Below are 72,089 nucleotides of genomic sequence, written 5' to 3'. Positions count from 1 at the left end.
ATAAGCAAAGGATCTGCCTCCCGTTCTTGCGAGTTTGAACCTAGGCACACAAAAGTTGGCAGCTGATTGCGACCGTAGGTTGCGTTTGGGAGTGTAGGGATGGGCAAGTGCTAGTAGATATTTGGGTGCAGTACCTGCTTTTATTCTGAACATATAGTTCAGGGCTTTAAATCTAATTCGGTTTTCTACCCTGAGCCAATGCAGCTCACGTCGGTAGTTCCAGACCCTGGAAGTTTTGGGAATTCAGCACAGCAGCCTAACAGCTGAGTTCTGGACAAGCTGCAGCCGCCGAACTACGGCTTTATTAGAGCCAATGTATAGTATGTTACCGTAGTCAAGCTGAGATATAATGAGGGCATTGACTACGGTTTTTTGGGTGGAGATGGGCAGCATTCAAAGGATTTTCTTCAGCCACTTAATGATGGTAAAGCAAAGGCTGACGACTTTGCTGGCCTGTTGTTTCATGGAGAGGGAGCTATCTACGATGACCCCCAGATTACGTACTTGGGTGGCTGGGGTTGGGAAATTTCCCATCTGGAGTGGCCAGTGGGAGGGGTTCCAAAGTTCACGTTGTTTCCCCAGAAGGAGGATCTCAGTTTTTTCTCCATTAAGCTTTAGCTGGTTTCTAGTCATCCAACTGAAGATGTTTTGTAGACCTAGTTTGAGGAGAGACGGGGATAAGGGACTAGATTCAGACAGGGAGAAGATGATCTGTGAGTCGTCGGCGTAGGTCATGAGGGTGAGTCCTGATTTGTCAGCTAGGTCAGCCAGAGGTCTAAGATACAGGTTAAAAAACAGAGGACTTGGGATGGATCCCTGGGGCACTCAGTGTGGGGCATTGAACATTTCGGAGCATGCAGAGGAAGATGTAATTTGGGACGACGGTTGTGTCAGGAAAGACCTGATCCATTCAAGTGCCCTACCACAGATTCCATTTTTTCTTAACGTCATAATGAGTCTTTCATGAGATATGGTGTCAAAGGCCGTGCTCAAGTCTAAAAGAACGAGAGCGACCGTTTGACCATCATCAAGGAGTTTCCGGATGTTTTCGGTGACTCCCAGTAGAGTTGTTTCTGTGGAGAAAACAGCTCAAAATCCTGATTGAGATGGATGGGGGAGGGAATTATCTTCAGAAAAGTGGGTTAAGACCGAGTGGACGTGTCTCTCTAGTAATTTCGAAAAGACAGGAAGCAGGGATATAGGTCTGTAATTTGCCAATATTTCAGGATTTGCTGTGGGCTTCTTTCGCAGTGGGCTTATGGCGTGTTTCCAAAGAGCCGGAACTGTAGAGAGTTCCAAAGAGGAGTTTAACATATTAACGATATTTTCAAGGGAGGGGGCATCCAGTTGTTTAAGAACTTTAATGGGGATGGGGTCACGAGGTGAGCCGGATTTGATGGTCTTAAAGATGGACTTCAGCGTGTCTATCGTGATGCGAGGCCAGTATTCCAGGGTATTCTCAACAATGGGGACATAGTCCGTGTCAGCCTGCGGGGTGGGATCATTATTGTTGCTATTGATATCCCCGATTAGTTTTTCAATTTTGTCCATAAAGGAAATGGCCAGATCTTGACATTGTTGTTCGTTTAGCGGGGAAGCAGTGGCTGTAGTTTGCGCACCCGCTAATTCCTTGACCTTATGAAATAGAGTTTTGGGTCTATTTGTTGCTTCTATAATGGTGTTTGAAACATACAAGGCTCACGCTTTTGTGCAAGCAGTGTGGTATATGTTTCTGGCGTTGTGGTATTTCTCTTTTTTGTCAGGAGCGTAGTCTTTCCGCCACTGCCGCTCTAGTGCCTTCCATTTCGATTTCTCCATTTTCAGTGAGTCGTTGTACCATGGGGCTGGGGGTCGATAGCTATTTCCCTTAGTGTGACGGGTTGGTAGGCAGGAGTCAGCGGTGTCACTAACTCACTGTTGTGTTGCTTTTGCTATACTTTCCATATTTTGACCTTTTATGGGGGGGTTTTCGCAGAGTACCTTGTTGAGTTGTGCCATGTCGAGTGTTTTCCAGTTTTTCCTGGAAGTTGCTAGAAAAAGAGGCTGCACAGAGGTGATGGTTGGTAGTTTAAGGCTGAATTGTATTAAGTAGTGGTCTGACCAACATATAGGGGTGGTATTGTGCCATGTTAGATCAGTGAGATTGGTAATGATAGGGTCGAGCAGGTGACCCGTCTTATGTGTGGGTCCGGAATTAAGTAGTGTCATATTTAAAGCAGTCAGGTCTTCAAGCAAGTTGGAGCATGTGGGGTTAGATGGGTCATCAAGATGCAAGTTGAGGTCTCCAATTAATGAAAGGTTTTTGGTGGCTATATAAAAAGGTGTGATGTAGTTGGCTAAATTGGACGCCCACTGCGTGGAATTTCCGGGGGGTCGGTATATCAACAGGCCTGACAGCGTAAAATTGGGGTTCAGGGATATTTTAAAAAAGGCAGCTTCACAGTCTGGGATGTCAACTGGGTCTAAGCTGCATTTCAGCTCTCTGTTAAAAACTATTGCAATCCCACATCCAGTTTGGTCCGCTCTATCTTTCCTAATGATTGAATAGTTGGAGAGGAGGGCAGTAGCTACGTCGGGGCCAGCACTCTCGTGTAGCCACGTTTTAGTCAGAAAGAGGACGCTAGGTTTGTCTTCTAATAACAAGTTAAAGATATCTAATTTGTGTTTAGGTAACGAGCGGCAGTTGGTACTATAGAACAGGAAGTCTTGCGCCCTAACATTTGGGTGCTGTTTCCGCTTCCTATATCTTTTCCTGGGATCTGGGTACGGTTGGAAATTAATGAATGTGAGATTGCAGTTGGGACAGGAAATGGCTCCTGTCTGGTGGAGCTCAAGTGTATTACACATAACGTTTGTGGTCGGACATAACACTTTTAGCTGACTCGAGGACCTTACCAGCTTGTTTTGAGCCACCGAGGCATGGCCCTCTGCTCCGTGCCCCGTGCCCCGTCCTGGCCCGGACGGGCACAGACGGGCTGGTCTTTGGCGTGTCTTCGGCGCGTGGATGGTGCGGATGCTGCGGCCTTCCGCTGCGCGTATTTGGGGGCATATGGTTTATGTAGAGGACGGGCTAGCATTCAGCTCCGCCTCCACAACACTCGCCCAATCAGTGCCAGCACCGGGAGGGAACCCGGAAGAAGGTAACGCCCTGCACCCTCCACGACAAACAAGACTAGCGCTTGCGGTGGACCGGGGTTGCAGGGGCGACAGAGTGCAGCGATGGAATTCGCGTAAGCAGAGCAGAATAGTGAGCGAATACAAATAAATTGTTAAAAAGGGAGCAATTGCTTCTGTGAAATTATAAAATCAATCACACGAGAAGCGTTTTAAAAATGCTAGGTCATGCTACAGAAGTAAATTTCATCCGTGCAATTATTCAGTCAATCACAGCAGATTAGTTTTAAAAATGTTCAGATTTTGTTACAAGCAAACGCGCTGCAGTCAATCGTGCGCGTGTTAACTATTCTCTGACCCTGCTTCAAGGGTCAGAGCAGGGTCAGAGAATAGTTGCAAGTAGGCAACGTGGCGCCAGGAAGCACTTACAGGCATACAGCAGCAGGTGCCCAAGGTGAAGTAAATTTCTTTGTAACAATTTTGTAAAAGGTTACAAAAAATTAGCTTCAACTTTTGCACCTGCTGCTGTAACCCTGTAAGTGCTTGGCTGAAAATTCGTCCTGCTGATTTGCGGATTTTACCGCGATTTTGCGAGATTCGCGAAATCGCGGAAAATCCGCAAATTCTGCGAGCGGAACGAATTTTCAGCCCATGCTTAATTGTGACATGTGAATTTATTGCAGTGCACAAAGAAAAATACACAGACAAATAGTGACAACACAGGAGTGCAATTGTCAGTGCTGGTGGATGTAACCATTTTTGTAGGAGCCACATTTTAGTGTAGTTCCTATAGTGCCCTCATGCAGGACCTGGGCTTTTGGATAACATACACTGCGGATTGTGTGGTAGATTGATTCTGAGCACCCTCACCGCGTATGTTAGCCATGTTTGCATTAGCTAGCTCACAGTGCCCCTAGAATATACTTTTTATCAGAGAGATTTGTTTTTGGCAACCTTGGAAAACACAACAACCCTGATTCCTCAGACTCGTGGAAACGATGTACTTCTTTTCGCCCAGTCACTCGTGCTTGCTTATTTGGTCTCAGAGAGTTACACAGAAGAAACAGTTGAGCGTGCTTACACATTTTTTGCACAGTAGTTCTAGTGTAAAATATATGTGCTGCGATAACTGTTAAACAGTAGCAGAGATAGATGTCAGCAGTACAGTGAATAAAAGGAATAGTATAATTCTACCATTTTGCAATAGTCATGAACAAATACATGACTATAAAATGTATTTATAAAATAAAGCGCATTCTCCTACGATGCCTGTCTAGATGTACCTAAGTGTACCTAGCATGTAAGTAAGGTGCGAGAGAGCCAAGAATCCCACTAGCATTTAGTCAAACCTCATTACCTGAATAATGAGAGTTTGGGACCTCATCCTGGTCTCGAGTTGGACACCCTGCAAAGGATGGTTAGACCACTGTCAGCTGGAGTGACTGCATGCAGGAGCCTCAGCGTCTCTGGTCAGTGTGTCGGCCTGAAAGTCTTGGTTCCCTCCTCTTTACTGATAGCAAGAGGTGCTGTATTTATACAGTCCATGTGAATGTGTTAGCTATTGTTTAATTGGGGATTAAACCTTTTGCGTGGACAAGAGAGGAGAAGTATACACCATGGTATCATTCTCATGAATTCCCATGTGCTAAGGATGACGTCTTAGCAAAATCGATTGGGAAGAACCCTCCTTCAGCATGGAAGTAGGTGAAAGGTTTAGTCCATAAAAGGTGTCAGTCCTTATAAGATGTTCAGTCCCTATAAGGCAGTATGTCCTTATTAGGGGCTATGACCTTATAAGGCTCTTTCATATGAAATGAGGGGGAGATGATGTAGGGAAGGTGTGCGATGTTCCCTGGACCTATAATAGGGTACCATTATGAAATATAACAACATTATCTGAAGACAAAAGTCCAACAAACTTCTCCCATCAGAAATGGAAAAGTGTACAGAAATAGCCGCCAAAGTGATCGTGTTGCACAGAGACGAGGACATCAGGTGCAGTGTTTCTTCCTAGAGGTGGTGGGTGCCTTGCCAACAAACCTCTTGGATGTTTTTTGGATGACCCTGACCACGATGAGGATTCAGACACCCCTGACCCTGACCCTCTGTCAGGCCCTCCCTTCCTATAGCTGCTGTAGATGTAGAATGACCAGATGTAGATAAACCACATGTAGGGAAAGGTGGAGGGGAAAAGCCCTAAAGAGTGTGGCGCTAATGTATCTCAGCAGTCCTATGAGCTGGCCCATGTTATCATTGTAGGAGTATAGCCTCTGGTCTATGGACCTCTGCAGCTGCTTCATCTCGGGGACCTGGCCCATCACTCTTCGGGAGTCCTAATAGGCTCCCAGGACTTTGGCAATGTTGGCCTGGGTGTCAGTGGAACCAGTGGCCTCCTTTTGCAGGTCCACTTTTACCCTTCTACCACCCCTGCCCCCATGGGTTGTGACCTTGGGCCAGTCTGCCCCCTTCGACTGGTTCCTCCATCCTCCTTGAGAGTATTGTCAATCCTCATGATGAATACAGGCCTCAGCAAGGCCCGTGAGTGCGAAAGGGGTTCGCCCTTCTGTACGCAAAGTCCTCAGACTACATAAGAAATTGGCATGGAAACTGGAAATACAACAACATAGTTTAATAAACCTTTAAAGGTGGTACTAAAGCCCACACAAAACTCTACAGTATTGTGCAAGGTAGCACAAAGAACTCGAACATGCGGTCCCCTTTTATACACAAAGAAGGGGCTCATAAGGTGAAGTAGTGTGGCTCACTGGTTAGAGGCGGCAGACCCGAGAGCAGAGGACGGCCCGGGACCAGGGTTCGATTCCCGACGCGGCAGGTTTCTGGACCAGGGTCAGCGGACTCGATAATTCTCTCGCCTCGGTGCCCACTCTGATCAGCGATCGCACTCGGCAACTCTGGGCACTAGCTTGCCTCATCTTCACTAACGGCCCCACCAGACCGCCGGGGATGCCTGGTCTCACCCTGGAGATACCCATTAAGGGACCATCTCTCAGGGAAGCCAGGAAGGGTTTCGCAGCGGTCGAAGCGCGGAGATACTCCTCCGGGAGTCGATCCTAGCGCTATATAAACTTGCAATTAAAAATTAATTAATAAGTGGGCGGTTACAGCTCAAAAGCATGATTTATGACCTTATGGGGAACATACCTACCGGGGGCTGAGTGATACGCTACCCGCAACCAAGGGCTACCGAGGCTCTCTGCATCGCTCTCCCCCACCGCCGCAGCACTACCCGTGGCCGCAGAGAAGGGAGAGCACCAACGCCAGCACCACTACCGCCAACCAGACAGCACTGTGACTGCATATCCCAGTGCGCATCGCTCCAGGGAGACGCCGGCTGCAGCGTCAGTCCCACGCGCCCGGAGGCGCATAAGATCGAGGCTCTCCTGCTGGGGAGCGGGGAACATACCTACCAGGGGCTGAGTGATACGCTACCCGCAACCAAGGGCTACCGAGGCTCTCTGCATCGCTCTCCCCCGCCGCCGCAGCACTACCCGCGGCCGCAGAGAGGGGAGAGCGCCAACGCCAGCACCACTACCGCCAACCAGACAGCACTGGGACTGCATTTCCCAGTGCGCATCGCTCCAGGGGGACGCCGGCTGCAGCGTCAGTCCCACGCGCCCGGAGGTGCATAAGATCGAGGCCCTCCTCCCGCATCGCGGGGCGCGCTTGGGCAACGCCGGGCTGAGCCCGGGCAGAGGGCGGGCCGTCTGCAGCCGTCAGTGGACGACAAAGGACAGGACAGGCCACCCCCTTAAGATCTACTAACATGGGTAAGCGCAAACTATTATGTAATGGGAGCCAAAATAGTAAAAAATCTAAGATGCCACGGAAGGCCGATTCAATACTCTCGTACTTGACCACTGCCGTGGGGGCTATCACGAAAGAAATCGCTGATGCGGAAAAAGAACTGGCCATTTCCAACACACTAGGCTCCAAATCTGACCCAGCCCCCGAGGGGGACAAATCCTCGACCACCCCAGCTGACACTGATACACAGCCTGACGCACTTGTGGATTTATGTCCTAATTTAGAACTTGGTGTTCCTACCATCAAAGCCACAAATGAGAGAGGACAGGCCATAACTCTATTGCAAGACATGAAACACGCATCACCAGAGAACCCAGGCAAGGGGGCAAGACAACATAAAAAATGCACTAAGAAGACCATGCATACTGATACGTTGAGCGAACTTTGGGAAGATGACCTGATCAACAGACTCAGCAACAAAATTGAAGGGCTTGTAAACTTACATCTAGAGCCCATTCTAACTGGCATAGCAAAGGACATAATCGACGTCTTAAACACATGTGTGGCAGGACTGTTAAAAAAATGTAATGTGATAGAGACCTTTTTACAAGAACAGCGTGAGCACCTAAAAAGAGCCTCCATACCAATGATCTCGCCTACAGGGGCACATATGGTAGATGGTAAAAGTGGTTCTTCGGCAGACAGTAATACACCTATTGTTAGACCAGGGATTAGTAGACCAATGCAGGGAAAAATGTACCCGATACCAAAACGAGCCCTGATACACTAAGCATGCTAAATATAGCTAAAGATACAAATGAATTACCATGTAAATCTAAGTTACATCTTCCCCCATAAGCAGCTCCTCTAGTAGCTGTGCTAACAGGGGTCCCCCCCCCGAAAACAAAAGTATATGAGCGCTCCAAATACTTAATGGAGAAGACTAAAAATTGGTGTCAGGATTATTGCAGCGGCAATATGGACATAGCTGCTCATATTAACATGGTGAGAAGCGTGGGCTGGGTAGGCTCTAAAACAAAGACAATTGAAGGGGACTGTGTGGTGATAAACTTCAAGACCCAGAATGTGGCAGAGTGTTTATTCTGGGATGGTTCAAACATGACAAACCTCGGTATTAGACCTCTACCCCTAGGGTATTTTTACCCACCCACTCAGGCCAAAGTAGGGTTACTTCCCGTCCCCATAGTCCCAGCTGGGAACAGAGCATTAGCCCCTGCCCAATATGCTCATATGACTACTCAACATGTAACAGATGGAAGCACCCCACCTTGTATCACAAGCAATAACGCCCGACCAACACACCCACTGCCCTGTACACTTGCAAATCGCTTTTCTCCACTCTCTAACCTGGGAGAAAACGATTGACTAAAAAACAAAGCGGCATTTGTTAGTGCAGCAGGAACAACAATCCAACCATGCAGAACAGTGAGTTGGAACATTGCAGGCGTAAAAGCGAAAATGGGGAACAGCATCTGGATTAGCTACTTAAAAACATTTCGTATAATAGCCTTACAAGAAACTTGGGACCATCAAAATAGTTTCTCCTAGGACGGGTACGCTCATTTTCATGTCCCAGCCAGGAAAAGTGGGGCAGGAAGAGCCAGAGGGGGACTGATCACTCTGTTCTCTTTAGAAATAAAGGGATCACTCAGACAGCTAGACACAGGAGGCCAAAATTGTCTGGCAGTAGAACTCTCAGTCCCAGACTCAGACAACATATTATTTTTAAATTTCTATAACTATCAAGACACGGATAAAAATGTCGATATGTTAGAGGAGTTTTTATCACTATATAGCAGTAGGTCAATTTCCTTTGAAGTAATCCTAATGGGGGACTTAAATATTCACCCGTGCGAAAACAAGTGTGGGAATAAGACGTACAAGGGCCCACAGTTTTCAGCACACTCTCACTTCGAGCACACCAAACAAGGGGAGGATCTGGAAAACTTTTTAGCTAACCGGAACCTCTATGAGTCGGGGTGTGGTGAGGTGGAACGTAGGATCCCCACATTTAAAGGGAGGGATAGAGATACGGGCACAGTCATTGATTATATGTTTTTAACTTCTTTTTTGTTAGGATTAGTCTTCAGGTACTTCACAGAGGTCTCAATCTTCAGCGACCATAACCTTGTGATAATTGAACTATCAGCCATGGGAGCACTGTCCATAAGATCTGCCCCCCAAAGGATGGCAAGAGAGGTTATACCAGCGGACCAAGGAAGAAAACTAAAATGGGGAAAAGTGGTCCCAGAGACCTTTATATCAGAAATCTTATTGAACACAGGGGCTGAGATAAATACCTGCCTAGATGAAACGGGACAAGGTCCAAACGTAATAAATGCATTCAATAACATCTGTGCACATATAAATCAAAAGTTGACAGTCAAGGATAAATGCAAACCCAAAATGGAGAACAGATGGTTTGACAAAAAGTGCTCATTAGCACATGCAGCACTTCTCAAATCCCTAAAGACCATCCCAATGGCCAGGGGGTCGGTAGCCCAAATAGAGCAGCCTATAAACAAGCTATACTTGTTAGAAAAAGGGAATTACGAGATGAGGCATGGACTGACTTGCTATCACCGGAAGTTTTGAAAGACAACTCCAGATTTTGGGAAATAGTAAATCTGCCACTGTTTCCAAATAATGTATACACTGTATTAGATTGTAACATCACTGATGAGGCCTGGATCGCCCACTTTGAGCAGATATATAGTCTCCCTCAAAGTGAAGATAATACCATGAACCAAGCATTAGATCATGTTGCACAGCCTTTGAGGTTCGAGATTGTGGAAGTTGAAAGGTCAAAAGGGAAATGACTAAAAACAAGGCCCCAGGCCGGGATGGGGTCCCTGCGGACTTGCTTAGAGCCGCACCTAAGCTATGGGCAAAGGTCCTAACAAACGTTTTGAACTCAATAGGGCCGGGTAGCATCCCCTCCACATGGGTCACATCAATTATTGTACCAATTTTTAAGAAGGGTTCCAGACAGGACCCCACTTGCTACAGACCCATTTCGCTGATTGATTCCTCTGTAAAAATCTTGGGCTGGGTTTTGCTGCACAGACTGAACAATAGCTTAATTGATAGAGGGGTCCTGTCTAAGGCTCAGTATGGTTTTAAATCAAAACACAGTACCATAGATCAATGTTTGAATCTACATCTTTTAATTAACAAGTACACTGTGGCCAAAGAGGGGTCGATGTACATGGGGTTCGTGGACCTCTCCTCGGCATTTGACCTTTTAAATAGATCCAAACTCTGGAACATCCTGCTCGAAATGGGGGTAGATGCACTCTTAGTGCATTTTATAGCAGACCTGCACTCAAACCTTACGGCTAAAATCAGAGTGAACACTGATGGAAGATGTTCTAAGCAGTTTGGGTCAGACAGGGGCGTTAGGCAGGGGTGTATTTTAGCACCCTTGCTGTTTACACTTTACATAAATGCCCTAGAACAAACCCTGGGGGAGGTTCCCGCAGACATTCCGCCTGTGTGGGGGAAATGGGTATACCAGTTCTCATATACGCGGACGACGCGGTTCTCTTGTCGCAAACCGGGGTAGGCCTACAAAGACTGCTGAATGCTTTTGCCACTTTTATGCAGAACCTGGACTTGAGAGTAAATGCCAAGAAATCCCAGGTTCTTATTACAGGAAGAAGCAATTTAAAGAACAAAGCGAAAACCTTCTTCTGTAATGGAGAAATGGTCTGTAGGGTCCCCACATTTCCCTATTTGGGGGTGGTTTTCGACCAGAAGGGCACTTGGCGGGCACAAAATCATAGTCGCTCGGTGGCATTCATGAGGACAGTCTCAGGGCTCATGGGGTTCAGTAAAAAGCTGGGAGCTAAACCAATTAAGGCAATTTTAAAGGTATATGAATCCAAGTGCTTGTCGGTTGCAACTTACGGGTGTGAAATATGGGGTTACACCATCGAAGAGAAACTACAACAAGTAGAGAACAAGTTCTTAAGAAGTGTACTCTCAGTTCCTCAATCAAGCCCTACTTTCTCAACTCACACAGAACTGGGAATCGGGTATATATCCGATCGGATTAAAATTGCACTCTTGATTTATTGGTTGAGAATATGGCTGAATGGTGAATCCCCCTAAACCATTCAATAATCAGGGATTGCCAGAGATTGGACAAAGTACATAACATTTCTTGGCTGGCGTACATAAGAGCTGGGTTCCAGAAAATAGGGTGTATTGGTTTATTTACCTCCCCGGAAACAATAACCAATAAAGACATTGCTTTAACAAAAAAAGCCCTCCTGGACCTCTTGTCCCTAGAGCGGGAGGAAATAAAGATGGAAAAACCCAGGGTAAGAGAAAACTATGCATTGGTTACCTGTATAGGTCCCGAACCATACATGGTCACAGTTAACAATCCCTATCATCTGTTCCTCTTGACCAGATTTCAGTTAAATCTAATTCACTTTACTCTGGGCGTTTATCATAAATGGTGTAGCCCAGAACGGGCAGATCCTTGCTCATGTGACGACTTTTCCACTCAAAATACCCTACATTTTCTGATGTTTTGTGATCATTTTAACGATTGTGGGAGGAAATATTTATTACCAATTCTTAGAGAAGCAGGATTTGTACAGGTCAGGCCGGCACTTGTGTACTTAAAGCAACTTAGCACACCTAAAATAATGTTTCATGTTGCTAGTTTTTTAATTGCGGCCAACTGAATCAGGAAAAAAAATGTTACATCTTTACTGCTCTTAAATATCTGTGAACAGTAGACCCCATGTTCATAAACATATCACTAAGGGCAGGTCGACCCTATGGTACTTATACATAAATGTGGTTTTCAGGAAAAAATTAAAAAAATGTGAAATATAATTAAAATGCATATTTTTTATATACTTTATGGAATGAATTTTAAGAAAAACGTTTTTTTTCTTTTAGCAATTTGTAATCAACTGTGTATTTATTGTAATTGACTGTATACTTTTTATGACTGTGTTTTCTTGTCTTTATATGATATTAATTTATCGAAATAAAGGAATTGACTGACTGACCTTATATGGACATTTCTCAAACATGATCGATACATGGGTGGAGTTAACGGTTCATGAAACCCCTCAAATGCACATTCCAATCCCCTCTAAGCAGAAACAGATGTTAAACGCACTGGGCATGCGCTAAGCAAGCTGGAACTATTTATAGCCTGTTGCTGGGCAAACTCCAGGGGTCATGGTCAGTGAAGTAGGACTTGCCTCGTGGCGAGCACAGTAGCCTACAAGATGGATGCCGGAAAACAAGATGGAGTCCGGACGTACTTTCAATTAGGAGCGGGAAAACTACAAGAAAGACACAATAGCATGTCTTTCTCGAATGCTTAACATTATCGCTGTTTCATTTACAACACTCACCTCCAGAATTGAGACTGGGGTGGAGGTAATGTTGCTGCCCATGATAGGTCCACCAGTTGTTGGACCAGAGGTCAGCTGAGATGTTGCAGATGGGTTGGGAGGTGTTTTTGTGGGCACAGTGAGACTCACTATTCCTATCTGCCCAGGCTATCCAGATAGGCTAGGTTGGTCCACCACATCCATTGGTCCAGGAGATTCTGCATCACTGAAGGCTTGTTTCAGAGGGGAAGTGGAGGCTGAGCGGTGTTCTGAGTCTGGCCAGATGTTGTGCCGGATCGACTTGTTTAGACATAGATTAGATTGTTATTGTTGTAAAAGTTGTATGTAAATTCACATCATTTGTTACATTTTGAGTTCAGGCCTAGGAGAGATAAAGGTATTGGAGGTAGACATTGTGAACTATCCCCATTTAGTTTGATGCATTTGCAAGACATCAGGAGAAATCTGTTATATGAAGTGGTACTGGCCTGATCATTTGCTGTTTTGATTTGCGTCATGTTGACATGAGGGATGGACATCATATCTCCCAATATCTTTAAGCCAGCACGGTATAGAAGGTACATGTATATTGGTAAATTCCAAGTCCTAGGTGTGTACAGTAGAGGCATATCCACACTATGTGTTAGTAGTTTTAGCCTTGGTAATCATATTTGCTGTGCAGTGTCAATGGGTCACCAGCCATTTCAAATAAGCTGGATTACCTTAGTTCATTACTGATATTTCAGGTACACACTTGACATGGCATTACTCATGGCCTCATTCTTTTGATTTATGGAGACTAGGGTAAGTTCAGGCTGAGTAGGCAGACATGTGCCTGAGCAAAGCATTGTGTGTAAGGTATACAGTCCAGGATACCTAGGGATTAGTGTTGACATGGCTGACAAATAAGTAAAGACACAAAACACTGCTGCCTCATGTTACGTTTTCCAGCAACAGGGCCTCATGATAGTTGTAATCATTTCAATCACTCCTACCCCACACTTGGCCAATGGTTAACTGCCTGTGAGATGAACCTGAGTAGTCACATGGCTGAAAAGTGAGTTAGGAGTAGGACAAACAACACTGGTGCTTCCTGTTAGGTGGTTAAGCAACAGGGCCTCATGGTAGTTGGTGTCATTTCAATTTTAACTTGACAACATTAGCAACACCGGTTTGTGTTACAAACCTGATTGCATAATACAGTTGTACTGGGCAATGCTATTAAACATTTGCACATATAATGGGTCCTGGGTTGAGGATTTGATGGTAATGCACTTACAGACCACATTACCACACTTGGAATGTAATGTAGGTTGATCAATGTGAACTTATGTGCAGGGCTACTGTTTGTAACTGCCAATCACTCACCTATGACACTTTGCTACTGCATATAGGAGAAGTAGATGAGAAACATGATAGCAAGAGCTGAGATGTATGCAAATGAAACATTGATATGTTGTGACAGTTGCTGTGGTGTTACTTGCCAGTCTCTATTTCCCAAGGTATTCCTGTCAAGCACTCAGAATGCAGGATGGTGCACTCCATCTCCTGCCAGCATGTGAGTTTTAATGATGATTTGGGAGGACCACTTCCAGACTTCGGGACTCAAGGTGGTACCTGGAGGCCAGATTTCTCAGCCTTGTTCTCTGGTCGTGCCACCTCTTTCTGATGTCCTCCTTTGTGCGCAGGGTGATACCGACAGCATTCACTTTGTTGACTATCCTGTCCCACATTTCATTCATACTAGCAAGAGAAGTTTTTGGGATTGGGCTCCAAAAATTAAGGACTCTACTCAAATGAATTCATCCACCATCACTGACAAGTCGGTGTCTTAAAAACATGGATTATTGGCAGGTAACATATCAAATAAATAAAGTGAACGAGAGTGAACAAAATGAAAAATTCCTTTGCACCAAGAAATTATGTAGGCAAAAGTGGGAAACAGTTTGGGGAGTGTGTGTGTTGGTTTGTGTGTCAAAAAGGAATTTTTATGTGAACAATATTACTGTTCTGACTTGCTGTGCGGCAGTGGAGAGGCAAAGGTTCATGGTCTGGGATGTGGTGTGTTTTATTGTGTGATATTTAGGTTTGTCCACTTAGAGAACTTTTCAGCTTTGTTGATTTTTTCTGACTCCAATGTGCACTGTTGTGGTGCTTCACAGTAGCAGAAGTGTGGTGGTCTAGCACCTGCTTGAAACAGCTGATAATGGACCGCCAGATAGCATCTGAGTTTCTATTTGGAACATTACTGACCTCTGCAGCCCATGCAAAGGCTACTCCAACAATCATGTTCCACACGGAAAACACTCCGACATGCATTCTAATACGGCTAGGGTAACTTCGCAACCTCAGCGGTTGGGTAGGACCACAGCCATGGCGGTCAGATGGTTGGTCCGACCTGCATCATAAGCAGCTCCTAAATGTTAAAATGAAAAGAAATATTAAAAATGAGGCTGAAAAAATGCACATTTGTGATGTGTCTGTTTATAACCTATTATCACAATTGCTGATATTCTAAAGAAATATAACATTACAAATGCTAGACCCTTCTGGTTACGGGATCTACAGAGTTTGTGGGTTTTCCAAAAACTGGAGGTACCCTGAGCCAAAAACTGAGCTCCACCTTGCAATGTCTTTCATTGTGTACCAGCTATAGAGCAATTATTATAGTACAATGTGAAGAATGAAAAATAGGTGTCAAGGAAACCTAATTATTTACGAAATGAGCACTAGATGTAAAGTTTAGAAGGAATGACAATTTGCACATATCTGAATTTGTGGGTGCCGATACTAGAATGTGAATTAGATGTCATTTCTCAAAATGTCTTCTTTCTTGCACACTGGCTTATATTTGTAAAGCACAAATGCAGAGGATTACAATTGGTAATAACATTTGTTCTGCTATTCTGTTTCCCTAAATCTCCGAATAAAAATTGGTACCACACTTGTGTGGGTAGAGCGAAATGAAAGCCCTGAATGCAACAAGGACACATAGGGCCCGATTCACAGAATGAACTTAAGACTCAATCCTAAACTTACTACTGTTTTGGCATTCACAGATTGCACTTACTACTTTTGGCATTCACAGAATGCACTTACTACTTTTGGTATTCACAGAATGAACTTACTCATTTCTGTATTCACAGAAGTTAGGACTCCTAACTTTAGGACTCCTAAATGCCTTCTGTGAATACCGAAAGTCCTAAAATTAGGATTTTTCTCAATTTAGTAGTAGTAAAGTTAGGACTCCTAACTTTACTACTACTAAATTGAGAAAAATCCTAATTTTTAGACTTTCGGTATTCACAGAAGGCATTTAGGTGTCCTAAAGTTAGTAGTCCTAACTTTACTACTACTAAATTGAGAAAAATCGTAATTTTAGGAATTTCGGTATTTACAGAAGGCATTAAGTAGTCCTAAAATTAGGAGTCCTAACTTCTGTGAATACCGAAATGAGTAAGTTCATTCTGTGAATATCAAAAGTAGTAAGTGCATTCTGTGAATGCCAAAAGTAGTAAGTTCATTCTGTGAATACCAAAAGTAGTAAGTGCAATCAGGGAATACCAAAACAGTAGTAAGTTTAGGATTGAGTCTTAAGTTCATTCTGTGAATCGGGCCCATAGCCTTTTTCCACAGAAAACTGACCCTTATTTTGCAATATGCCTAGCTGTGTGTTTTTGACCATAGCTCGCTAGCGCATAGAAAACCCTAGCAAATCAGTACATTTTTTAAAACTAGACACCTAGGGAAATCCAGGATTAGGCGACTTGCGTGGATATCACCAGATTGTTTATTCCAGAATTGCTTACAAACCTCAAACGGTGACTACAAAAACACATTTTCCTCCCATTTCTACGATGGAAACTTCTGAAATCTTTGGAGATCATCAAACTTCTTCTGCCCATCATTCCCTTAGGTCTTCTGATAAAAAACATACCTCACTTGTGTAGGTAGGCCTAGTGTTCACAACAGGAAACAGCCCAAAACAAAACATGGACACATAACATTTTTCCACTCAAAACTGATCAACTTTTTTGCAAAGTGGTAGCTGTGGATGTTGTGCCCTCGCTCAGCCAGTAATTAGAAACACCTAGCAAACCAAGCCAATAAAGTCACTACTCCACTTGTGTGGCTGGGCCTTGGGCCCGCAACAGGAATGGACCACAACAATGACAATGAGAGCTCCTACATGGGAACTGCTATTGACCTCAGTTGGATTTGTTCCTGTCACTGCACTAGACCCAAACAATTAAGTGCTACAGCATTTTTATAGGCACAAGTGGGGCAATGCTGGATGGTAAGAATTGTGTGGATTCCGGAAATTTCCATCACAGAAATGTTGGGAAAATACATGATTTCAGGCACACTTTGATGTTTGCAAGGCATTGTGGGAAACAAAATTGGGTTCACACAAGTCACACCACCCTAGAATTCCCTGGTTGCCAAGGGTGGTGGCCTAGCATGTCCACAAATCCCACAGCTACCCCTATTGCTGATTTCTCCACTTAGTACTTTAAGACCTTTTTTGTCAAGGTCTCTTGGCCCACCCACACAAGTGAGGTACTATTTTTAGAAGGAATCTTTGGGGAATGCTGTGTTATAGAAATGTGTGTGCCCCCACAGATTCAAACGTTTTCCTCACAGAAATGTGGGGAAAAGTTTTTTTTTCTTTAGGCAACATTTAGGTTTGCAGGGAATTGTGGTTAAGAAAACGGCCAGGGATTCATACAAAGCACATCACCCTGGAATCTTGCAGATAACTACTTTTCATACTTTTCAGAACTCTATGAGTCTGGTAGGTGTTTCCATGTAGTAGGGTACACAAGCCCAGCAGTTCCAGCCATTCACCACTGCAAGTGGGATAATACTTGAAGTTAGCCAAACTCTCTGGTCACATCTGTAAAAACATAACCCAAAAGAATCAGATGTCCTCTTGCTTGCCATTTTGATAGGATGCTTAAGCTCACACCGGAGCAGGACGCCTGATTTTTTTTACAGGTGAGGGTGGGGCCTGATATTGGCTGGGATAGACACCCCCATTATTTTATGTAATGTTTTTATATTGCTGCCATACAGTGTGCTTTTTTTCCACTTCTGGGCAGATCAGGGGTGATAACCCCCAGAGGGGCAGGAAGACTGTTACCCAATTTGCTTGGAGTGGTGGCATAGCCATGCTCATGCTGGGCAGCCCCCACTACTTTATTTTGCTCACAAGGGGGCAGATAGGGGCTGTTAAACCTGGCACATTGGTGTGGGTCTCCCTACCATTTTTTGCTGTTGCCTCATGTGTCTTTGCTGGTTAAAGATGCTTTTGGAACTGTACCACTGCTTTCCAGTGCTACAGTGCAAGTGCTCCCTATGGTAAATTGATGTATAGTTTAATGACTCCATGATTGACTAGCTTGGTTTACTTATCCTACCCTAGTACAGTGCACTGAGTGTGCCCAGCGCTTGTAAACCGAATGCTGTTGGTGGGCTTGGAGCACTGGTTGTTCCACCCACAGAAGTAGCCTGTAAAAGTGTGTCTCAGGTCTGCCATTGCAGAGCCTGTGTGCAGTCTGGTACCGACATGCTGACTGGGCAAGTGCACCCACTTACCCACTTACCAGTCCCTAAACCTTCCCTTTCCTGCATATCAGTCACCCCTATGGTAATCCCATGGACAGGGTGCATTGCAGGTAAATGTTAGGACAAGCCCTGATGTGTGTGGCATATCCTAATAGTGATTTACAGCAATATTCGTTGTTCACTGTTTTAAGGCTACCTGTTCCCCATAGACCAGAATGGGCAGTTTGATTATTATAGCTCATGATTTAAGCTGACTCAGGGAACTAGGTAGAAATTCGAGTTTAGTATGCCAGAGCTCAGAATGATAAAATACATCATTTTGTGAAGTTGGTTTTAAAATTCTGTGTTCGAAAATACCACTTTTGCCTAACTATCCAAGCCTGCCTCTCCTAGGTTGTGTATTCCTTGTCTGGAGTGTGAGTGACAGGGGCTGGGGGATTCCAGGAGACAGGGTGAGTCCGCACAAGGCTGAATAGAGAAACCTGCATGTAGATGGGAGGGTGGAGTTGCACCAGGGACCAGAATAGGGTTCTGTCTTCCCTCCACAATGCTAGCCCCACCTCCTGTGTTATGTCTGAGGTCCCTGTCCTACACTGTGAAAGGAAACTCCAGAACTTTAGATCACTTTGGGAAACAAGAAGAACCTTTGCTGAGGAGAGGAAGCAGAGAAATAGAGGAGGAGAGGATCCCTAAGTTGAGTGCTGTTTGGGGAATTGGCCTGCAGTGGGTGCCTGACTGCCAAAGAAAGGAGAAAGGACTTTGTGCTACTTTCATCAACTTGTAAAGGATCTCCAAGGGCTTGAGATAGAGCTTGCCTCCTGCTGAAGTCTCAGGGACAGCAGACTTCACCAACTAGCTCCCCAAGAGTACTTTGGAAGTGCCTGCTGTTGTGTTAGGCCTTCTGAGGGACTGGGTGTCGCAAGGAGCTGAAAGCTCGTTTCACAAAGAAGAAGCTTGTCGCTGCTGCAGCCGCTGTTATTGCATCACAGTAGAAGGGTGTCGCTGCTGTTGCTTTGCCTCGCTGAAGCGCCTCGCATTGCCGGAGAACAGTTTCACCATCACATCAGATGCCGTTGCATCATCAAAGAAACGTGCCGGGCCTCAGCCGCTATTGTCGCATCGCTGAAGAATGGTGTTGCTGCTGTCGCATTGCATCGCCGAAGCGTCTCATATCACCAGAGAAGAGTGTCGCCATCGCATCAGATGCCGTTGCATCACCAGAGAAGTGTGTTGCAGGGCCTGTCGTGGCTCAGACGAATCGTTGAGTCGTCGCACGACCGTCGGTTGTGCACGCATCTTGTCGCATCAAGGAGAAGATGCCATTTTTGTTTCATTGCACCGGACCTTCATTGCATCACCGCACTGCTGGTCACATTGCCACAGAAGCGCAGTAAGAAATCGACGCATCACCTCCCCACGCTCATAAGAACCAACGCATCCCCACTGCAGCAGTACGGACCCGACGCATCACCGTTCTTGCATGCAAGGACCCGACTCATCACCTTCCCTGCAACACTTTTGTTGTAATAGCGTTATGCATCCAAAGGTACATTGAACTTAAAATGTTGCATTTACATCTAACGAGAAATAAGCTATTTCTACCATTTTTAAAGTACAATATTGTGGATTTTTGTGGTCTTGTGTTAAATCTATCTAAAAATACTTATTTTTATACTACAACTTCTGTGATCTCCATCTGTAGTGTTGTCACTGGGTTACTGTACATGTTCACAAATGCTTTACACACTGCCTCTGAGATAAGCCTGTTTGTTTGTGCCAAGCTACCAAGGGAGTGAGCAGGGGTTATTATAGGAGTGTACCCCCTTACCCTGACTAGACGCAAGGGTCCCTATTTGGTCAAAGGTACCTATCTCTGCCAACTAGAGACCCTCAAATATAACAGGGGCAATTGCCTCCATCTGCCAGAAACACTTTTTACCTATTTTATGAAGGTGGGTGCATGGCCATGACCACCCTGGCAGGCCCCACCCAAACAATTACAGAAAAAATCCATGTTGTCTACTGGGCTTTCTGCCCCAGGGGAGAAAAAGACTGCTTATCAATTTTTATGCGGAGGGTGCATGGCCAGACACCTCCTCTATGAATATATAGTGAAAAGTAATCTGTGGTGTCAAGTGGGCTTTTTGTCCCCTCAAGTTCATGAGGGGGCAGATGGGAGAAACTAAGTTATAGTTAGTTCAGCTAACTATAACTTGTTCACCCGCAATGCACTGCTGATGACGTCACATATTACATCACTCATGACATGGTCAGTGACATCACTCATGACATCACTGATGACATCTCAAATTACATCACTGATGTAGTTTGATGCATCCCAAATGCAAAAATACCGGTCACAAATAGAAAGATTCTGAGAATCTGCCCGTTTGCCACGGATTTTTTGCTTGATGCAACTTCTTTAAAATACTTGTAAATACCAAAGAGGGTTTCAAGGATAACATTTATTTTGCAAACTACCTTTTCAATGGTTAGCATTGCTATTATGATTACCTAATATACATATTTGTTACATTTACAGTCTATTGAAAAGTATTGTGGTGTCTGCAACCAAAAAGCTTTAGCAACTTATACAGAAAACTTTATGGTAAGAATCTTTTCTCAGTTGCGTACACTTTATTTGAAAGCTGACTATGCACCAGCAAGGATGTGTAATTCCTATAGCCAGACGCACAGCACATATTGTTTGAGGTCAAGGGCAACAAGTTTTCATGTGTATTGTGTCCTTGGCACAAGTAGGCCCAACTCCCAGCAGCACAAACCCTATGGCTGACAGTTAGCAGTACCACATAATGGGTCAGAGAAGGGCACTCTCTGTAGTTAACGTAATATGTTTGCCCATATGTTAATACTGTTCAAACCTGTATTTATGGTTCATTAATTTAATGGATTAATTACTCGAGCGCGGACCCTAAGTAAATGTTGTAACCTCTGAGTGCACAAATGTCAGTGGCTACACTATACAAAAGCGTGCAGCTCTGAAACACGCCTGACCCACGTATACTTATCAGAAATGTCTACTGCCGAGTTAATATTTCTGTCCATATTTTAAAGACCTTCAAACTTGTACAACATTGATGCAGTCATTATTATTAGTTAGAGTGACTCTTCCAAATAAATGTTGTAAACTAAGACTGCACTACTAACAATTTCTGAAGTAAAAAAAGTGTACACACACTTCCAAAGTTTAGCACTATGAGGCTATGTATACTGCTCCCAAAATTCTCTGCGATTTGACTCAAATAATTGCAGAAGCTTAATAGCAAGTTTGATAATACTTTGCTTTCAAAATAAAATGTTCATAAAAAAGAAAAAGCCGGAATAAAAAACATTTTACAAAACTACTATAACATTTCTGTTACCATTTTTTGCACCGCTTTTGGCCGCCATAAGTGATGGATTAATCCCAGATCTTTTGACTGAGTGTGAGTGTTTCATTGATTCAGATGCTCCATCCATCACCACCCCCTTTTGTACCGCTTTTGGCCGCCATAAGTGTGGCAGGGTATGCTCAGACGTGAGTCCCTTTCTCACTTTGCCACTGGATTCAAGCAAGCCGGGCTGAAGACGGCTGGAATGCCAGAAACCGGTCCTCGGAAGCTTGTTTCCGGTCCAGGGAAGACATGGCTTGGCAGTTCGGGCTGGACTGTTCCCATGAGGCACAGGGTCAGACTGATTTGCATACAGCCATGTCTGAACTGAGGTGGCAGAGTGGGCTAAAGAACGGTGGTGGATTAAACCCAGATCTTTTGACTGGGTGTGAGTGTTCGATTGATTCAGATGCTCCGTCCACTACCACCCCCTTTTGTACCGCTTTTGGCCGCCATAAGTGTGGCAGGGTATGCTCAGACGTGAATCCCTTTCTCACTTTGCCTCTGGATTCAAGCAAGCCGGGCTGAAGAGGGCTGGAATGCCAGAAACCGGTCCTCGGAAGCTTGTTTCCGGTCCAGGGAAGACATGGCTAGGCAGTTCGGGCTGGACTGTTCCCATGAGGCACAGGGTCAGACTGATTTGCATATAGCCATGTCTGAACTGGGGGTGGCAGAGTGGGCTAAAGAACGGTGATGGATTAAACCCAGATCTATTGACTGTGAGCAAGACCACTGACTCATTGTCAGTGAAATTGCTCTCCCACCCTCGCAGCTCCACCATTAAGTGAGGTGCCCCTCCCCCTGCACTCTTGAGTGTTGGTGATCGAGGCCCTCCTCCACCCGCCGGTTTCCCTGCGCCTCATCCCTGGTGGTCCAGTGGACCTCTGTCTCCTTTCTTTCTTTCTGCTCCTTCACTCGTTTTTCTCCCCTTTCTATCTTTCACCTTTCTGCACCTCTGCTCTTTTGCGCCTTATTTCTGCCCATTTTTCCCTTTCTCTCCCTCTGCTCCTTCACTCGTTTTCACTCGTTTTTCTACCCTTTCTATCTTTCACCTTTCTGGTCTTTTCTGCATCTCTGCTCTTTTGTGCCTTATTTCTGCTTATTTTCCCTTTTTTCTTTATCCCTTCTTTCCTCCCTTTACCTTTCCCCGCCGCTGCTGCCCCCGCGGCCCCTCCCCCCCGTGCGACTGGCCCAATCCAGCTCCCCTCCCCGCTCCCGCCTCCCAGCTGTCCAGCCCTCCCCGACCCCTACTTAATGGCGGCCACTGTGTGGCTGCTGCACGGCCGCGTCCTGCGGGCGCGCCGCTGGTGCACCGAAGGCGCGTCAAAGGCAAGCACGACTGCACCAGTCTGCGACCCGTCCACGACCAGCACCAGGAACCCTGGACCTCCGCCCCGCCAACGCTACAACCCAGCAGCACTCCACGAACTCTACCCAGGCTGCAACGACAACTGCAAGCTAGCATCACCAGCTGACACCCATGGACCCTTCAGCTGTCACCGCTGCCGGCACACCTGCAGCACCGCCAAGAACACGGATCCAGCACAACCCGTCCACAAGAACACAACCGATCCAAAGACCCTGCAATGCATCCTCCTCAACGTCCGATCCCTCCACAAACACGCCACAGAAATCTGGGACCTCCTCGACAGCACCACCCCAGATGTAGCATTATTCACCGAAACCTGGACCAACACCACCTCGGGACCGGACATTGCCACCGCCATCCCCCAAGGATACAAGATCTCCAGGAAGGACCGCCCCACCCACCAGGAGGAGGAATCGCCAGCATCCACAAATCCAGCCTCCGCCTGAGCACAGTCTCTGACGAGTCCACAAAACTGATGGAACACCTTCACTTCAAGATACTGGCTAGCCCCACCGCCGCCCTCTGAGGAACCCTCATCTACCGACCCCCTGGACCCCGCGGACCCTTCACCAACTCCATCACGGACATTATCTCCCCGCAGACCATCGAATCCACCAACTACACCCTGCTGGGAGACCTCAACTTCCACCTCGACAATCAACTGGACCCCAACACCACATGCCTCCTGGACAACCTCCACAACATTAAACTCCGCCAGATCGTGACCGAGCCCACGCACTCAGCAGGACACACCCTCGACCCCCTCTTCACTACAGGAAACTCCATCACCTTCAGCCACACCACCGAACTCCCATGGAACGACCATCGTTGCGTCCACTTCACCTTCAGAACACCCACCATCCACAGACACCAGCACCTGCTTCCACAAAGAGCTGGACCAAAATCACCGATGACCAGCTCACCTCCTCACTCAACAACTCCACCCCAACCATCGTGGAAAACGACGACCCCAACACCGCAGCCCGAACCCTGCATAGATGGATCTCGGACAGCACCAACACCATAGCCCCCCTCAAGAAAAACAACAATTCCCGTGCCAAGAAAGCCAGATGGTTTACCACCGAACTTCGAGAGTCCAGGCGCACATGCTGCCACCTCGAAAAGACCTGGAGAAACACCAAATCCACAGAAGCCCGCAACAACTTCAGAGCCGCCACCAACGCCCACCATCAACTCATCAGAGAAACTAGGAAAAAAGCGATTGAAGACAGAATCTCCACCCACGCACACAACAGCAAGGAACTCTTCAGCATCATCAAGGAGTTCGCCCAACCCACCAGCGAGTCTACCAACATCCCTCCCTCACAAGACCTCTGCGACAAACTCAGCATCTTTTTCCACCACAAAATCAAGAGCATCTACGACAACTTTGACGAAGACAACCAACACACTGAACCCTCACCAACCACCCCGACACCCGGAAACCAGCGATTGATGACTGGACATCCCTCACCACCGAAGACACACTGAAGACAATGAAGTCAATACACTCAGGGGCCCCCACGGACCCCTGCCCCCACCACATCTTCAACAGAGCCGCCAACACCATCGCACCCATGCTCTGCCACAACATCAACCGCCTCGTTCCCCGACGACTTGAAACACGCCGAGGTCAACCCCCTCCTGAAGAAACCCTCAGCGGACCCCACCGACTTCAAAAGCTACAGACCCATCTCCCTGCTCCCGTTCCCAGCGAAAGTCATCGAGAAAGCCATCAACAGCCAACTCGCCACATTCATTGAAGAGCACAACATCCTCGACTCCTCCCAATCCGGCTTCAGAAAAAACCACAGTACGGAAACCGCCCTCCTCGCTGCAACAGACGACATCCGCACCTTACTAGACAAAGGAGAAACAGTAGCCCTCATCCTCCTCGACCTATCAGCGGCGTTCAACACAGTCTCCCACTGCACCCTTATACGCAGGCTCTACGATGCAGGAATCCAGGACAAGGCCCTCAACTGGATCTGCTCCTTCCTCTCCTGCAGGACGCAGCGGGTCAGACTCCCCCCTTTCCTCTCGGACCCCACACCTACCACCTGTGGAGTCCCCCAGGGCTCCTCCCTCAGCCCGACGCTTCTCAACATCTACATGACTCCACTTGCCCCCCTCGTCAGAACGTACGGACTCAACATCGTGTCATACGCAGATGACACCCAGCTCATCCTCTCCCTATCCAACAAGCCCAACACCGCCAGATGCAACTTTCGAGAAGGCATGGAAGCCGTCGCCAAATGGATGAAAAACAGCTGCCTACAACTAAACACCAACAAAACAGAAGTACTCATCATGGGCCCAAACCCCGACGCCTGGAGTGACACCTGGTGGCCCACCGCCCTCGGAAACCCGCCAGCCCCCACAGACCACGCACGCAACCTGGGAATCATCCTGGACTCCGAGCTCAAAATGGACCGCCAGATCAACTCTGTCTCATCTTCCTGCTTCCACACCCTCCGCCCCCTTCGTAAGACCTTCAAATGGATCCCTCTCGAACACTGAAAGACATTCACTCACGCCCTGGTCACCAGCAGACTCGACTACGGCAATGCACTCTACGCCGGAATAAACAAAAATCTCATCTGCAAGCTGCAGAACATCCAGAACGCCACCGCAAGACTGGTCCTCAACCTGCCAAAACACTGCCACATCTCCCAGCACCTGCGCATACTCCACTGGCTCCCCGTCGAGGCGAGAATCACCATTAAGATGCTCACCCACGCACACAAGGTCCTCCACGGCACCGGACCAGCATACCTAAACAGCCGACTCAAATTCCACGCACCCCAAAGGACCCTACGATCAGCCCAGCTTTCCTACGCCGTGGTCCCTCGCACCTGAAAGACCAGATCAGGAGGCCGCTCCTTCTCCTTCCTTGTGGCCAAAGCATGGAACGCCCTCCCGCTCCACCTCAGACAGACAACATCGCTCCCCATCTTCGCGAGAAACCTCAAAACCTGGCTCTTCGACAGACCGCCTCCTTGATGGAATGGAACCTGCACCCCCCTCCCCCCCACCCCTAGCGCCTTGGGACCCTCACGGGTGAGTAGTCGCGCTTTAACAAACTCCTGATTGATTGATTGATTGATTCAGATCCTCTGTCCATCACCACCCCCTTTTGTACTGCTTTTGGCCACCATAAGTGGCAGGGTATGCTCAGACGTGAGTCCCTTGCTCACTTTGCTACTAGATTCAAGCAAACCGGGCTTTAGATGGCTGAAATGCCAGAAATCGGTCCTCGGAAGCTTGTTTCCAGTCCAGGGAAGACATGGCTTGGCAGTTCGGGCTGGACTGTTCCCATGAGGCCCAGGGTCAGACTGATTTGCATATAGCCATGTCTGAAGTGGGGTGGCAGAGTGGGCTAAAGAATGGTGATGGATTAAACCCAGATCTTTTGACTGGGTGTGAGTGTTTGATTGATTCAGATGCTCCGTCCATCACCACCCCCTTTTGTACCGCTTTTGGCCGCCATAAGTGTGGCAGGCTATGCTCAGACATTAGTCCCTTGCCCACTTTGCCACTGGATTCAAGCAAGCCGGGCTGAAGACGGCTGGAATGCCAGAAATCGTCCTCGGAAGCTTGTTTCCAGTCCAGGGAAGACATGGCTTGGCAGTTCGGGCTGGACTGTTCCCATGAGGCCCAGGGTCAGACTGATTTGCATATAGCCATGTCAGAACTGGGGTGGCAGAGTGGGCTAAAGAACGGTGATGGATTAATCCCAGATCTTTTGACTGGGTGTGCGTGTTTGATTGATTCAGATGCTCCGTCCATGACCACTCCCTTTTGTACCGCTTTTAGCCGCCATAAGTGTGGCAGGGTATGCTCAGACGTGAGTCCCTTTCTCACTTTGCCACTGAATTCAAGCAAGCCGGGCTGAAGACAGCTGGAATGCCAGAAACCGGTCCTCAGAAGCTTGTTTCCGGTCCAGGGAAGATATGGCTTGGCAGTTCGAGCTGGACTGCTCCCATGAGGCACAGGGTCAGACTGATTTGCATATAGACATGTCTGAACTGGGGTGGCAGAGTGGGCTAAAGAACGGTGATGGATTAAACCCAGACCTTTTGACTTGGCGTGAGTGTTGGATTGATTCAAATGCTCTGTCCATCACCACCCCGTTTTGTACCGATTTTGGCCGCCATAAGTGTGGCAGGGTATGTTCAGACGTGAGTCCCTTGTTCACTTTGCCACTGGATTCAAGCAAGCCGGGCTGAAGACGGCTGGAATGCCAGAAACTGGTCCTCGGAAGCTTGTTTCCGGTTAAGGGAAGACATGGCTTGGCAGTTCGGGCTGGACTGTTCCCATGAGGCACAGGGTCAGACTGATTTGTATATAGCCATGTCTGAACTGGGGGTGGCAGAGTGGGCTAAAGAACGGTTATGGATTAAATCCAGATCTTTTGACTGGGTGTGAGTGTTTGATTGATTCAGATGCTCCGTCCATCACCACCCCCTTTTGTACTGCTTTTAACCGCCATAAGTGTGGCAGGGTATGCTCAGACGTGAGTCCCTTGCTCACTTTGCCACTGGATTCAAGCAAGCCGGGCTGAAGACGGCTGGAATGCCAGAAACCGGTCTTTGGAAGCTTGTTTCCGGTCCAGAGAAGACATGGCTTGGCAGATCGGGCTGGACTGTTCCCATGAGGCACAGGGTCAGACTGATTTGCATATAGCCATGTCTTAACTAGGGTGGCAGAGTGGGCTAAAGAACGGTGATGGATTAAACCCAGATCTTTTGACTGGGTGTGAGTGTTTGATTGATTCGGATGCTCCGTCCATCACCACCCCCTTTTGTACCACAATTTTTTTGCAGCATCATTTAATAACATGTTCATCAATGGTGGTATTTCCCAAAAATATTCATTATGGAAAATCACTGTAACTACTTTCAATAAGATTATGGGAAACAAAATTCAAAACCATTGCCAAACACAGTAGGTCTGAAATCGATAGTCACATTTTTACTTTTGTAATTGTGTGACTCATTTTGGCATTGTGTCTGTAAAACTTAATTGCCATTTAAGCTGCTGCCCCCTCACTATTATAACAAACTTTGGCAAAAGCAAAACATATTTTTGGTTTTAAAAAGCACAAACTTCCACAGTAGTTACTGGCACTGAACAAAACTACTTTGTGTGCTGATATACTCCTTGTGAAACAACATAATGCTGTGACTCACAGTGAAGCCATCCGATACAAAGACAGAGAGAGAGAGAAATATATAGAGAGAGAGAGAGAGAGAGAGAGAAAGAGAGAGAGAGAGAGAGAGAGATAGGAGAGAGAGCAGAGTGGATGAGAGTGGAGGGAACAGAGAGAGAGAGAGAGAGAGAGAGAGAGAGAGAGAGAGAGAGAGAGAGAGAGGTGTAATAAAAGCAAAAGGTCGCGGTTAATGCCATACCAAATTAGGGGCCCAATTATTCAAGAAAGTCTCAAAAGTGCACCCATGGAATATGTCCTAGCATTAAGTGCAGCTATACAGCTTTTGTGAATTCCCAAAAATTTACACAAGTAGGACAAGAAATAGTACTCCTAGAAAATATTTGTGAACTACATTTTAGCATGAGCAAATTTGCATGTGTAGATTTGCTCATGCAAAAATCTGAATGTTTACAAACTCAGAAAGAAGGTTGATGTCTGCCATTGTCGGGAAGAAATTTCCAACATTCTTCACTATAACAAAAGATTAGAGAAGAGTTCTTAAAAACGCATAAAACATGGAAGTTAGTTGGTTTGCACAGACTCAAAAGGCCATTCTGACCCTGGAACTATGTTTACCATGTAACTACATAAAAGATTTTTATTTCAAAAAGCTATTCACCTTTAAACAATGCAATAATAATTACAACATACTTTTCCCTTTCTTCTCAACAGGCCCAATGTTTCGAATGCAGCAGGTAACCACCTTCAATTAACAAAATCAAATGTAAATCATACTTGTCTTTTTCTGCCTGTATATTTTAAAAATGTATTAATTTTGTTGACTCTAAACACACCTTTTGCATTTGGACTAGGGAACAGTGGTATAAAAATATAATTAATTCTATTGTCAGATATCTACTTCGGTGATAGTGGAATTAGCACTATTTTTTAGACAACAATATTGTGCAGAGGAGCAGTGTTGCTTTTTCACCTTCAAAGAGGAAGATTTAAATTTATATTTCAATAGATAAACAAAAACATTACTCCATTTCAAAAAGAAAATGAAGTAGGAATGTTAGACGAAGGCTGCTCCAACTCTAAAACCATTGTGGAAATCTTAACAGGTGAAAAAAAGTGTGTCTCAACATTATTTTTTAAGATAATTTGGACACAAGACTAGACTGCAGGAGTGTCCAAATATTTATGCACTTTCTATGCTGGACAGTATTGCTTCTAAACACCCTTTCACTGCTTTCTTCCAAACCTTCAAAGAAGATTTCATGAATTTACATACATAGTCTTTCCGGTCTGTATATCTTGAATGTAAAACAATCGTACTTGTTTTCTCTTTTGTAAACTGACATATGTAAACTCAACAGTCACTCCTACGGTAAGCCTTTACAATCCTGAATGCTGAGTGCTGAGTTTTGTGTGAGAGCATGCCCATACATAACCAAGCTAACTTTTCTTTAGCTACATAGAAACATGTAGTGTAACCTGTCAAACACTTTGAAATACTACCCTCCCACTAGTCCTAGAGGCGGATGTAGAATTCAAGCGTTCTTCATAAAATAGAATTAGATGTCACTAAGTACAAAGTATTTCTCTGTTATGGAATCCCTAATGCGTCCCTTAAACATTCAAGCGAAGTCCAAACACATACTATTTGAAACACACCAGCCAATAGTAACCTAAAAAATTTGCCAAACAAATCTTTGAAAGTGTGATCAATCCAAAAAATACTCCTTTGGCACATCAAATATAGTACAAAACACATAAACTACTTCCACCCCAACAACTTTGCTAGAGCTGCAACACAGAGATTGCAGGACAACCACTTGCTGCTACACAAAGCACATCAACAGCTGCAACACCATCTTTAGCAAACAGTCCATACTCGCATATTGATCTTGAGTTTCGGAAACTTAAATTTCTATGCATTTATTTTGATGACATTTTGTGTTATGCAAACACTATATCAACATCATCAAAAACAAGAAACAGCAGCAGCGCTGTCCTCAACATTAGTAATTAGACATTTATCAAGCTTTTTTGTACTAAAAACTACCCCGTCCGAAGGCAGTTGAAAATGTGCATACTTGCTGCCTTTCTTGCCAGGGGTTATCAATTACTCTTGAATTTCATATTCTGATTCAAACTCATGACTCTTTATCGAGCCTTTTTGTTCTACCTCCTACCCCGGCCGAAAGCAGTGGGAAAATTGCACACTTGCTGCCTTTCTTGGCTGGGGTTGTCAATTGTCCTTCTTGTAATACAAATTCAAAGTGCAGGCCCTTTATTAATCCTTCTTGGTAACTATTACTCGTGAATGGCAGTGGGTAATTTGCGCACTTCCTACCGCTCATGTATAAACCAAAGCTTAAAAGTCTAACAACATTAAAAAAACAGCTGGTATAGTCTATGGTTATCAAATCTTCTGTTTCTTATTGAAATTCAAAGTACAGACCCTTTATTGAGCCTTCAAGGTAACTACTACCCGTGAATGGCACTAGGTAATTTGCACACTTGCAGCCTTTCTTATTTTTCACATTATTCATCTAACACTCAATCAACTTATCATCTACACGTACACACACCTACTTCCTGCCTTTCTTGGCTGCGGTTATCAATTATCCTTCTTCTAATACAAATTCAAAGCGCAGGCCCTTTATTCAGCCTTCTTGGTAACTATTACTCGACAATGGCAGTGGGTAATTTGCACACTTGCGTCCTTTCTTACAACCTTTCTACCGCACAGTGTGTGCACTTTGTGCACTTGCATAACTCCTTAGATCAGATACCCATTTCTCAGGCTCCCACTGCAGAATCCAACTCACAGTCTGTAATCGACTGGAAAACCAAACACCCATTTCCTTTACAAGGCATGGGGTTGTTTCCACATCTGCTACCTTTCTTCCTTTTCACCTTATTCTGCATCCACTACCTAAAACACACATATCTCCTAACTTTCTTGCAGCCTTTGTCAAGTATTATTCTAATTCAAAGTAGAGTCCCTGAAATAGGCCCGGTGTTATAAGGTTTCAGCCCTACCCCTCACAATGGTAACTTAATGCACTTACACTGCTTCCTTCGATGTCGTAGCCATTTCTTATGCTCCCACTGCAAAATTCGATGCCCTGTTCATATAATGACTTGGAAATTCAAAGATCCACTTCCCTGACAACGCAGTGGATAGTTTGCGTGTCTGCAGCCTTTCAAATTTTTCACCTTTTTTATCTTCCACTCAATCAACACATCATCTACACATAACACACACCAACTTGCTACCTTTTTTGGCTGCAGTTATCAATTCTTTTTCAATTTCATATTCTGATTCAAACTTGTGGCCCTTTATTCAGCCTTTTTTTTGTAGCTACTACCCCAGTCCAAGGCAGTGGCAAATGTAGACACTTACTGCCTTTCTTGACTGGGATTATCAATTATTGTTCAATTTCATATTCTGATTCAAAGTCAAGGTCCTTTATCAAGCCTTTTTCATATAGATACTGCACTGGCAGAAGGCAATGGGAAATTTGTACACTTGCTACATTTCTTTGCAGGGGTTATGAACTATTGTTCAATTTCATATTCCTATTCAAACTGCAGTCCCTTTATCAAGCCCATTTTATTCTATCAACTACCCTGGCCGAAGGCAGTAGGAAATTTAAACTCTTGCTGCCTCTCTTAGCTGGGGTTATCAATTATCCTTCTTGTAATACAAATTCAAAGAGCAGGCCCTTTATTGAACCTTCTTGGTAACTATTTCTCGTGAATTGCAGTGGGTAATTTGCACACCTCCTGCCATTCATGTATAAACAAAAGCTTAAAAGTCTAACAATATTAAAAAAGAGCCAGTATAGTCTATGGTTATAAAATCTTTTGTTTCTTATTGAAATTCAAATTCCAGGCCCTTTATTGAGCATTCTTGCTAACTACTACCTGTGAATGGCAGTGGGTAATTTGGACACTTTCAGCCTTTCATAATTTTTTACATCATTCTTCTACCACTCAATCAGCAAATCATCTGCACGTACACACACCTACTTGCTGCCTTTCTTGGCTATGGTTATCAACTATTCTTCTATTTCATATCTGTTTTCAAAGTGCGGGCCCTTTATTTATTGAGCCTTTTTCATGTAGATAGTGCACTGCCAGAAGGAAGTGGGAAATTTGCGCACTTACTACATTTCTTCGCAGGGGCTATGAACTATTGTTCAATTTCATATTCCTATTCAAACTGCAGTCCCTTTATCAAGCCCTTTCTATTCTATTAACTAGCCCGGCCGAAGGCAGTAGGAAATTTGAACTATTGCTTCCTTTCTTGGCTGGGGTTATCAATTATCCTTCTTGTAATACATATTCAAAGTCAAGGCCCTTTATTGAGCCTTCTTGGTAACTATTACTCGTGAATGGCAGTGGGTAATTTGCGCACTTCCTGCCATTCATGTTTGAAAAAAAGCTTAACAAAAGTCTACCAATATTAAAAAAGAGGCAGTATAGTCTACAGTTATCAAATGTTCTCTTTCTCTTAAAGCTTGGTGTAATCCGAACCTAGCTGTGGCCCTTCCGCAGAATTATTTGATACAGCGATTAGACAGGCCTCAGCAAAGGGGTGGGGGCTTAGCAATTATTTACTGTGACGCATTGAAGTGCTCTACATAGGATTTACCAGACATTAAAGGGGCAGAGGCCATGGCCTTCTGCCTAGGTATTCATGAGTCCTTTACCTTTTCTGGTGCTCTAATTTATCGCCCCCCTGGGTCACCTACTGAGTTCTTAGAGACTCTAGGAGAGGTATTGAGCGACCTGCTGCTCAGGTTTGCCTATTTTACAATCCTAGGGGACCTGAATCTCCATTTAGACTCTCCTAAAGAGCCGGGAGTAAGTTGCTTTATGGACATTATTAATGTCCTGAGCCTTACCCTTCTTACCTTGGAACCCACACATATAGCAGGGCATGTCTTAGACTGTATTTGTTCTAACTCAGAGAGACTAATAGTTAAATCCCCTTGTCCTCAAATATGGTCCGATCATAATTTAATTCCATTTGACCTCCTTCTGAAACATAATGCTCCTGTAAATAGTAGGAATAAAACAGATGCCGTAGGCAAACCAGTGTGGAGTAACTTACCTACAAGGTTAGATCTGGTAGAGAAGATGAAAGACAACAAGCCTACCCTAACAGGTCATACTTCCACGGATAATCAGCAGTTTTGCGACTGGATAACCACAGTAGGGTACTTTTTAGTCCCAGCACGTAAGAAAAATGAAGGCTGTTCGGAAAGTAAAAAGAGTGCCCCATGGTTTTCGCTAGCCTTAAAAATGGAATTAGGTGAATTGAGAGCATTGGAGCGGAGGTGGCGTAGGAACTACGAGGCTGTTGCCCGTGATGCCTATAAATCTACCAGAAGACGATATGCAGCAATTAAGCTAGCTAAAAAAGCTTACTATCTGCAAGCGATATCTATCCCTAGAAATGGCCAAAAAGAAATTTTTAAGATAGTAAACCATTTCATCAACCCGTCAGCCCTTTCGCAGGAAATCCCCCAATCCCAATCTCTCTGTAATGCCATTGCTAATTGTTTTGAAAATAAGATCTTGGATATAGTAAAGGTGTTTCCCCCTGTGCTTTCCACCTTTAGCAATTTGGAAAAGACAAAGATGGGTAAGATATCCACAAGTTCCCCCTGCTTGGACTCATTTGCTCCTATTTCTTTAGAGGCTCCTAACAAAACTACTTTAGCAAGCAAATCTGGATCCCCTTTTGACCCTTGCCCACCTTCGGTTTTGCAGGCCTTAGTGGAGATAGTTAACCCCACTATCAACAGCATCATCAATTCATCTTTGGCCACGGGAGAAATCCCCAGTGAATGGAAGCTTGCAGCGGTCAAGCCTCTCCAGAAAAAGTCGTTGCCTGACCCGACCACTCTTTCTAACCTGCGCCCTTTTCCCTGCTCCCCCTGGTGTTTAAACTGACGGAAAAGTTAGTTAATAACCAGCTTACGAATTTTCTGGAGGAGAACGACATCTTGCACCTTAACCAATCAGGGTTTTGCTCGAAACATTCCACCGAGTCAGCCCTGCTGTTTACGGCAGAGACCCTACGAAAGGCTGTGGATCAGGGAAAGAAGGCCGTCTTGATTTTACTCGATCTATCGGCAGCCTTCGATACGGTCTCACACACCATCTTAGTGGACCGTTTAGTTAACGCGGGAATAGGAGGAGTGGCATTGGCGTGGTTTAGAAATTTTCTTAACAACAGGCGCCAAGTCACGGTACTGGGCCAGTTTCAATCTGAAGCTAAAGTCGTCAGCTCAGGGGTCCCCAGGGCTCTAGTTTGGGCCCTATACTTTTTAATTTGTACATGGTGCCCCTGATTGAGCTTATCGCTTCCTATCAGATTAGCACAATATCGTATGCTGACGACACACAGCTTATTCTGGTCCCGGATAGAGAACTGCCTGGGGCCGAGGAAAACCTGAAAAATTGCCTAACGGCTACTTTTGAGTGGATGAATAACAATCACCTCAAATGTAATTCTGGTAAGACGGAAATTTTGCCGTTCGCCTCTCAAAATCTGTTTTCCCCGAAAGACTGGTGGCCTGATGATGCTGAAGCCCCCCAAATACCATCTCTTCTGTTCGAAATTTGGGCATTAAATTTGATGACCAGCTGTCTCTTAAACAACAAGCAGTGGCTGTGGCCGGCACCTGTTTCCATATTATTAGATCCTTGAGGAAGTTTTTTGATCTTCTTCCTTTGTCGGCAAGGAAAATGGTAGCAGTTGCTCTGATAACATCTAGTCTGAACTACTGCAACGGCCTGTATGCGGGAGCAAATAAGTCCATTCTCGACAGGCTGCAGATGGTCCAGCATGCAACTGCCCGTTTAGTGCTACGCTGGACTTGCAAGTCATCTGGTTCGGCAGCACTTAAGGCGCTTCATTGGTTACCGATCTGTAAACGGATCCTGTTTAAGATTCTTCTGATTACCTTCAGAGCCTTCCAACAGCAAGGGCCTAGATACCTATCGAATGGGTTCAAACGTTATCAGCCCACGCGCTGCCTCAGGTCTGCAAATCAAAACTTGTTGGTAATACGTAGATTTAAGCTGGCAACCAAAGGTGGTAAATCTCTTTTCCTTCTAGGCGTCAAGGCCTGGAATAAACTCCTGCCGCAGCTCCGGTCGATGCCCAATGAGAGTCACTTTAAAAAGGCACTTAAAACATGGATGTTCTCCCTCACTGACGCTGCTTGTAGAGCACTGGTGTAAAGTATATTGTGACTAAGTTCGCCTCCCTTTCCCCCCAACCTATTCCACCTGAGTTGGTGTTGAGCGCCAAGATACTCCTTGGAGTGGTAGTAGCGCTATAAAAGTGTACCTTACATTACATTACAGTTCAAAGTGCTGGCACATTACTGGGCCTTCTTGCAAACTACTACACGTGAATAGCAGTGGCTAAATTGCACACTTACAGCCTTTATTAGTTTTTACATTATTCATATTCCACTCAATCAACACATTATCTACACATACACACACCTACTTGCTGCCTTTCTTGACTATGGTTATCAACTATTGTATTTCATATTCAAACTCCAAGCCCTTTATTGAGCCTTTTGTTGTAACAAGTACCCCAGCTGAAGGCAGTAAAAAATTGCACACTTGCTGCCTTTCTTGGCTAGTGTTATCAATTGTTTGTGAATTTCATATTCTGATACAAACTAGTGGACCTTTATTGAGGCTTTTTGTTGTACCTACAACTCCGGCCGAAGGCAGTGAAAATTTACCCACTAACTGCCTTTTTTGGCAATGGGTTATCAATTGTTCGTGAATTTCATATTCTGATAGAAACTCGTGCCCTTTAACACTTTTTGTTGTACCTACAACTCCAGCCGAATGCAGTGAAAATTTGCACACTAACTGTCCTTCTTGGCAAGGGGTTATCAATTATTGTTCAATTTCGTTTTCTGATTCAAAGTAAAGGACCTTTATCGAATCTTTTTATTGCAGCTAACACACCAGCCGAAAAAATTAGGATATTTTCACACTTGCTGCTCTACTTTAAAGACACCATTGTATTCAGCTTTACTTTCCTTAAGACAGACACAATTATACTGCGTCCACAGATACTCTTTTTTTTTTTTAACTCTTTATTCGTGACTGTTATAGTATGTCATACAGTACATTCCTTCATTATATCACATATCAGTCTTTTCTGTTTTCTTTACCATTAACGTTTGTCAACATATCATTCCAAACATGAGTCATTTGTCGTACAAGTCTCCGGATGTTTCCCAGTTTTAGCCTTTAAACATCATAATCATGACTTACATATTTTGCTAAACCCCAACTGTCCCCCCTCCCCTTCCACCCACCCCCCGTCTCCTGGTCGGTCTCCCTCATACACTCTTCATGCCGGGTCAATATGCCGCATTCCATCTAGAAATAGTTAAAGTTCGTAGGCCTGGCCTAACCCTCATGAGTTGGAGTCGCGCTCGTGTATCTCCGCCGTCCCCTGTTATATGTGTGCGTTCATTCCATCGGGTCTTGCGAGCCGGTCAGGTCCATCTCTTCCAGTTCGAACACCATTAAGTCCCACTCTTGTGCAATAGGGTATTTGCGAAGACCTTTTTCCTCTTCCCCCTGCAGTGCCGCAGATTCAGCCTTGCCCCATTTCAGTAGATCAGCCCGCCACATTTCCACCTGCGGGGACCTGGGCGATTTCCATCACATAGTGAGTACCCTGAGTGCCAACAGGAGTGCCAGGTCCGTAAATTTCAGTTGTGCTTTACATGTTTTGGCTCGTTTCCTATTCCCAACAGGCAGGGTAATGTTCCTTCATGGATCGGGAGTGTTGTTATGGAGTGTAGTGTGTGTTTGATGGTTCCCCAGTAGTGGCGTATCCTCGGGCATGTCCATAGCATGTGAAGGATGTGTGCCTCATCTATTTGACATCTTGGGCAACAGTGTGAAGTGGCAGGGAACATCCTGTGGAGTCTCTTGGGCGTGAGGTATGCTCTCTGGAGTATCATGGCCTGTATGAACTGGAACTTAACATTCCTAGATACTCTTCTATGATGCCCAAGAATGATTTTCCACTCCCCGTCCGTTAGTGGTTCCCCCGTGTCTGTAGTCCAGGTCTCCCTAAGTGTGGTGTGTGGCGACGTCACATGTTCTCTAATACCGACATACAGCCATTTCACCAGGTGTCCTCCCGTTCCCATATAATGTAAGAGGTGCACCAATTCATATTGGTCAGGTTTCGTGCGTTGCGGTGCCCAGGTTCGTCGCACATAGTGCGTCACCGAGGCGTGTATTAGGTATAAGCGCGATAGCGCTCCCGTGGTTTGCACAAATGAGGTGTGATCTAGTATGGTGTTGTCACCAAACAGGTCACCCACTCTGTCCACCCCGGCCTCCGTCCAGGGGCACAGCCTGCGTTGTGTTAGGGTCCCTTGTGGTGTCGGGAGTCCCAGAGGGGGATATTGTCTGCATATGGAGAGGTCTCCGCTGTGTATGTCAGCGCTTTCCTGCAGCAAGTCAAAGCCACCTGCAGGAGGGGGTGGCAGTCTCTGGGGATCCTAGCATTGGGTAAGAGGAGGGAATGTAGTTCCCCTCGCGCTAATTTGTCCGTCGTGTAACCGATCTCATGTAGGTTCCTGCCCGCCACCCATCGTGTCAACCTTTGGAGCTGGCTTGCATAGTAGTAACTTCTCAGGTCCGGTACGCCCAAGCCTCCTTGTCTGGTGTTCAATTGTAATTTTTTAAGGCTGATTCGTCTTCTCCCCGAGCCCCATATAAGATTGATCAGTAATGTATTCAATGTGGCAAAAATTTGTCGTGGGAGTAGCACCGGCAGATTGAGAAAATAATATAGTATGCGGGGGAGCAGGACCATCTTCGAGACCGCCACCCGTCCCATTACTGATAGGGGCAGGGACATCCAAAAGCCTATACTACCTCGAAGGCCAGTAATTGCCTTACGGATGTTGCCTTCAATTTGATCCTCCGGGTTTCGGTACACATTTTTCCCGAGATATTTAAACTTGGTCTGCGCCACCTGGAGCTCATAGGTACCGAACTGTATATGGGGGGCTGTTGTCCTTCTCGGAAGAAGAAACCTATAGACTTTCCCGGGTTTATGGATAATCCAGATATGGCCTTAAAGCGTCTGAATATAGCCGCCAGGAGTGAGTGGTCCCTACGCAGGTTCCGGAGAAACACCAAGATGTCATCGGCATATATAGACACCAAGTGGTCGGTGCCTCCCACTGGTATGCCCTCCTCCGCAGCCCTATTTCGGAGCGCAATAGCCAGGGGCTCCAGGGTTAGTACGAACAGTAGCGGCAACAGCGGGCAGCCCTGTTGGGTGCCCCTGTGGACGTCATAGCTGTCGGACGTGTGTCTGCCCGTGCGCGCCCTTGCCGTCGGACCTACATACAATAAGCGAATCCATTTTATGAGGGCCTCCGGAAAACCGAAGCGATGCAGGACTTCGAACATAAAGTCACATATCAGGAATTCAAATGCCTGACGGAGGTCCAGGGCTATACAGCCAGCATGAGGCAAGTCTTGAGGGGTAGTAGTCATAAGGGCGTGGAGTCGCCTCGAATTTTGGGAGGTACTCCTCTCAGGGAGGAAGCCACATTGATCAGTATGGATTAGACCGGGGAGGTGGTGTTGGATCCGCATGGCAATAGCCTTACTGAGGAGAGCATGGAGAGGGGCCTGTAGTTACTTACGTCTAGGGTATCCCTACCGGGTTTCGGGATTGAGATCACCAAAGCCTGCATGGTTGTAGCAGGTAGATGGCCAACCTCGTAGGCGGTGTTATAAATTTTCTCCAGGACAGGTGCCAGTATATCAGAATATGTTTGATAAAACTCCCCCGGTAGGCCATCCATACCCGGGGTTTTGCCTCGGTTAAGCGTGTGGATTGCTATTTTTATTTCTTGCTACGTTATAGGTCCAGCTAGGGCCTCCTTGATTCCCGGAGCCAAAACTGGGAGTGTTAGCTCTCCCAGGAATTCCGTCATTTCGTCTCTGGCATCTACAGAGGGGGGAGAATAGAGTTTCTCCAGGTGAGTTTTAAAGACAGTGTTAATTTCCAATTGTGTGTGCACCTGGTCGCCTGCTGCATTCCGGATACTCGTTATTGTAGGGCTCTCTGGGGTATCTAGGACCAACCGAGCAAGTAAGGCACCGGACCTGTCCGCCTCCGCCTGTTGGCGTCTTAGATAGGTCCCATAATCCATCACCCTTAGGGTTTCCAGCAATTCCGCATACTCAATATTACATAATTGTAGGTCAGCTTTTCGGTCGGGGTCCTGCCCCACCGCAGCTTCGAGGTCTCGCATGCGATTCTCCACGTCGCATAGTTTACCATGGATCTCCTGCCTAACTCCCACCAGTTGGCCAATAGCAGCCCCCCGTATTACAGGTTTCATGGCATCCCACACAATCAGATTCGAGGACGTAGAGTCCCAGTTTGTGGCGAAGTAATCAGTCAAGGTGTCTGCTATGTGTGTTCGGAACGGGCCATCTTCAAGCAGTGTGAGGTTAAGTCTCCAGGTAGGGACTGGCGAGGGTACCTTTCCCCAGTGTAGGTCAAGTGTTAATGGCCAATGGTCCGAAAACGTTTTGGCAAGGTAATCTGATGTGACACATTTAGTCGTGATGGAGTTGGAACATACAAACCTGTCTAACTAGGTATGCAGATTGTGCACAGGGGAGTAGCATGAGTATTCCTTGTGTGTTGGATGTAGTGTGCGCCAAATGTCAGTCAACCCCCATCCCTGGAGCCATTTCCCAAACGATTCTGACAATTTGTGTATCCTTGTCGCCTGAAGGGGGGTGTGATCTGTCTAGGGCCACATCTAGAATCATGTTCCAGTCACCTCCCAATATCCAGGGGACATCTACCCAATCCGCCAATGCCCGGCCCACAGTAGCAAGGAATCTATCTTGTTCGAAATTCGGGGCATAGATGCTGCCCAGGACTACCACCTCCCCGTCCAGGGTGCCTCTCACCAATATATAGCATCCTTGCTCGTCCGTTCGTCTCTCCAGTTCCACAAACGGAGTGCCGTGGCGTACCCATATCGTGGCCCCCCTGGAGAAGGCAGAGTATGTAGTGGAGAATATAGTTCCCCTCCATTTCTTCGGTAACAGGAGTGCCTCTGAGTGTGTTAAATGTGACTCCTGTAGGAACACTATGTGTGCCCTTTGTCTAAGCAAGAAAGCATGCCCCCTGTGTCTTTTCTGGACCGCCTCCAGCCCTCGCACATTCCAGGTGACCAGCCTATATTTTCCTCTTTCGTCAGCCATAGCCCTCTGTAGGTGTCGCAAGGAGTGTTCCCATATGTCTTAGCAAGTGATTCTTCAGTGTCAACCAGGAGACGGTTCCCTCCCTATCCCAAACCCCAACTTTAGAGGCGCCACCTCTGAAACTTGCTGTGCCGAACCATAAACTTTGAAATGCAAGTAAACAAATTACGGTGCATACGCTAGTGGGGGGTCGGCCAAGCATGTGCCATGTCCAAAGAGCCATACTCGGTCAAACCGTCGGCTCAACGGCGCCGCCGGGAGAGTTCTCTTGAAAATGTCTAGTAAAGGTAGCCACGTCTTGTGGAAGGGGGGGAACAAAGGGATAGAGGAGGGGGGAGGAAGGCCAACTCCCAATACAGTCGACAAGCTGCCGCCGTGTATCCTAGGAATACAGGAGGTGCATTAGCCTCACCCCACAAGCCATGTACATAAGAGCACCCCTCCCCTCCTGAGTCCAAGCCACATAGTGTTTGTTAGCAATATAAAAGCCACATATACATACCATGTGACCATATCCTCTTCCCTCCTCCCGTCCCTCCGCCCCCCCAGTTTATACAGAAAAGGATATCATGTTGATCTTAAGCCACAGGTCCCGTCCACAGAAGGTATTATTCTTGGGCATTGTCTATAAGTTTGTCTGCCGCTCTAGGTGTCACAGTCGGGAACAACACCATACTGGTGTCTGAGTCCGAGTGTACAGTGCTGTCCTCAGTGTTCGTGTTAATTGTCTCTCGGTCTTCTCTGAAGGAGCCCACCGCTGCCACTGCATCGTCCCGTCCCTGCTTCTGTTGGTGGGCAGTAGGTTTGCGCTGCTTCGGGTGATTGCGCCGGGCGCCATTCCTGTTTTCCTCCTGGGTCGAGCTTTCTTTAGATCCATTGTCCGGAGAGTTTTGCATCGAGCCCAGATGTTCCCCAATCACCATCACTTCCATCCATTCCTCCACGTCGGTGGGACTTTCAAAAAAGTGGGTTTTCTTGTCGTGGATCACCTTCAGGCGCGCAGGGAACAGTAGGGCGTAGCGTAGTTTTGCCTTCTGGAGTCTCTTTTTAACTTCATAGTAGGAGGACCGTTGTTTCCGCACCTGAGTGGTGTAATCCGGATACAGTGAAATTTGTGTGTTCTCCCAATGTATGTTCGACTTCAGTCTGGCCTGGCTTAGTAGCGTGTCTCTGTCCCGGTAGTTTAGGATCCTAACAATAAGTGGCCGTGGTAGTTGTCCCGGTTTCAGTTGGCCAGTTGGGATCCTATGGGCTCTTTCCACGCAGAAAAACAGTGACAGACCCTCAGGGGCAACGTTATCTCGGAACCACTGTTCCATGAATTCCGTCGTACTGGACCCCTTGATTCATTCCGGCAGGCCAATAACGCGGATGTTATTGCGTCGATTACGCCCCTCTGCATCCTCCACACATTCTATCAGGGATTGTACCTGATGCTGGATCAATTGAATGGAGTCCGTGTGTTCCGCCACCGTCGGGGCCATATCAGCTATCGTCAGACCCTGATCCTTGACTTTATCCACTAGTTTCTCGTGGTCTGCTTTGAGCAAGGAAAGGTTGGTGGTGAGGGTGCCCATCTGCGTCTCTATCACAGCCCTGGAGTCCCTGATCTCCTTAAGTATGAGATTTAGTTTGTCGCCTTGTTGGCTCTCTGATATGGTGGAGGTCAGTGTTATCGGCACAGAGCCCCCTGTGTCCGTATCCAGAGTGGGTCCCATGGGTGCTCCTTACTTGCCCTCCACATTTTTCACGCCCTTTCGCACCATGGCTGTCGTCGGATATTCGTTTGGCGACAGGGGTGCCTCCTAGGGCGAGTTTCTGTTGTTCAGTATGTGCCGGATACCCTAGTAGCCGTGCTGCTGGCCTCCCTTATCACAGTGACCTGGGAGCAGTGGCCTGCAGGGTCACAGTGGGTCCATGCGGGGCTGTCTCCCCCCTTTACCAGGCCATAGAGGAGACGGGGTCTGTCTGCAGTTCTGTCTACTGCCAGGTGATATGTCGCTCCCTTCAGCAGTCTAAGTCTGGCGGTCAAAATCCAGCAGCGTGACTAATTGGCCTCCGACTTTTGCTTCCCCACAGTCGTGACTAAACGGTTGGGCAGACTCAGGAGGGCTGTCCGGTAGGTTATTGTTCGTGGCGCCTCAGGGGTGCCACCCGTGGCATTTCGGGGTCAATCAGCACTCGAGGTCCCGGTTCGCCACGTGGACGTAGGCCCCAGGCTCCTCCACCTCGTCAGGCACTCGGCTCCGCACCACCCCAGCTCCACCGCCTCTCAGCCGTGCAACCGGGTCTCCGCAACAGGATCCGGCCCCGAACCAAGGGGGTCTCCGCTCACCGCAGGGCGCCGTCTCTTGCCCGCTGGGCAGTAGTTGCAGCCAAGGCCCTGGCTCACCTCGCAGCGCAAGGTCTCAGGGGCTCCCCCACCGCTCTCTCGGGCTCCTCACCGTCAAACTCGGCAACTGGTCAGTGGGCAGGCGGGGGAGTCCATTTGGCAGTCCCTGTCGGTGGGGCGTGTAGGCGACCTCCTGCGCCCGTGTCTCAAGGCTCCGATCCGCAACTCAGGACCGTCCACAGGCTCCTTTTCCGTTCCAGGCACCGGGCTCCGCAGGTCACTGACCGCACCTCGCCACATCTGCAGGGGCAGGGCCTTCTACGCAGGGTCCCGACACCGGTCCGGGAGGTTCCGCCGTGTCGTGGTCCCTCTGCCACAGTTTTCCGGGCACGGCCCCAATCGAGGCCTCGGCTTGCGGCGTGGTGCTAGGCCTCAGGATCGATCGTGGCGTAGGTTCGGAGTCCCCGTCGTCAGATCTCCAGAAGTATCAGCGGGGCAGGCGGGGACCGCTATCGTCAGGATACAGCCGTCTGTGGACAAAAACGGCCCTTCTGCGCGGACTTCAGGATTTATATTCTCCCAGCGGCACCGGAGCTCTAACAGACTCCGTCCGCCATGATGGCCTGCTAGCCACGCCCCCCGTCCACAGATACGCTTAACTTGGACAACTTGCATTGACAGATCTTTCTGTCAACAACTACCTTCAATCTACACTTCAGACAGCTGGGTTCACAACTTCAAATCAGCTTTCCTTCTACATAAAGGACAACATTGCATTCGGCCTTCTTTTTCCTTAAGGCAGCCACAAATATACTGTGTCCTCACATTCTGTTAACTGTACAAAATAGCATTCATCGATCTTTGTGTCAACAACTGCCTTCAATCTACAGCTGCATTCAGACCTTCAATGCAGCTTTCCTTCTATATTAAGAACAGCATTACATTCAACATTGATACAATTCTACTCTGTCCTAAGATTCTTTTAACTGTACAAAATACCATTCATCAATGTGTCTATCAATTAGTACCTTAGATCTACATTACAGACAGCAGGGTTCACAACTTCAATTCACTTTTCCATGCAAATTTCTCTTCACTATGTGTGCTGAGAACTGCCTTCAATCAATTCTGCGCTCAGTAGAGTTCACAACTAGATACCAAGAGCGCCAGCACTACAGAAAACATTCAATACAATCTTGATTTACTTAAAACACAGACCATTGCACAATATCCTCACATTTTCATGAACTTTGAACACTAGGAAATTCAACCTTCATTCATTTAATGCAGACAAAATTCTACTATATGTGTTTCACATTTTGTTTAAATAAGTGACAAAAAACATTCATCTATGTCTGTTAACAACTGCCTTCAATCCACACTTCACAGGGAAAATACAAGCTCACCGCCAAAGATACTACTTACTCAGCGCACCATAAATAATCACAAACAAGAGTGAACACTTTTATGTCACAGTGAGACACACTGTCCATTTTAAATAGAATTGATGCAGAATTCAATCAACAAAAGACATTACTACTTCAATTACTGTACCTCACCCCGATCACACATTATCACAGGGTACATTCAAGCTCAGCGCCAAAGGTATTACTAACTCAGTGCACCACAAATCATCACCATGTCACCATATTGAATGAGATGACTTATTTAGAAAAAAATACATCATACTTTTTGAAAATATACTTCAACTTACTTCTGTGAATAGACAACCAATATTTATTAGAAAACTGGATTTTAAAGATTTTCCTACCAATCCGTGCTGTTTGCACCACACATCATCACACACTCCACAGAACTTTGTTGCTTTAGATGCACACTTGCTTCCTTTCTTCGCTGGGATTATCAATTATTCCTCAATTTCATATTCTGATTCAAAGTCAAGGCCCTTTATTGAACGTTTTTGTTGTAGAAGTTTCCACATTTGCAGCCTTTCTTCACTAGAGTTATCAATTATTCTTCTTGAATTTGAAATTCAAACTACAGGCCCTTAATTGACCCTTCTTGTTAACTACTACCCATGAATACAAAAGCAAAAAAGTCTAACAATATTAAAAAAGAGCCAGTATAGTCTATGGTTATCAAATCTTCTGTTTCTTATTGAAATTCAAACTATAGGCCCTTTAGTAGGCCTCATACTCAGGAGATTTTGGATATTACTTTGAGTATAATTGAAGAACTTATCGTATCTGTCACAGGCAATGAGAATGAAGAAGGAGAATTAGTGCTGCAGATATGAATTGTGATCTTGAAGACGAAAGCGTTGATGGAGATTTTCTGAAACTTTTAAATTATGTTTACATTTCAGTACAAATTAAATCAGAAACTGCTGACGAGGAAATTGATCTGAATGACATATTTGATGAAGTTGCATTGGAATGTCTCTTAAATTATGAGATATTAATAGAATACATTTATTATTGAAAAATAATAAAGCTTTGAGCACTATCTACTAATGTATTTATTGTACTAAAAGTTAACACTTTCTGCCTTTGTTGACTGGGATTATCAATTATTATTCAATTTCATATTCTGATTCAAAGTCATGGCCCTTTATTAAACCTTTTAGTTGTAGAAGTTTCCACATTTGCAGCCTTCTTTCACTAGAGTTATCAATTATTCGTCTTGAAATTGTAATTCAAACTACAGGCCCTTCATTGACCCTTCTTGTTAACTACTACCCATGAATAGCAGTGGGTAATTTGCACACTTGCGTCCTTTCTTGCATCCTTTATCCGCACAGTGTGTGTACTTTCTGCACTAGCTTGCCTCCTTATATATGGTACCCATTTCTCAGGCTCCCACTGCAGAATCCAACACCCAGTCGCTGTAATGGACTGGAAAACTAAAACACCCACTTCCCTTACAAGGAAATGGATAGCTTGCACATCTTCAGTAATTCTTATTTTTCACCTTATTCATCTTCCACTCAATCAACATATCATTCACACATACACAAACCTACTTCACGCCTTTCTTCACTGTGGTTATCAACTATTCTTCAATTTCATATTCTGATTCAAAATCATGGCCCTTTATCAAACCTTTTTGATTTAGCTACTACCCCACCCAAACACAGTTAAAAATGTGCACACTTGCTACCTTACTTGGGTAAGGTTATCAATTATTCTTACATTTCATAAACTTGATTTATATCAGTTATAGGTTTAGTACAATAACAAAATTCGTCTTACAAGTCCAAAAGAACACGGAATGACAGTCTACACTACAAACAACACAGGTCACAATTTGAACTATTATGTCCCTGAAACATACATATGTTGACAATGCATTCCAGACATGTTGTATCTTTCATTTCAGTCATGATTTCAGATGATACAGTCCACCATTAAATGTACACCGCAGACAGCCGGATTCAAAACTTCAATTCAGCTTTCCTTGTACATTAAGTACACCATTAAATCTACCCTTGCTTTCTTAACACCTTGGCTGCTAGAGGTTTTCCCCTCCTGTGCTGCAAAGTGGGATTTATCATTGTTCATGACGAGCTCAGCTCGTCATAAGCACAACTCCACTGTGTCTCATGACGAGCTGAGCTTGTCATGAGCAGGGAAGGGGTTAAAGTAGAGGCAATTGTACTCTGTCATCAGATTCTGTTAATTGTACAAAATAGCATTTGTTAATATTTGTATCAATTAGTACCTTTGATCTACATTACACACAGCGGAGTTCACAACTTTAATTCAGCTTTCAATGTAAATTTCTCTTCAATATGTGTGCTTAGAAGTGCCTTCAATCAATTCTCCGCTCAGTACAGTTCACAAGTACTACAGAAAACTTTCAATACAATCTTGATTTACTTAAAACACATACAATTGGTGTAGAAATTTTACAGTGTGAACATTTAGTTATTCTTGTCAATGGCGTTCCTACTAAGAGTAAGAAAATATGGCAAACATTTGCAGATATTAGAAAAGTGAAAAAGGCACATCTATCTGCTATAAAAGAAATATGTATCACAAAAATGTGTATGTGGGAAAAGAATAAATAACAGTAGAAGATACTGATTTCCCATCTGGACAAATTGAAAAACTGCATGTTTCCATAACTGAAGAACTCTACGAACATTACAGTATTCATCCACTTCATTCTAAAGAAGTGATGGGGAATACTATAGAATTATTCCAAATGAAAGAAGCAAAGGGAAGTCCCATTACTGTATGCGAAAAAAGCTTGGAAGATCGTTCTTCCCCTCAGTTCCTCCCTACACGAAAAAGAGGACAATATGATGACCGACCTGTGCAGATTCCTGCATCTGAATACCAGACATCAATGTTATATGCAGAAAATCCAAGATTTCAACCATGTATTCCATATTTGTTCCATCTTTTGTTTGAGAGTGATTTGTCTGGACTTCTTATGCACAAAACAATGTATTGAAAACACGTGTACATCTGCAAAATGTTTCAGCAAACAAATGTATGCATAAAGTACAGCAGAAAGATAATATTTTGGAATCTCACCTCATTAATCTCATGGCATGTCAGCGTTGTACTAATGAGTACTCGTACCGTCGTCATGGACAACTTAAATGTATGCTAAGGAACTTAGAAACTCCTACATAGTTCCTTACACTAAGCTCTGCTGACTATGCTTGGGATGATATACTTAAATTTCTTGATTACACAAATTCATATGATCGTACTCGATCTCATCTAATACTTTCACAAAATCAGCATCTAAAGTTTAGTTTAGAAAATCACACCTGATATCTACAGCATTTATATATTACTCTTCATCCTCCCTACTTATAAAAATTATGTTTAGCTCTTCTATGACACTGTTACTAATGTCGAAACGGTCTTTCAGATTTTGTTGATTTTCCATACTGAATTTCTTATGTTGTAGGTCCTTGTATAAAAACATAAACACTTAATTTTATCTTCACTGTAATATCAGCATATTTGATGATTTATATGAAATATCTTACAATTAAACCAATGTTTTGTACATGAGTGTATATTATTTTCAAAATATTCTAAAATTAAATACAATAAATACAATGTCACTCTGCATTGTGTCAAGTGCTTTATTTATTTATTTATACTACCTACTGTTTTGCAAACTTAACAACAGCACTGCCTTAGTTTGACTCACCCCATTACGTTCTCAATTAGGGTTGAGAGAGGCAAAGGAAAGGAGTAAACAACATGTCTACAGATTTACTCTTATATTTAGAACACGGGATGAAGCACTGAATAAATAAAGTTAGATACAAAACATACACAAAAGACTGCATAAAAGATACACAAAGGAAAGCAACACAAACAGATCACCAATCTTAAACACAAATTGGTAAGTCACCAAAAGAACAAAAAAGCTAAGAACACTGCAACAGACGCTACGCTGTAGAACTCGTTGTGAAGAAAGGTAGAAACATACTGTAAATAAAGCGGAATTCAAATAAAGAAAAAGTAAAACAGATACATGAATAACAAAGTCACTGGTGTAAAACTCTGTTCCCCAACACAAAAAAAGATATGGAAAAGTTATATCATATATGTTTGTATTGCTTTGCCCTAGCTGCTGTGTGCTACAACTGTGGCCAAAATCTTTTTCCTTGACCCCGCGATTCCCGCCTGGACCCACCCGCCAGTCTCCCGCTGCCCGGCCGCTCGTAAATCCATCAAGAGCGGGGCCGCCGAGCGGAGACCGGCGAGGGGCAACTACAAGACCCATAAGCCCTTGCGGAGTCCGGCGTCACCGGGGAGCGCCAGGAGGCGCAGAAAACCAGCATCAGCCCTGCCTCGCGGGACGCTAGCGGGATGCCGGGCGAAGCCCGGGCCAAGAGCGGGCCCGTTGTTGCCGGTTAGTGACCAGTAGGGACCGGACCGGGCCACCCCCCTTGATTCCTTTTGTAAGTCAACCTCGACACGTTCCTGTACTTTTTGTTTACGCATTTATTTATCATGCCTGGAAGAACCAGAAGTAAAACAAAATCTGCACTGGCTGTAGCCCAGATTACAGGCCCTATAGATCAATTCATCTCATGGACCAACGAGGCCATTGAGCAAAGTATTTCCCTTCTGGAACGCAGAGTATCTTTGGACCTCATTAAAGCTAAACGCTCCTCCATGGGCCTTTTGGCTACCGCGGCTTCCCCCATTCAACAAGCTCCTACCACTACTATTCTCTCATCATCTGTTACGGTTGCAGATATTCATACAGTACCATGCTCAGTAGATCTGTCTGTAACTCAATCAGAGTCTGACTCTCTTCTGCCAGATGATTTAGAGATTACCCCGGATTTAGAGGCATGTCAATTACAGGGCACATTGGAATCAACCACAGATAAACAACCCCGGGGAGTTAGGGAAGGAGCCATCCCCAAACGGGGAAACACCAACTCATGCGGTAATGTAGTGGCGCCTGACACCCCTTTGGAATCCGGGAGGGATCGGATCCTACAGCCCACACAACCAAGTACAAATACACCAATTGAAAACAACTCCATAGCACCTACCATTATTGTAGAGGATATAGATAACTCACCTAAGATATTTCAGCTGGGGGACCCATGCAAAGTTTGTAATTCTACTTCGCAAATATTAACCACAATCAAAGAGCTTTTTTCCCAACATCTAAAACCTATACAGATTAGTTTGAGGAATTTGGAAGCCCAAATAGCAATTCTATCACGCACTCACTCTACTGCGCCGAGTTCACATCTATCTAATCAAGGGAAGGGAAATCCTACTCACCCTATAAAAGTTCCCCAACATTCACAACCCGGTGCAGGAACCAAACAGTCTCCTATGGTCATTCCACCCCTTTTAAAACTAAAACCAAAGCTTACTGTTCCATTAGCAAAACAACAGCAACATCCAGCGTTAGGTGTGCAAAAGGCTAAAATATCTACTGATTCGCCTCAGACCCCATCAGGATCAGGACCTGTAAAAACCGCAAAAACTGCAAATACAACAACAGATACAACTATAAACCAAGCCACAAACAATAAACCGACAATCTCACCTTCTAAAACGACGGTCACACAACCCTCGATGGCACCCAAAAAGGGACCACGATCAAGGCGCCCAGTGCACCTCCCACCGGAGGCAACCCCCTACACGGTTATTCTCACAGGTGTTCCTGAATTAACAGAAGGTATGGATGAAACTGCTTGGTCACTTAAGAATAAGGTCCTGCAGTGGTTAAGCCTAAAAAGACCACTAGCGCCCTACCATTCTGGAGGGATCTCCACAGTCCGCAGAGTAACCTGGATAGGTGAAGAACGCAAATCAATCCACGGTGATTGTATCATAGTAAGTTGCAAGGATCCAAGTACCGTGGACCATATTTGCTCATGGCCAACTCTGAGGAAAAAGGGCGGAATTGACGCCCAACATCTTTCTTTCTTCTATCCCCCACTGAACACACACCAATACAGTCCCATTTTTAATTGGCAGCATCCCCAGGAAGGACAATGGAACCAGGCGGGCTACAGCTATAGCTATGGGAACAGAAATAAGAATTGAGATTGGCACAACCAGCCCTGGCAACAAGGCAGATCCCACTATCCAATGGAGGGCTGGCAGGGTCTCCCAACCAGAAATAGGTATGACTGCCTGGAAATGGTAGATTGACCGTTAAGGGCCATAAGGAGTAAGACCCAGGCCTCAAAAACCACGTTCCCCCCATTAACTCCTGGTTCACAATCACACCCGCCTAAACCTCAGGTCCAAGCAGAATTAATTTCGCCTACTACCATTAGCTCTCTGCTTGGGACTACTGCAGAATCTCCCAATGCTACTCTAAATGAAACGATGACCAAGTTCCCGGTAATCTACATGGGCGCAATTGACACAAACTCCCATCAGCCTAGTGATCTGAGTATTATTAATGAAACTACTATGATCCCATTAGAGCCTTTACCATCTCTATCTTCTGTCTCCCAGTTACCATCTGACTTAAACCTGAGTTTTTCAATAATATACTGGAATGTCGCAGGTCTGCGCTCCAAGTTGTCATTGCAGCCGTGGCTTGAAACAGTGAGGGAACATAAGATAGTTTGCCTCCAGGAAACATGGTCTATTACTCCAACCCATCTAGTGGGTTATAGAACTTTTCATATCCCAGCAATCCAGGGAGCTATGGGTAGACCAAAGGGGGGTCTTGCGGTATACGTTGCCAATACTCTGCCTTCCTTATCCATTCGGAAGCTAAAAGAACTCCCGACTTACCAAATTCTGCAAATAAATTTTACCAAAGATGGCACTTATATTCTGATTAATTATTATAATAATTCAGTTTCAATGGACTGTTTAATAACACTAACTGAAATTACCACTTTTTTAGCATCCCTGCAAAATGATTCCCATCCAAGTTCAGTACACTCAATCTGGGGTGGCGATTTTAATCTCTCACTATGTCCCAATTACAAAAATGGAAACTGTGGCCTGCAAGACAAACTTGGCAGTCCTCTGTCCCATTTTGCTCATTCTATTTGTGGCAACAAACTAAATGAGTCCATATTTTCCCTAGAACTGGACATTGTAAACGATCTAGTGGAACCACAAAAAGATTTTTCTCCAACCTTCCATGGTAGAGGCTTTTTAACCACTATAGATTTCATTCTGACTTCCCAGATTCTCAAGGGACAAGTGACTAATTTCTCTACTGGGACAGATGTTAGCGGCGATCATTTTCCGATTAGTGTAAGAGTTAAGCCAAAAATGGTTAAATCACACTCTATCACTGTGAGTCATCTAAAACAGAACTCATTAACTATGAATAAATTGAACGGCTATACAGTCAAATGGGCCAAGGTAGACCCGGCGGAAGTAACAGAGAGGGTCCTTGGAAAAACCAAACCTTGGGTACTTGACTGCCTATCACCAGACTCCACTCCCCAGACAATTGTGGGTAGCTTCCAGAATATTTTGAAGATAATTGGAAAGGAACTTTCTGGTAAACATAGGAACAATAAGTCCACCTCTCCGAGCTGGTTCGATACAGCCTGTCGAAAGGCCCTTTCGACTTTAAAGGAAGCCCTTCATAGACCCACGGGGGACCCACTGGAAATATCAAATTTAAGGAAACTCTATAACATAGCCAGACGGGAACGCAGAAGAGAAATCAAGAAAAATCTCTGGGCTCAACTGCACGATAGCTGCCAAAGTAAGGATAGTGCTCTATTCTGGCAAGTCATCAGATCCCCCTTTTTGGCCGATACTTCAAAGGGGCAGCATCTAGATGTCGCAGTCACGGCAGATGAATGGGTAACGCATTTTTCTAAAATCTTTGGTCTTTCTCAATTAGACACAGTAGGAACAGCTCATAGCGGAGCCCATAAGTTGGAGAAGAACATCTATCCGATAAACATCCATTTCAACTATGTGGAAGTCACCAAAGCACTCAAGGCATCGAAACCCGGAAAAGCTCCTGGCCCTGATGGAGTCCCATTGGATATTTTTCTCCATATTACCAAACTATGGTCACCAATACTTACTCAGGTTCTGGCAGCAGTAACATCTGTAGGGCTGCTACAGTCATGGTCAACGTCAATCCTGCTCCCCATCTTTAAAAAGGGCAATCGGAACGATCCGGCCTGCTACAGGCCAATTTCCCTTCTGGATTCCATGAGCAAAATTGCAGGTCGGGTGCTCTTGGACCGCTTACAATCTTGGGCCCAGGAAAACAACATCATGACCGACCTGCAATATGGTTTCCAGAAGGGTCTTGGGACCGTGGAGCAGGCCCTGAACCTCGCCCTTTTGACTGGAAAGTACATAGGTGCAAAAGGAGGTAATATCTTTCTTGTATATGTCGATCTTAGCGCGGCATTTGACTGTGTTCAGCACGCTAAACTTTGGTCAATACTTAGTGATCTCGGAGTGGACCCACCCCTTATAGCTTTCCTCCGGGAACTCTACTCTGACGCCACAGGGTGTGTCAGATTTGGCGACAACAGTGAGCTATCTCGCTCCTTTTCAATAGCAAAGGGAGTAAGACAGGGTTGTGTACTGGCTCCCTTCCTGTTCAATCTTTACACCAATGGACCAGAGCAGGCCATGTTGGAAGGGAGCCAGGATCTACCCCAGATAAATCATCGTCCAATACCAACACTGCTATATGCAGATGATTCCGTCATAATTGCCCGAACACTGAATCAACTTCAAAAACAACTCAACAAATACTGCAGCTTTATGGGTTCACTTGGTCTGAAAATCAATATAAAAAAGACATTTACCATGCATATTGGTCCCAAGGGTCAAGAATCCCAAACCAATATTGGTGGACAATGCAAGATTGGAGAAAACCTCTGTTTACCCATACCTGGGCATCCTCGTGGATGACTCCTTAAACTGGCGGCAGGCTACGGCCAGTAAAAAACTTCTCTTCCAGCGAGCAACATCGGCCCTGGTCTCCTTTTCGAGAAAGTTAGGCATACCCGCTCCACCCGAACTCCTGAAAATTTACTATGCTAAATGCCATGGTGTGGCTACTTATGGAGCAGGCGTTTGGGGTTATTGCCACATAGACCCCATACAGAGAACGGTTTTGTTAAATATCTGCTGGCCCTTCCGCAAAGCGCCCGAACTATGCTTCACACAATGAGCTTGGTATGGAATATATTACAGACACGATTCGTTCCCAACCAATTCTATTATGGCAACGCACATGGTCCAAACCAGGGTGTCATCTGACACAATCTTTGATCATGGACTGTATAGCCTTAACCAACTGGCACAGGATCGCCTGGTTGGTTTATGTGCGGAACTTTTTCAATGATCTTGGCCGCAGGTCTTATTTTGACGACCCACCTAGTGTTGAAGACATCTCCAGAAAAAAGAGTTAAAGAAGATGTGCTTGATCCATCTGAGAGAATTGCGCAACCAGATGGAGATTACAAAATCTTCGAACAATCAAATCTGTGCAACTCAAATTGTTAAAGGCATCCAACCCTATCTGACGTACTATCTGTCTAACTATGAGAAATATCTTTTGACAAGATTTTGTTTCAACACCTTTTTCCGATTAGTTTCTTTTCCCGAAGTTCAAAACTGGTCTTGTATTCTTATGAACTGCCCATGTGATGGAGTTTCTTCACAATCAACAATCCATATTATCTTCTTTTGTAAATATTATAAATCGCCACGAAAATCCTGGATTCTCCCACTTCTCCAATCCTCTGGTCATAGACTATGTCACCCTGCATTCCTTTCCTTGCAGCTTTTGGACTCGCCACATGTTGCGAAGTGCATAGTCACTTTTTTAAAAGCTAGTATTAAAATACGCCAAGCTTATTACTGACTTGAAATTTCCACCTTAAAGCTTACGTACTCCTATCTTATAATTTTTATATTTTAATTAAATTTTTCTTTTCTAAACTTTTGCATCTTAAATCAGAAATTATTATTCTCCTTCCAATTTAAAAACTGTTTTGTCTATGTCTACTGTTTTTAACGTGTACTTTTTATGATTGCAAATAAGTGGTAATCGAATAAAAAAAAGTTTATGAATATCAACAAATGTTTAAGGAGATGCAAAGGGACCCCATCCCCCGGGACTCGAAAAATAACATTGGGGACCGTGGAGAGAACGCCAATGCCCCCACGGTCGCAGCCGGCTCCCCGGATCCTTCGAGAGCCGGCATTGCTTTCTCAGAGAGAACAGCTTACATGCTGCTCTCTCTAACGAAAAGCAATCTGCTTTCCTACTTCAATGACATAGCAGATTAACTTGCTCTCTCTTTCAAATAGGAAACCAGTTTGCTGTGCTAAAGTGGGAGCCGCGGCACTCCCGCCCTACCACAGCAAACAGCAGTGTTCCGGGGACAGGCACCCTGAGACACTGCAATAGCTGACCCTGGGAAATGATGGTCCCCAGGGACATCAAGGGTTCCAGTAAGGAGGCCGCACGACCCCCTCCCAACATTTAAAAGTCCCGAGAAGTGGAAGTCCCCGGAGCTGGGAAATCTGTGCCATCACAGACCCCCCTATTTTAAATATTACTGCCCCAGGAAGGTGGTGGTCCCCGAAGAATGTAGGAGACCCGTGACCCCCTGCATACTTCAAAATAAACAATGCTGCCAACACTTCCTGGTTTAGAGTGCTAACAGACATTTGACAGACAATCAGCATGCCGGTCGTGCTCGTAATTCCACAGATTTCCGTACGCGTACGCCACAATTTTTCTTTAAAAAAAAATAAATAAATAAAAGAGCCTAAACATCCATGTACGACACCCTGAGCAAGCCTAGAGGGTCAGAATGTTTCTAGCCTGCCCCCTTCCCTTACTCGCAACTTTGCTTTACTGTTTTCTTATGACTCGCTTCTACCGAGGAACAAAATGGCTGCCATCACTTCCTGGTATCGAGTGTTCACAGACAGTTCACAACCAATCAGCATGCAGCTCCTGCTCGTAATTCTACGTATTTCCGTATGCGTACTCCGCGATTTTTCTTTAAAAAAAAAAAAAAGAAAAATAGAGCCTAAACATCCAGGTACAACCCCCTGAGCAAGCGTAAAGGATCAAAATATTTGTAGCCTACCCCCTTCCCTTATTTCTCAACTTTCTTTACTGTTTTCTTGTTACTTGGTTCTACCGAGGCACAAGATGGCCGCCAAAACACTTCCTGGTTTTGAGTGTTGACAGACAATGAAAAGCCAATCAGCATGCAGCTCGCGCTCGTAATTGAACGAATTTCTGTACGCGTGCTGCACCCCGTCTCTATATCGCTATGAATTTACTTGCAATTTTCTCAGAAACTACTGAACGGATTTACACCATTTAACAAAAAGCACAATCTGCGAACCGAACTCTACCTCTCTGCCAAATTTCGTGTAATTCCGTTTAGCTGTTCGGGCTGTAACCCTGGCTAAAGGTCCCTATTGAAAATTGCATGGGGAAAACACGTTTTGGGACCCCCCCCTTTTTTTTTTGGCCCCCACTTGACAAATCACCCCCAAACTTTCAGGGAAGGAGCGGAACTGAGCAGGCCATTTTCTTGGAGAAATTCACAACGATTCATCCACCCCGGCACCAAAGTTATTCCAAATAGAATGTTGTGGATTTCCTATGGAAACTAGGTCCTAACTATACCTACCTACTGGCATCACTGGTTTCTAGTGGGCTTTCTGTCCCACTGAGGGGGCTGAATGGGTAGTTTCCCACATCCTCTCTGGGGGAGGCAGAAACACTAACGGTTTACCTGTGGTGGGGGGACCACAAGCCCTTGCATAAGGGGCCACTCCCCATTTCCCTGGGAGCTAGGCCTATGGGTGGAACCCTGCTTGGGGATTGCCCTTCTGTCATGATCAACAATCAGGGATCCTCTGTGGAATGGTACCATTGCAAATTAGAGATTCTCCCCTTTCCAATGATACCTCTACCGTCTGAATCAATGGTCAAAGTACTCAGATAGCCCCTAAGTACGATAAAGTGAAATGAGCCAATCTGCTCATTTCACGTTTATTTTCATTGTAATGACATCTGCTCGCTGACCGTCATTGCAGTCAAAAAACTAAAATAGCCCCAGGTGTGGGGGAAGGTCTTACAAAGCTCCCAAGGCTAAATATAGTTAAAGAATATTCCTCTGGTGCCTGCTAATGGCTTGGAGCCATCCTTGGCTCGTGCCCCACGAGGGGGAGTATGGCTTCAAGCCATCTTCAGCATGGAAGCAGTTAAACCTGCCTTACAGGTGCATGCCTCAAAATATCTAGCAATTGACTGACATGCAAGAGCACAGTTATAAAATGTAGCAGTCGTCTCTGAGCCCATGGAAGGCAGCATACACCCCATTGAAGCACCTAGACATGAAGTACATCTTGCAAGTTGATGAAAGTTGATAGGTGTGTCTGTTTAGGAAATGTTTTCTGTGCTGTGATGACTAACATCCCACCTGTGTGAATTCATATTCAATAATACCCAAGGACATATGTGAATGACCATTTTTGCTGCATGATTTCTTCCAAAGCTTGGCTGAAGCAATTTTGAGCCTGTAGTACTTAAGGTGCCGATGTGGGCGTATCTATGGTGATTCAATCAGTAAATCAGGCTTTGTAAAGTGCAACTACTCACCTGTGAGGGTCTCAAGGTGCTGGGGGTGGCTCCATTGAGTGCTGGGCTCATCCGAAGAACCACATCTTGAGGTCCTTCCTGAACTTAGAAACTGTGGGGGCTTGTGGAAGGTGGACGGGGAGGTTGTTCCAGGCCTTGGCTGCAAGGTACGAGAAGTACCTTCCTCCTGTTCTGGTCCTGTAAATGCATGGACAGCGGCTAGAATGAAGTCAGCTGATTGGAGGTATGTTTTCAGTGCATGGAAGGAAAATTGGCTGTTCAGGTATGATGGTCCAGTGTTGTGCAGGGCCATGTATGCATTGGTGAGGAGCGTGAAGGTAATTATTCTTTTGAGTGGCAGCCAGCGTGCCGATTGTGGACGTGTTGGGTTATGTGGCTGCGACGAGGCATGTCGAGGATCAGTCTGGCTGTGGCATTCTATACAGTATGGAGTTTACATAGGGGTTTCTTGTTGATTCTGGCATAGATCGCATTGCCGTAGTTTAGTCTGCTACTGATGAGGGTATGTATGACAGTTTTTCTGGAATCGGATGGGATCCATCTGAACGTCTTTCAAAGCATGCGGAGGGTGTTGAAGTAGTTTGAGTATATGATGTTGATCTGGCAGTTCATTGAGAGCGATGAGACCAGTATGATGCTGGGATTTCATGCATTGTCCATCGGGTCGGGTGGTTTCCAAGGGTGGGGGGCACCAAGAATTGGCCCATTTGGAGAGGGTGGAACCCAGGATGAGGACTCCTGTTTTCTCTGAGTTGAGTTTCAGGCAGCTGTTCTTCATCCAGTAGATGATAGCTTTCATCCCTTTTTGGAAGCTGTGGTTGGTGATGTTGGGTTCATTGGTGTGGGAGAGGATACGCTCGGTATTGTCAGCGTAAGTGACGATGTTGAGCCCGTTGTTTCTGGCGATGGTTCCGAGTGGTGCCATGTAGGTGTTGAAGATGGTGAGGCTAAGCAAGGAGTCCTGGGGTACTCCATAGATGGTCTTGTTGGTTCCGAGAGGTAGGACAGGAGTCTGACTCACGGGGTTCAGCCGGTGAAGAATTAGCATAACCAGTTGAGAGCCTTGTCACGGATGCCGGCGTAGTGGAGCCTTGTGGCTAGGGTGTGGTGTGAGATGGTGTTGAACGCAGATGAGAGGTCATGGAGGATGAGGGCTGTCATTTCGCTTTGGTCAAGGAGGGAGCGGATGTTATTGGTGGTGGAATGTAGGGCAGTCTCAGTGATGTGATTGCTACGGAATCCAGAATGAGAGATGTCCAGAATGTTGTTAGCATCAATGAAGTTTGCTAGCTGGATGTTGATGGCATTACAATGACTTTAGCTGCGAATGAAAGCAGTGAGATCGGCCTGAAGTTTTTGAGGTTCAACGGGTAGGTGGAGGGTTTCTTCAGGAGGGGCTTGACCTTGGCGTGTTTCCAGTCATCGGGGAAGGTGGCAGTCTTGAGGGAACAGTTGATCGTCTGATGTAGTTCAGGTGCGATGGCCGAGGTGGCTCTGTGGAAGATGTGGGATGGGCAGGTGTCTGAGGGTACCCCAGAGTGGATGCTTTTCATGGTCCTTAAGGTGTCTTCTGCTTTGAGCAGGGTACAATTGAGCAGGGATTGTCAAGTGGCGTCTCTTGTGGAGATCATGGTTTTTGAAGATGTCGTAGATCATCTTGCTCTTAAGCTGGAAGAAGGTGCTGGGTCTGTTGCAAAGGTCTTGGGAGGGTCGGACATCTGTTGTTTTGCTACAGGGTTTGGCAAGTTCCTTGATGATGTAGAAGAGTTCTTTGGTATTGTGGGAATTGGTGAGGATTCTACCTTGGATGGATTTTATCCTTGTGGATTTGATGAGATGGTGGTGTGCAGTGGTGCCTGCTTTGTAGGCAGCAAGTGTTTCCGGGGTTTTGATGATCCTCCATTAGAAATTTCTTTCCTCTTTTGCAATTGGGAGTTTAGTATTTACAGGTGCCTTCTTGAACCTTTAGCTCATTTTGTCCCTCTCACAATTTAGCAAAAACTGTGTGTATCTAAAGTAGTACAACTGGAGTGCTACTTTTCATCCTCCTAAGTACTCTGTTTAATACATTGCTTAGAATGTTAATGCTAATGTTAATGTTAATGTTATTGAGATTTATAGAGCGCACGTTTACCCGGAGGTGTCTTGGCGGTATGAACAGTGGGAAGGTGTTCTTGCCTCTACTTCTGAAACAACCAAGTTTTAAGCCCTTTCTGAAAGAAATGAGGTTCGGGGGGTATGCAACGTTTACAACGCGCACGTTACCACGACCTACCATTGCCACGCGGTTGTAACAACGAAAGTTGTTACAACGAATTGCGCTGGGGGGCACTTGAGGATAGTAAATCATTTAATTTACTATCCCAACACCTTCCCTACTATCCACGGGGACTGGTGTTGGAATAGTAAATTAAATGTTTTAAATTTGCGCCCCCCCCAACGCAAGTCGTTGTAACGACTTGCGTTGTTACAACCGCGTTGTAATGGTAGGTCGTTGTAACGCGCGCGTGGTAACATCATATATCCGGTTTGGGGCACTCCTGAGTTCGAGGAGCAAGGAGTTCCAGAGCTTAACAGTGTGATAGTGGATGCTATGGCCGCCCCATTGTAAGGGGCAGATTTTTGGCACCTGAAGGAGTTTGGTGCCTGAAGATCATCGCTGTCTGATGGGCTCATACCAGGTGAGCAGATTCTGTAGAAAGGCCGAGCCACTTTGGTTTAAGGCTTTATAGGTGAGAGATAGAACCTTGAACTTGATTCGCTGCTCCACCGGGAGCCAGTGCAGTTGCGTATTTCTGCTGAGACCGAGTTGTGCCTGGGGATGTTAGCTAGTAAACATGCTGCTGAGTTTTGTACACTTTGTAGTTTTTTAAGATATTATTTCTGTACATTACCCAGAAGACCGTTGCAATAGTCTAGTTTGGACTGTATTAGGGATGTTACTACAATTTTTTTTGTCTGCCCTAAGGTAAGGGAGAATCTTCCTTATTTTCTTTATGAGGAAGTGTCTGGCTGAAACCGTGGCATTCGTATGCTGGATGAAGGAGAGTTTATGGTCCAACCAGTCCCCCAGATTCTTAGCTTTTGATACAGTACTGGGGGGCTCGCTTATTTCTGCGGGCCACCACAGGTTTCCCCAGCTGGGTAGTAGTTTGCCAAAAATCAGAACTTAGTTTTTTTCAGAGTTTAATTTGAGGCAATGTGTGTGAGCATCTATTTGTCAATGGAGTGCATGCAATTGGAAATATGTAGAGTGGGGGGAGCCTCATTTCTGTGGGCTGGTACTCGTATCTGGGTGTCATCAGCGTAGGATGTAAGGTTGAACCCATAACTTTGAACCCATAACTTTGAAGAATGTTTATGGTTAACTTTTTGCCCGCCTTGTTGTTGGATTCACATTCCCTGCAATTTTGGAAGTTTCTCGGCCAAAAGGGCTGCCCTTTGAATGGGTGGATACCTAGACCTAAATGTCAGTACTGGAGTGTTTTCCGTAAACTGGGAGGGGGCACTTTGTCAGTTACCACTCCTCCAGACTATCTGACATTTTGCGGGATGGTTTTTTGCTAAGTTAGGGTTGTATTTAATTTTCCAACACAGATCATTGGTCCCTTCCATAACTACTTGTACAAAGCTATCTCTGCAAAAAAGTGATACCTTTTGATTGGGAGCAGGTAGTAAAATCTTGTTTGGTTTCTGAGGAATTGTAATTTAAATCAGTCTTTAATGGTTAGGTTGGATTTTAAATTGCAGTTCTGATAACTCCATTTTTAGAAAGTTAGCATTTTCATGTCCTAACCATTTGGGGCCTACAACCTGGATCCTGGGTCACCTGAATAGGTGTAGTGGGCAGTTGGTCTATGTGTATAATGCCCAGACATTAACATCTTTGACTTGATAAGGAGGAGGAACTGTCCCCTACCACACTTGCACATCACAAAGACTCTGCCTCAGCACACACACAAAGGGTTTCACACCAGAAAAACTGGGGCCAGGGCAGGGAGGCATGACCCTCCAAACACATTCTGGGGGTGGAAACCTGTAGAACCTTATCGTACCTCAAACCTAACACCAAGAATAAACAGTGGTTCCCCAGACCCAACCCTTCATGTCATGTTCTAGCTGCCTAGCCCAACCACTAATGTGGAAAGCTCTGGTGAAACTGACTCTGCGCTACAGCGATTGCCTGCAGCACAAAATCTGTACTTTGTGCTATGGCAATGACAGCCCACAGAGACTGCCTACACAAATCTGCAACAACGACCGTCCCGACACCCAACTAGATCTTCATGCTACTTTGTCAACCATTGACAATGCTCTCCCTACTCTTTGCGACCGCCTCCACTGCTAACTGGACTCTTTGTGCTCGACATTTAGAAAGTTCCTTTTTCAGCAGTGTAGCCTTTCATCGGTCCTGCAAGACCAGATAACCACAAGTGGTACTTTCTTCTTTTAGGCCCGATGCTTACTGAATAATTTGAAACTGCATATCACCTGTTATATTGATTACATTTTTGTCTTTGTTTTTTCAAATAATGTATTACATTTGTCTCAATTTTCCTAAATTGATTTGGAATTTTTCTTGTGTTACTGTTTGAAGTACTGCATGAATAATTTAAGTTAAGCCTGACTGCTTTTGTACCGAACTACCAGAGGGTTGAGCAGATGTCAATTTGAGGTTGCTTGTGACTTGACCCTAGCAGGAATTGTGGTCGATGCTTGAATAGGGTTTCACCCCCTCAACCAGTAATATTCATAATGTAAAGTTTATTTCAGTTGTGCCTCTTTCAACACTTGAAAATCCTGTTTACAAACATATTTATTTGTGTTGGTCACTATTTATGAATGTCATGTCTTGAATGACAGTTTAGTTATTATTCTAGCCAGTGAACTGTTATCTATAACGTGTGAGATATGGTATGCTTTTATCCTTTTGACTGGGAATAAACATCATTCTGCAAACTGCAACAACATTCTTTTTTATGCTGTAGTTAAGATGTCACTCAAGTTCAATGATAACCAAACCACACAAGAAAGGGATATAGAATTGGTTCTTAGGATTTCAAGTGTGCCTCCAAAATGACTCACATCACAAAACAAAAAAATCCTTGCCTCTTCCTTTGATGTTTTCAGCATTAGGAAGAATGCATTAGGTAATACTGGTTCTCCATCAGTGCCATTCCCTGATCTCATCATCCCTTGCAGTGACAACTGTACTGCTTCATCAGCAGTGAGTTTGATTCCAGGATCCCTGAGGCGTGAAGCTGGCCAACTACTCTTGCGCATTTCAAAGCATCACTTTCCTTTCCTGAGGCTTCTCTGTACCACTACTTAGATGTTCTGTCATATCCAATTCCTAAACGGCTTTATATGCATTGAGGAAATTATCTTAACCAATATTTTGTCATCTCACTTTACTTTCTTTACTTCATACAACAAAACTTTTCAAGAACAAGGAAGATTAGCAAATGAGTGCGCTTGCTTCAAATGTACTCCACAAATTTCAATATGCAACCTGTTTTCTTATCCTGCAACTATGAACTGGTATGTATTGTTTTCCTTTAAATTTTAGTAGCTGAAAATTATGAGACTAACCAATCAGTCGGAGACTAGTCTGTCTATTTGATATTTTTGATAACTTAATGATTTTTAAAATGGATTTCATTCACTTTGGTTTCAAAAGAGACCAATGATGTGCTGTTTTCGCTTTGAAAGGACACTGCAAAACAAATGTACAGTTATTATCTGTCGCTGTTAAGGGCCCAGTCAATATGAGGTTAAATTACTAAATGCGCCCCTGGTGTAAAGGTTTTGGATGCAATCATTTTTCACACAAAGAAATCAGACACCTAGGTGTTAGAATATATAATGTACAATAATGTCCCCCTATTCTTAGTTTAGCTTGCCAATAAGGGTCATAATGTTGTTTTTCTGCATTAAAGTGTTGTTCATGTCTAAAATTTCAGCAGGTATGACATGCTGAAATTTGACGTGCAATGTTGACTTAATCACTTTTTGTGATAAACGTTGCAGTACTCGCAATTGGGATCCATGTGTAAACGTGTTTGGGAACAGATTGCCATTCACCGAGTACTCTTAGTGAGACCCAGAAAGTCAACAGTTTGACAAACCATACAGTTACAAACAATACATGTTTAATCACAGTAGATTTGAGGTACATACAGGAATCCAATGCAACATTTTGTGTCTGGAGTATTTAAATTAGTAAGGCCTTTCTCACTGAGCCTTTAAAAGTTCCTGGGGACCCAATCCCCAATGACCGGTTCACTAGTTATGTACTGGGGAGCCCACCGCTGGGACACAGCAGTTTCCCTGCCTGCACTGATATGGCAACCTGTGTTTGCTCTTCTTTGGCTAGAACATTTTGTTTAATGTTTTAATCTTCCACCAAGCTGGAGCAATGTCTGCTCCCAGCTGGCTGGAGCTTTAGAAATGCTCCACTCAGTTAGGAGCTGACTTCTGATCTGTTTCCCTACCCACACTAAAGTGGCACCCTTTTCCATTCATCTTAGTAATGGCCCTGGGGAATGGGGTCCCCAGGTCCTAATGAGGCTTGAGGATGGGGGCCACAAGGACCCCATCACCTATAATTTAAAGAAAAGGCACAGGGGATGGGCTCCCTGAGGCCTATAAGGGCTGGGGGAGCGGGTCTGGTGGCCCCATCCCCTTTCCTTAAAAAACAGTAAGAAAAAAATATTGGCCCTGGGAAGGGGGTCCCCAGGGCCTAATAAGGTTTGCGTGGAGGACTACTTCGTCCAACTCACCTTTACAAAAAATAAGGCCCTGGGGAATGGGATCCCCATGGTCTAATAAGGCTCAGGTTGGGAGAGAGGTGGCATCCCTTTAAAAAAAACATAACATTCTGTGGCCAATGGCGGGAGTTGGCTTTAAATATGGTAATAAAATATTACTAAAGGTAAAAAAAAAGAAATTCACTGAAAAAAACAAAGGTTAATTTAATGTTAATTGGGTGAATTTGTCAGTGACAACATTAATGCTTTGAATGAAAAAACACAGAAATTCTCCAGTTTTATAGCTAACTATAATTTGCGCCCCTGCCATGCACTGCTCATGACCTCACATATTCACATGTTACATCAGTCATGATAACAATAATACAACTACGCAATGGTGATCTTCACTGGATAACTTTAGTTAGGTCACTATTTCCATAGAAGCTCCGTTTTATGTTGCTAATAACTTTGAAATCACAAAATCTTTCAAAAAATGCCTCTTTTTAGAAAGTTTGTGCCTGGAAAATATCGAGTTGATCCATCAATTGGAGGAGTGAGACATAGAGGGTGACCCAAAATGCTAAAGTGGTATACATTTTCCATAGACTTCTCCAGGAAGCGAAACAGGAAAAACCGCTGAATAGAATCACATAAAATTTGGCAGGGAGCTAGATCGTGGGCCGCAAATTGTGCTTTTTGTTTTTTGTTGTAAATCTGTTAAGTCATTTTTGAGAAATGAGGGGTCAAAAATATTTATTTGCATTGTTGGGTAGTAACAGTGTGGATCAAAAAATTAAGCCCGGTGATTGGCAGAGAGGCCCATTTCTACCGGTCAGCTTTCTCACTCCCACAGAAGCCAGAACTCCTACAGTAGGTAGCGCCCTGATTAGCTGGCTATTGGAGGCATAGACACAAATGGCTGTCGTTACTGTGTATTGTAAAACAAAACATTCTGGTTTGTGAGAAGGAACTAAAAAAGCTATATGTGGGGGCAGGAGAAAGGAATTCTTTCTCCCTAGTTAATGAGAGGAGGTTTGTAGGGCATAAGTACTATGATTAAACAAATAAATTATTTAAAAAAACTTTTGAAATCAATCAATCAATCAGTCAGGGGTTTATAAAGTGTGCTAATCACCCATGAAGGTCTCAAGGCGCTGATGGTGGGGGGGTGGGGGGTAAGCAGCTCTGGATCAGTCAAAAAGCCAGGTCTTGAGGTTCTTCCTGAAGGTGTGCAGAGTGGGGGAGCATCTGATGTTCACCGGGAGCCCGTTCCAGGTGTTTGCTGTGATGTAGGAGAAGGCTCTTCTGACTGTTCTGGTTCTGACGAGATGCATTGGGTCTCTGCCAGGGCAATGTCAGTGGTGCGGAGGTCCCTTTTGTGTACGTAAAAGGAGACTTTTTCTTTGAAGTATTTGGGTCCGATGTTGTGGAGGGATTTCTAGGCATGGGTGAGTAGCTTGAAGGTTACTCTCTTCTTGATGGAGAGCCAGTGGAGGTCTCATAGGTGCGGGGTCATGTGCTTGTGTCGTGGGGTTCCAAGGACGAGTCTGGCTGCAGTGTTCTGGATGGTTTAGAGCTTGTGTAGCAGGGTTTTGTTGATTCCGACGTAGAGGACCTTACTGTAGTCCAGTCTGCTGGTTATGAGAGTGTGGGTGGCGGTCTTTCTGTATTCATGGGGGATCCACTTTAAGGTCTTGCGGAGGATGCTGAGGGAGTTAAAGCAGGTCGAGGCGACAACGTTGATCTGGTGGGTCATGGTGAGGGAGGAGTCTAGGATGATGCAGAGGTTCCGAGCATGGTCCATCAGAGTGGGTGGGTTTCCGAAGGGCAGGGGGCCACAAGGGGCTGTCCCACACCATTGGGGAGGGACCGAGGATGAGGACCTCAGTCTTCCCCGAGTTTAGTTTTAGGTAGCTGTCGCCTATCCAGGCTGCGACTTCATTCATTCCTTCTTGAAAGCTGAGTATGGGGTCTTTGTGAGAGAAAGGATGAGCTGGGTATTGTCAGAGTGAGATGCTATGCTGAACCTGTGCTGTCTGACAATGGTGGCCAGGGGGCCATGTAGATGTTGAAGAGCGTGGGGCTGAGCAAGAATCTTTGGGGTACTCCGCAGTTGATCTCCGTGGATTTGGAGAGGAAGGGTGGGACTCTGATGCTTTGGGTTCTGCCGGTGAAGAAGGATCGGAGCCAGTTGAGGGCAGTTCCCTGTATGCCAGCATCATGGAGTCTGGTGACAAGAGTGCGGTGGGAGACGGTGTTGAAGGCTGCGGTGAGGTCTAGTAGGAGGGCTGCAGTGTGGCTCTGGTCGAGTAGCATGCGTAGGTCATCAGCAGTAGCGAGGAGGGCGGTCTCAGTGCTGTGGTTGCTACGGAATCCAGACTGGGAGGAGTCGAGAATGGCTTTCTCTTCATTGAAGGTGGTAGGTGGGGTGTTGAAGCATCTCTCTTTGGCTGTGAAGGGAAGGAGGTAGATGGGCCAGTTCAGGTCTTCAGTGGTTTACGTGTTCTGCAGGAGCGTCTGGCTTCTTGGAGGTCGGTGGTGAACCAGGCGGCCTTCAGGGGGCATTGATTGGAGGGGTGGTGATTACATTCTACTATGCACACTTGTCACTGTAGAAAGCAGTCTTACTGGAGATAGTATTTGTTTATCAGAACCCACAATTCATACCCATCACCGTGGGAAGAGATCTCAAGAACAAGGCCAGTCCCTCCCTAAACCCTACTAAGCACACCAATCACCTTGGGGGGAGGTCTCAACAGGGGGGCATGATGGCTTTTCATACTCAACTATGCATCTGACCATGGGGATAAGTCTTAATAGAGAGGTCAGCCTCTCTTACACTCAACTGCAAATGCTAGTAACCCTGGGGAAAGGCCTCAGTGGAGAGGCTTGTTCCTCCCATAACCTAAAAAGTACATATTTCACCAGGATAGAGGTGTGAGTGGAGAACAGTGCTTCTTTACACCCTACTATACCCACCAGTTATCCTAGGGGGAGAAGTTAGGAGAGTGGCCACTCTCTTCGTACACCCTACTATGCACACTTGTCTCCCTGGGAGAGGTTGAGGAGGAGATAGCCCAGTCTTTCCCACAGTTTACTTTGCACACCAGCCACTTTGAGGTCTTGGCATAGAGGCTAATTCCTTCCCATACCCTAATATGCACACTAGAGATCCAAGAGTGAGGTATCAGTTGAGAGGCAAGTTCCTCCTCACATTCTACTATGTACAACTATTATGCCAGAGTGAGGTCTCAGCAAAGAGGCTACCATGCACATCTGTCACTCTGGGGAGAGATCACAGTTGTGAGGCCAAGGCCTCCACACACCCTACTGCACACATCTGCCACCTTGGGACGAGTTCTCATTGGAGAGTGAAGTCCCTCCCCAAACTCAACCATGCTCTACAGCTGTTGTCTGGTGGAGAGATGAAGTAGAGATTGCAGTTCCTTCCACACCATACTACGTACACCTGTTAACCAGTAGAGGGGTTTCAGCAGAGAAACTACTCCCTCCTCACAAAGTACTATGCGCACTTCTCATTCTGGAGAGATACCTCAGCAGAGAGACTAGTCCCTCCCCAAACTGTAGTAGGTACACTCACTATCCAAGAAAGAGGTATCAGCAGGGAGGCCAATCCCTTCCCATACTTTACTATGCACATCTGTCATCCAAAAGGCAGGTCTGAGCACAGAGGTCAGTCCCTCCTCATACCGCACTATGTACACCTTTCATCCCAGGGAGGTGTCAGAAATTAGGGTGGTTTCCTCCGTACACACTCCTACATGCACCCGTCACCCAAGAGAGATATCATTGTTGAGGCCAGTCTCCATACACCCTCCTAAACAAATCTCTCAGTGTGAGGAGAGGTTTCAAGAGAGAGGTTGATTCTTCCTGTACCTTACTGCGCACACCATTCACCCGGGGAGGAGTGTCAGCATAGAAGCAAATCTCTGTGTAGATCCTACTATGTACACTTGTTGTCTAGGGGAGGTGTCTCAGCAGAGAGGACAGTCTCTGCATACACCCTACAACACATGGCCATCACCTTAGGAAGATGTCTTAGCTGGAAAAGTGCTCTCTTTATACACTCTACTATGCACAACTGTTGCCTGTTGGAGAGGTGCATGTTGAGAGGCCAGTCCGCCCCACACCGGAAAAGTCTCAGCACAGAGGCTACTCTCACTGCTCATCCTGCAATAGACACCCATTGAAATAATTCAGAGAAAGATGTCAGTTGTTTCCTATTTTTCAACTATGCGCAACGGTTATGTAAGACAAAGTTCTCAGGAGAGTGACTGAGTCCCTCCCCAAACTCAACTTTGCACATTTGTCACCCTTAGGTGAGGTGTCAGCAAAGAGGACAGAATCTCGATAGAGCTTACTACACACACCTAATACCCTTGGGAGAGGTCTCAGGAAAGAGAACAGTCTCTTTACATTCCCTATTTTGCACGCTCATCACCGGAAAGGCAGTCTCTCTCCATAGCCTACTATGCACACTCGTCTCTGTGGTGAGAAATGTCAGTTAGAGTCCAGGCCCTCCTCACATTCACTATGCATATACGTCATCCAAGACAGAGGTATTAGCAAAGGGGTTAGTTTCTCTCCACACCTTACTATGCATACCTGTCAACCTGGGTAGGAGTTTCAGTTGTGTGGTCATAGTCTCCTCACACCTGACTAGACACACCCACCAGTCTAGGGAGAGGTCTAAGAGGAGATATTGGTTCTTCCCTGTACCCACTGCTCACATCCATCACCCTGGGGAGGAGTTTCAGCATAGATGCCAGTCTCTCTCCATAGTCCCCAGAGTAAAATGATACTTCACTTGTGTGGGTGTCCAATGCAGAATTGGCTAGAAACGTGTTTTCAAAAAGATGTAGTGCTAAGAATTTGTTGTGCTATACCCTTAATCCCTGTGTTTTTGACTCTTCCAAGTCACAGGCCCTTGCCCCACTCACACAAGTGAGGTATCATTTTAATTGGGAGACAGTGGGGAATGCTATGTGGTAGGACATTTGAACTGGCACAGTGATCCCATACAAAAATAAGTTGAAAATATTTTTTTTTCAGGTTTGCAGGGGATTCTGGGTAGGAAAACGTTAGGGGGGTCCACGCAAGCCATACCTCTCTGGACTCCTCTGGGTGTCTAATTTTCAGAAAGATGTGGGTTTGGTAGATTTCCTTTTATGGCCGCCGAGCCCGGGGTCAAAAACCCAGGTGACCCCCCCCCCCTTGCAAAACCAGGTCATTTTGTGATAGGTAATTTTGATGTTTTGGGCACTTTCCTGTCACGGCTATTTGGGTCACCCACATGAGTGATGTAGCGTTTTTATCGTGAAACCTGGGGGAATGATGGGTGGTAGGAAATTTGTGACAGCCCGGCAATCCCACAACTTTCCCACAAAGAAATTTGAGAAAAAGATGATTTTTTCAGCTAAATCTGAGGTTTGCAGGGGATTCTGGGGAGGAAAACGTTGAGAGTTCCAAGCAAGCCATACCTCCTTTGACTCCCCCAGGTGTCTAGTTTTCAGAAATGTGATAGGTAATTTTGAAGTCTCCTCAATAAGTTTTGGGCCCTTGCCTGTCGTGAGTACTTGGCCCACCCATGGAAGTGAGTTACCATTTTTATTGGGAGACCAGGAGGAATGCTGGGTGGTAGAACATTAGTGTCATGCCAGCGATCCACACTTTTCCCACACAGAAATTTGAGAAAATGTGATTGTTTCAGCTAAATTAGAGGTTTGCAGGGGATTCTCCCCTGGGTGTCTAATTTACTGAAATGTGTGGGTTTGGTAGGTTTCCCTAGATGGCCGCTGAGCCCGGTGCCAAAAACCTAGGTGCCCAGGTGACTCCCTTGCAAAATCAGGTTGTTTTGTGATAGGTAATTTTGATGTCCCCTCAATACATTCTGGGCCATTGCCTGCGTGGGTACTTGGCACACCCACACGAGTGTGATGCCATTTTTATTGGGAGACAAGGGGAAATGCTGGCTGGTAGGAAACTTGTGTCAGCCTTGTGACCCCACAACTTTCTCACACAGTAATATGAGAACATGTGATTTTTTCAGCTAAATTTGAGGTTTGTAGGGGATTCTGTGTAAGAAAACATTGGTGGGTTCATGCAAGCCATACCTCCCTGGATGCCCCCGGGTGTTTTGATTTCAGAAGTATGTGGGTTTGGTAGGTTTCCTTGGATGGCTGCTGAGCCGAGGACCAAAAACGCAGGTGATCCCCTTGAAAATCCAGTTAGTTTTGTGATAGATGGGTGGTTACCAGTGTTTTTGGTCCCGGGTTTGCAGACATCTAGGGGAACCTAAAAAAAAACAGACATTTCTGAAAACTAGACACCTGTGGGAATCCAGGGAGGTTGATCCCCAACATTTTCCTTACAAACATTTGCTGCAAACCTCAAAGATAGCTAAAAAGTCAAATTTCCCTCTAAAATCTATGTGGGAAAGTTGTGGGATCACCACACTGCACACATTTCCTACTACCCAGCATTCCCCTTACTCTCTCGATAAAAATGATAACTTACTTGTGAGTATGGGCCAACTGCCTATGACATAGAAGGGCTAAAAACGTATAGAAATTGAGGGGGGCCTAAAGCGGATCTAAAAGGGCAGTTGGTTTACAAGTTTATCAGCTGACAGTACTTTGGGCATCCACACAAGTGTAGTATAATTTTTCTCATTTTCTCAGGAGACCAAGGGGAAAGCTGGGTAGTAGGAAATGTGTGACTGCATGGTGATACTACAACCTACCCATACAGAAATGTGAGGAAAATTTGACTTTGTAAGTAAATTTGAGGTTTGCAGGGGATTCTGGGTAAGAAAACACTGTGGCTCCACACCACCAGCAAAGAGTCAGTACACGCACACAACCAACCACACACACACTACCAGCCAAGCGCCATCCACGCACACTGCCAGCCAAGCGCCATTCACACACACTATCAGCCAAACACCCCTCTGTATAAATAAAACAACAAACTCCCTGGCTCCTAGTGAGCATTCTGCCCCCCGGGGGGCAGTTTAGGGAGGCAGAAAGGCTGTGGCAATTTTTTGGGGGGGCGGAGGCATTGACGTGCCCTTTTTGGGCAGCCACAACCTCTGCATATAAAAAAACAATCCCTAGGGCCTTTGGGCTTTCTTCCCCGCATGGCGGAAAGACTGCAATTTTGCTTGGGGTGGGTGGAGGCATTTCCCATCTTGGGTAGCCCCTACCCCTAATTGCAGTGGGAAAAAAATCCCTTGTTTCTACTGGGATTTCTGACCCCCAGTGGGGCAGAAAGACTGAAATTTTGTGTGTGGAAGGGATGAGGGCATTGACATGGCCATTTTGGGCAGCCTCACCCTGAAATTCAATGAGAAAAACACCTGGCATCAAATGGGCTTTCTTCCCCCGGTGGCAGATTGGGGGCTACTGCCCCATCTACATCCCAGGGGTGGGCAGAAAGACTGTTATTTTATGGGGTGGGAGCACTGGCATGCCCATATTGGGCAGCTCAACCCCTAAATCAAAATGGCCCAAATAATCCCTGGTATCTAGTGGGATTTCTGCCCACCGGGGGTGCAGATTGGGGGCTGAATGGCTGCATGTGTCAAAAGTAATTGGAGTGTTAGACCTGGCATCATTGGCATGGGCCCCCCTTTCTCTTTTCTCTTCTTCTCTGTTATGTTGGCTGGATTTAGATGCTCTGGGCGCCGTGCCACTGCTAATTAGTGCCACAGTATGAATGCTCCCTGTGTAAAGATGACTGTATGAATTAGGAAATCCATAATGCCTAGATCTGTGTAGCATAATCTAGCAGTCAGTTACCCTCCCTTTCACTGTCGCTACTGTGAAATGATCAGTTCTCATAGGCCAGAATGGGCCGTTGAGGATTACCTTCTATCATCCTATCTAACCCCAGGAACCTGATAGGAACTTCGAGTTTGATATGTTTATTCTCAGGACATTGAGAGACACCTTTTAGCGCGGGCCGTTTATATGTCTCATGTTTGGAAATGACTCTTCTGAAAATGCAGTAGTTTCTTGCCTAAGGGTTCCTGTAGGCTTGGCGAGTACGTGTATTGGCCATCTGGTTTTGGAGCAGCAGGGCCTGCTTGGTCAGACCTGGCTGGAGAGAGAGATCAGTATGCAGGCCCTGGGTGACTCTTTGATTCGTGCAGGGCAGTGCCTGGCAAGGTGAATGATGGCTCCACCTCCCACTGGGGGTCTGATAGCAGACCACCTCATACTGAAAGGGCAGGATGTCGCCTTAAAAACCAAGTGCTCCCTGACCCCACCAATCTGGTTCTGTCTGGCCCGAGTGATTTGTGACTTGAGAGAACAAAGACTTTTTAAGTATAAAATGCTGTGCTGGAACTTTGTCCAGGTGTGTTCCTTCTGGATGTCAACAGAGGAAAGGACTTTGAAACTTTCACCAAGCATGCCGAAAAAATACCCGAGGGCCTGAATCGAGAGTGCCTCCTACAGAAGTCTTAGGGACTTCAGACTTCACCCGCCAGCCTTCGTAATTCCTGTGGGAGGAATTCTGCTTGCAGGTGAGGCCTTGGTTCAGTAATCTGGAGCCTCTAGTTCTACTGTGAGGACTGCAGACTGAACCTTTGAAACTTTCGCAGAATCTGTGTGTGCCGCTGTAGCTAAGAGAGAGCTGTCGCCGCTGAGAGCCCACCTGAATCTGAACCTGTCGAACTGTAGCTGAATCTGTGTGGGCCGCTGCAGCTAAGAGAGAGCTGCCACCGCAGAAAGCCCGCCTGAATTGGAACCTTTGAACGTTTTGCTGAATCTGTGAAGGCTGCTGCTGCTAAGAGAGAGCTGCCACTGCTGAGAGCCCACCTGAATTTGAGCCTTTGAAAGCCTCGC

This window comes from Lissotriton vulgaris, chromosome 6, assembly GCF_964263255.1.
Source record: "Lissotriton vulgaris chromosome 6, aLisVul1.2, whole genome shotgun sequence".
Taxonomy (NCBI): Eukaryota; Metazoa; Chordata; class Amphibia; order Caudata; family Salamandridae; genus Lissotriton; species Lissotriton vulgaris.
The sequence above is the reverse complement of the archived record's forward strand: the minus strand, read 5'-3'. Positions refer to the sequence as shown.